Below are 72,089 nucleotides of genomic sequence, written 5' to 3' on the forward strand. Positions count from 1 at the left end.
TTAACGAAAATTGGACATGCCAATTAAAATCCTAATATGACCAAATTTGCCCTATACCTTATATTATGAACGTATGAATGTTAAATGTGCTTTTTAATAATAGCAGCATCATTTTATATATTGCAGTTGTAAAAAGAAACATTTTATTGACGTTAAAGTATTTTGTGGGCTACCGTACGAAAATAACCAGTTATACAATGATTTTTTTAAATCTTTTTTCATGGACGCTTTATCTTGTATACTCAGAAAATGGTTTGCACTGTTTAGAGTTGTATGTTCTCTAACATTACAAATAAGGAAAGGGATGAAACCGTTTCATCTTTTGAGACATCAACAAATGAGACTTATTTAAACATCTTATTTGAACTATCATAAGCAACACAACGAAAGCCAAATCTGAAGCAAGACCTGGTACCCTTCTAAAGCAAGACCTGGTACCCTTCTGAAGCCAAGACCTGGTACCCTTCTGAAGCAAGACCTGGTTCCCTTCTGAAGCAAGACCTGGAACCTTCTGAAGCCAAGACCTGGTACCCTTCTGAAGCAAGACCTGGTACCTTCTGAAGCCAAGACCTGGTACCCTTCTGAAGCAAGACCTGGTACCCTTCTGAAGCCAAGACCTGGTACCCTTCTGAAGCCACTTATCATCGTCTTTTTTTTTTGTTAGGTGTTGCTCAATCGTTACTGTGTAGTGTTTTGCATACTGTAGTGTGTCCGTCCTTTTGTCTGTTTTCGCCATGGTTGTGTCGGTACAGGTTCGTCTATAGTGAGCTCTGGCTGGATATTTCTGTGGCATTTTCCGCCTCTTTTTTATTACGGTTACTTTGCACGATTAATCAGACGAAGCAACATCTTTTAATTAATCAGACATCTTTTATTCGATGTTTAACGTTCACGCAGCATAGTCTTTCGACATGCATTCAATTTGAAATAAAAAGAGGCAAATTGTACGATTGTATCAAATATTCAATACCATGCGTCATGTGTAATCAGATGTCCTTTTCGAATATGTTCTTTTCCCAAAATAAAAAAAAAGTGAATAACCTTTGTTTAAAAGAATTGTTACAGTAATCAAATGATCTCTCGACAATTCTATAACAAAATTGTCACACTCATAGCCAAATTGTGAATATCAAAAGATATAACAACTATAATAAAGGTTGCTTGGAACAATTATAGTAAAGAAGTATTTTGAAAAATAGATTATATTTCTACTCAATACTGTATGATAATTATAAATGACATCAAACAGAATTTAAATCTACAAAAAACAAAATGTTGACATATCGCATTCAGTAATCAATTCAATTTCTAATTCTAAATTAGTATGACATTTAAGAGTAAATTATTTACAAAATTTGTTGTGTTGCTTTCATCAGAAACGTTTTAGGAAAAAAAGAAGAGAATAATACAAAAAAATATTTGAATCAAAAACAGGCAATATAATTAACAAGCAGTCAATACATTCCAATATCATTTGGGCAATATCAACATGTAGTTCATCAAAATATATTTACTCAACCTTAAAGTTTGGTATAGTCAGCATGATCAGATCAATTTGGTTCGAGCTCATGAGTAAATAAGCTTGAGCTTCAACTTAAAAGTCTAAGTAATGCTTAAAAACATAATGCTTAAATTAAAAGAATACAACACTGTGGGTATCATTCAAAAAACGGAACTTGATAGACGTATATACATCATGTATGTTGTGTAAAAATAATGGATAAAAGCAGGCTTTTAATGAATGTATCTACCCCGTTGAAAGATCAAATTATGGAATCTCTACAATGACTGAGTTACATTATCATAGAAACTGAGACATGCAGGACTTATGCATATTCTAAGTGTATTTACAGCATGACTTTTTATCAGCAGGTTTTAAATAAAAGTGATCTGAGCTTTCAGTACTTGAGAGCATTCTTTCATACGTCATTATACTTATTGACCTTTTATTTCAAAGTTCAGTGCTTTTCCAGTTCTAATTGTTATTTTGTGTTCTTTGTTTATGATTCTAATGATTGAGTTTTAAAAGGAGGGAGTTTAATATTTTAGAAAAATTAAATACATTGTACTATATACCATAGATTTTTCATGTGCGTGCAATCCCAAGTCAGAAACTTCGCCATAAGTCATGTAATTTTGCTTAGAATTTAGTGCTAATTGCAGACCTTTGATTGTTTCTCTATATTTATTCACAACGTTTATGGTGTTTATAGAACTATACAAAATTTATGTGTATATTGCTGAGGACTATAAATATCTTTTGGTTATTTTGTAGTTGGGTTACTGTCTCATTGGTGGAATACCCCAATATCATCTTAAGAATACTTGCATATATGCACGCATAATAGATACATTTTATTGTATAGTATGAAATTCAAAACAGTGTAGCTGTGGCCATTGATTGACACATTAAAATCATTCATTGACTGGGACAATTTAGGTGAACGTTTGTATGTAACGACCAATGCTCACTATGTACTTTTAAAGACACTTAAACTATGGGGTCACCAAAGGTTCTCAACACCTAATTAAGTAATTCGAAAAATTAATCAGAAATAACACGATATTTTGATTTATATCAATTATATAAATCAAAACACAAAGGTTATTCCTGATTAATTTTTCGAATTATTTTATAATTAAAGGCGTTAAGAAACCTTTGGTGACCCCACAGTTTAAATGTCTATCGTAGGTACGTCATGAACAGTGGTTGTTACAGACAAACGTTCACGTAAATTGTCCCAGTCAATGGATGATTTTGATGGGTCAATCAATGGCCACAGCTACACTGTTTTGAATTTCATACTATGTATTTGTGGACTGTTTGAATAAAGACGACAAAAATGAATCCACATTCAGTGGCACTCAAAATACTCTTTGATAAACAGACATGTTTTATATATACATATATAATATATAATATGATATATATATATATATATATATGCTTTTTCTAAAAATGAGGATACTTTTTATATGGCCTTCCAAATACCGTTTCGATCCCTAACATCACTGAAGAGACATTTATTGTCGAAATCCGGATCTGGTGTACTAAAAAAATATTGACACAGTATGTTTGTGGCATAACATCGTGGCCACAAGTTAATTTTTTTTCTGTTTAGTATTAAATTTATATTAAGATCCATTTTGTTACATCTTGTGATCAATTTTATTTGGCAATCGCCAATGGCAGTCAGCAGGGTTAAAGAACATCAGTTGTTCGACCTGTTAGTCAAATGCGTTTTGTTTCAATATACTTTTTCACTTTTTTTGGTCTTTTGGAAAATGTTGTTTGTGCTGTTTTAGACCCTTCTACAACGAAATTTGTTTTACATGCACACGTATAAAAATTGCGGTTTTTATCCAACGCAATTATAGGTTTGAACGTAATTTTCAATTTAGACTCGTTTATATATAAAATAAGCATTTCAATAAATATAATTAATGCAAAATAATTTACACTTAAGTATTATGTTGAATTTTATTTTATTTGAAGTTCACTTAAAAATCCAATTTTGATATGACGATCTAACATTTCTTAAATATTTACAGTTTATGTCTGCAAAGTTTGTAAAACAATTTGTGCACACATTGAGCGAAGGGCGAAAAGGATATTTGCTAGATTCTGATAGTTTCATTCTGACCATTTTACACTATAAATGTTATACACAATTGTGGTTGACCCTGAACTGGCACGACTGCTATGTGTCAATGTGGAGATGGTCTTCTGACATCAATCTTATTCATAAAAAAGATGAGCTGAACGTTACAAAATGAAATGACAGATGATACTTGTATTTATAATTTAGTTTGAAAATGATGCGTTTTCAGCATATTTTATCTTTATTTTGAAAAGAGGGTACTCATTCTTTTTTAACTTTATGACATCATCACTTTAATGGTTTTACTTAAATAAAAGTTTCAAGTCAACACCAAAATGACACAACAACATTCAAAATATAAATAACATATAAATATAATGTAAAATTGTAAATACAAACTTACACAGGCGGAAAATACAGAGAAAGGAGTGTCTCTTTTATTGTAACAAACTAAACTGGACACTAAATCAAACTAAGTCACAAATCTCCACCCCCCTTTTTTTCCATTCATAATCATTAACTATGTTTGACAGTGACTTACCATATCTAGCAGCTGAGATAGACGTAAGCCTACTTTAACAGTAAGCCTTTGAAGATTACTATCAACAGGTCGGATGAGTTTACTGTAGGAACGAACGTGCAAGAGATCGTGATGAAGACGATTTTCTACCGGTTCCGGAGCTTTTTGTATGCAATAACACAATCCTATAATAGTCACACTCAAAATTCCAGTCAACATTTTCCTATCAAATTAGTTTTCTTCATGTCAGAAAAACATCACTTGAAATACGACAAATATTTGTTGTAATTACCATAAAACACTATCCAAACTTATTACTCAATATTCCTAACTATTGAAGACAGGCGACATAATCTTTAAGCATTTATCAAAAAGTCTTAAGACTGAAAAATTGATTTTTTTACAAATAATTGTCCGTGTCGTTTAAATACACCACACACACTAAACATACTTATCATTGCTACAATAGAATGTAAATATTATTTCCGAATTAACAGTAAATAATCCATTTTTTTAACATATTAATACAGTGTTCATTCATGTGTTGTCGAACGATTTTATTTGGGGGGAATGTAGCGACGGTACATGTACTAACTGCTCCGTTAACACATTGGGCACTATGTAAACAAATAATAAACTTTGGCATGTCAGAAACTCAAGTTATGATGAATTGTGCGTTAATTGTTGCTGCACGCGGATACAATATAATATTTCAACATAAGTGTGTGAAACCCCGCGCCAGCTGTTATTCATAGCATCTTAGTATTGTAAATGTAAATACAGTTTACTTGTTAAGCACATATGCTACAACACTTATGTGTTGGACATAATATTGTGTGATACGGAAACATAATGAGGTTTTCATTTACAATATCTACTACAATACTGTAAACGATTATATATATATATTGTTTTCTTTGATGAGAAATTAGTATTGACAACAAAAATCCATCCTATCATGTAATGAATACGAATGGTTCCAGTTACAAATATATCTTTGTTTATATTTGGTGCATAAAATCTATCTATTTTTAATTTTTTTTAAATTCTTACAATTGACTATAAGTTCTAGTAATAATTAAAATCCCCATATTGTTTTCTTTTACTTGCAAGAAATTATAATGCAATTAAATGCAAAGGAGATAAAAAGTCCTTTCATCTACAAAGATAGCATCGTTTCCCGCGTTTTTGAACACCCATTGCAGACGTGCAATAGCAACAACAAACAAAGATGCATAAATTGTTTACATAGGTAATTTTATTTACTAATTGACATAGACATAAATGCATGCTGCGAAAATTAAACACAGCCAAGCTAAGTGTTGTTTAATTAATGCAAATTGCATTGGAGATATATGACAAACATATGTTGAATACAAGTATATTTTTTTTTACTAAGAAATTATGGATCAGCATGTACATGATTATAATGCAGTGAAAGACATAGAAATCTGTACCACAAAGGACCTGCAACACGTGTTCCCTTTGTTGTCTGTATTTAAAAGGAAAACTCACACAGCTGTATTTCAAAGACAACAAACATTAAGTTTCTGTTCGTGCTTAATTTTTAATCACCATGATTTTTCTTCCACAGTAGCGCATATAGTTGCTTGTAAAACAAAAATGCAAAAATATGTTGCAATAGTTAAAGTCAAACGGACAACGCCTGTTACGTTATCATTAATTTTATTCTAATAGATGTAAATGCTTCTAAAAACGCCACCTGAAGATTAAAAGTATGATTTATAAAAGTTGTATAGTAAAGGAAACATTGTTATACAGTATTAGGGACACGTTGATTTAGCATCTTATATAACTATAAACAAATGCATTGATGTATAAAATGTTATTACTTTATTTTTATAACTTTTTATGTAATATTAATCTCAAATGTAAATAATATAAATGTCATTTATATATTCAATCAATTATTAGCCAGTTATTGACTAGCAGATTAGTCCTAGAACTGTTTAATAAGATATCAATATGTTTTGTTTTATGTATAATAGTACATGTATGGACACCTCAAAATAATAGAACTGATCGTCGAATACTCAATTATTTCATAATTTGCTGACGCAATAGTAAAATACATACCGCGATAAAACAAATCGGTCATGACGATCCGACGTAGTCACTAGTATATTGGTTCTTAAAACTATGTCAACTCATTTGCATTATATGGAATATACTTTCAGATTCACCGACCCAATTTTAAATCATCTTGAGACTATAGCAGCAAAACACTCGACCCTTATACCAGCAAAGACAACAAAACATTGCCATGCTTGACACGAATTTATACTATATTTGAATTAATTGTTATAACTTCTCAGTAATAAATACAGTCTTAAGTAACTAGACCATTGACATTTTAAAGGATAATAACAGAAGATGTACTAAAAAGTATAAAATAAAACAAAATACCGAACTCGAGGAGAATTCAAAACGGAAAGTCCCAAATCAAATTACAAAATCAAAAGCTCAAGTACATCAAACGAATGGATAACAATTGTCATATTCCTGACCGCTACGTAGTAAATGTCGTACAAACCAACTATCTCATGGGCAATATAAACTATAATATCACCAGTTGTCCTGACTCCTTTATAGTATATGTGGAACAACTTACTAGTATAACTATTCTCTTCACATGGTAAGCATCACTGGTTTAACATATACATGGACGCTCGATCAATTTTTTAGACAGATAAAATTGAGAATGGAAATGGGGAATGTGTTAAAGAGACAACAACCCGCCATAGAGCAGACAACAGCAGAAGGTCACCAACAGGTCTTTAATGCAGCGAGAAATTCCCGCACCCGGAGGCGTCCTTCAGCTGGCCCCTAAACAAATATATATACTGCTTCAGTGATAATGAACGCCATACTAAACTCCAGAACATACATGAAGTTTAAAAAAAAAAAACAAACTATTCTTACCATATGAAAATTACAACTTAACTATTAAAATGTATTGCTTTAGTTGCTATATCATAACCGAAGCACTGACTCGTTTTATTTCTTTTTTCTCAACTGATAAAAATCCTGTTATACAATGTATACTTCTTCACTGAGCGAACATGCTCTTTATGTTGATTGTAATTTCTCCCACAAATCTCTGGTAAGGGGAAGGGATGAGACGTTGTAAAAGTCCTTTTTCAAGCTTTATAATATATAAAGCTGATAAAGTATAGGACTGTTTATTTCAAAAGTATCTGAAAGAGATTCAAATGTGGATATATTAAATAACAATCACGATAACAGTAATTGTCAAATATATAATTTAACGGTCCATGAAATAGCTAAATGCATCTATAGGTCAACAATTGGTTGTCAAAAGTATATGAAAGGAAATACGTTATTGAAAATTCAAAATAAACGAAAAGGGTACTTGATGTATCAACTGATCATCCCTCCTACAATAGAATAAGCTTAAGTCCATGGAGATTTAAACAATTTGATATAAGCTGAAGTAGTGGAAAATGATTTAAAAATATGTAGAGAACCACTAATCAATTAACAATGATGCTTATTAGACAATGTATATGAGTTTTAACATTACCCATTCAACCGATACAAGAAAGATAATCAAACATTCCTATACTTGATCATAAATAGTATACAGTCTATCATAATAATATGAGGGATGTTTACTGACATCAGTTCAAATAGCTAGAATCTTCGTATAATAAACAGGGTTAATGAAACCAGTCATTATCACCAGCCACTAGCTATAAAAGTATACCTGTTGCGGCGACAGGATCAACTCATGTTTGACAAATACATCGAAGTAGGCACACGTTAAGGCTTTTGTATATGCTGAAATATATAATTACATGAACTCATAGATATTTTGTCTTAAGTTTAAATAAAATGACAGTCGTTACATGTCAAAAACCCCGACATGCGCCGAAGAATCCTTTTAATTGCATATTATTTCAAATTGTTTCCCGAAAGTTAGTTTATACCCCAAAACACAAGTACTTCTGATCTTTGACTAATACAGTGAGTTTTTAAACTGGTCACAATTCTGATCTGAGAAAGGGCAAAATATACCTACTGTGAATATACCCTCTTATATCCATTTCATATAATTGTATTTCATTCAAAATAAAGTTTTAGCTTGCTTTTATATTGATCCTATATCCTAAAGCTTTCATTTGATGATTTCTGTTACAATAAAATTACTATAATATTTAGTTTATCATCTAGAGTCACTGGATCATGTACCGTAGATTATGTCCGATGGACGATAGCGTAGTTTTACGCCAGGTAAATTCTGACGATTGTATTTAACGGACGATGTTGGAAAGGCACGGTAGTGGAGTGTCACGACCAGGAAAAAGACCAGTGATAATGAAAGATAGACCAATGTGGAGTGTATGCATATAACTAATAATGAACTCCAATAGACAATTCTATGGTGTCATGGCTAGAAAAAATAACAGATGAATAGTAGTATGCCACGAGGGTGGAGTGTCAAGACCAAGACAAAAGCCGTTGATTTGATGGACAATATAATACCATCTCGACCATTGATATACATATTACTGGTTATGTCAGATGGCCTGCAGTGGAGTGTCTCGACTGATATTAGAAATGAGGAATATGTTACAAAATTAATATGAGTCCTAGTAAGCTAAGATCGAAAAATTTGAGATGGCGATTTTAGAACTTTAGAACTTGTTGCTTGATAACCTCAGTAGTTGTTTATGAACACCCCTTTGCATAAAAATGTAAACTAAATAAGTTTCTTAGAGCGATTTATAAACGCGACTTCTAAAGAATTCGTTGGTCTCTATATTTTGAGAAGTCATTCCAGTAAGCATACCAACTGTGATGTTTTAATGACTTCAGAAAATGTTTTGTTACATATTTGTTGTTTTTTTTTTCTGATTAAGATTATAACACTATATTGACGGTGGTACCCCTATTTTGACTTTTTTTTTACCTATTGTGTCTGTTCGTTTTGTTTACACATCGGTGTCAATATAATGGAATTTTATTAGTCTGTCACACAAGTGAGAGGTTTAACTAGCTATAAATCAAATTTTAATCTACCAGTTCCATTTCCTACAAATAAAATGCCTATTACAAGTCAGGAATATGACAGTCGTGATCCATTCGTTTGATGTGCTTGAGATTTTGTTTTTGACCATTTGACTAGGGACTTTTCGTTTTGGATCTACTCGGAGTTCGGTTTTTTTGTTAATTTACTTCTTACCACACTTTTTTTATTAAAGTTTAGTGATCGTGATCGAAGGCATTCGGATATTTGTTTTTCGTATATCTGATCGACGATAATAGTTGAGTACACATTTTTAGAACAACTGTTAGAAATTAAAAAAAAAAGAAATAAGTAGAAAAAAATCTCCTGAGTGGTATATATATAAATGTATCTAAAAAACAAACAGTTGTATTGCAGACTTTTTGTTTGGTTTTTATGTTTGTCCATCATCGATTTACCAATTCTAGTTGACCATCTTGTTAACTTCCCTTTTTCCCATTATCCTGTCATTTATCAATTTATATAACCAGAGAGAGATTTTAATTGCATCTGGTGGATCGATTTTACTGCAAGTGCAATGTAAACTTTGTGTCATCTATGAATAGCCAAGTTTGGGCACTAGGGAACGACACTTTGATATTCTTGGAGAGTGACAGGACGGTTAATTGTGGATTGACCATTTATTTTCAATTTTTTCCTCGCATGCATTATTCTTTCTTCCTGCTTGGAAGCGCGAAAAAGTATTTTCATTTTTTTACACCACTGCTTCCTGCATTTTGTGTTGCAGAATATTTATTTTAATCAAGTTTTTTTTTCTCCAGGTATTCATTGTCATCAATTTTTTTTCTCCAGGTATTCATTTTCATCAAGTTTTTTTCTCAAGGTATTCATTTTCAGCTCTTACCAGGTCAGAATATTCTTTAACAAAAGACTCCACTCGGAAAATCCCGTCACATGACGTTAAGCTACATTTTTTGAAAAAATATGTTGTTGCTCTTTTTTTACTATAACTTCAGAATTTTTGAAACTTTTTTGTTTCATTGAATCCAATATTTCTGTGTTCAACCTGTTTCCAAGCTGTGTCTGTCAAGTACTTCGAACGTCATAAATTCCATATGGGATTTTTTTTTTAACTATTTGTCAATTATTGTTCAGCAGAGTCTTCATAATACATTCACTGCCAAACAATGTCTGGTGATTGTCAAATATTGTTTATCCTTTACTTGATGTAATACGGTATCATGTCAAATAGACTGTTACTTTTGACCTTATCAATAACGCGATGACTGAATTTGCATTTTTCTTTCAGAAACCAAGATTCTACTTCAATCAAGCATAATTTATGCAAATTGTCTTAATATAGCTTCTTTTGTATTTATACATCTAAGGTTTTGTTGGCCTTATTCTCGTTGAAGATGAAAGTTGATACATTAAAAACTCTCAGTTGCCGGCGTTGTCAGTTAGTTTTCGACTTATGAGTTTGAAAATTCCTTTGGTATCTTTTTTTCCTATCTTTTATCCGTAAAACAACTTCACATAGATTATTTTGTATTTTGTTTTTGGCATTGATGTTGTAACTTCTTAACACTTTTCTTTTTTAGCAATCACGATGTTTCTCACCTTCAAATTATATCTCAATTCCTGTAATGTTAGATATTATCGTTATACAATTTTCCTCAACAGTAATGCTATCTGAGTTTTATTCAACATTCAAAACCTTGATACATAAGGGTTTCAATTAAAGAAACTCTGGTTCATGACCTATACATATTTTCCAAAGTGTATCTTATGTTATCAATACATGTTCATGCTTGCAAGGAATATGTACTCTAAATATTTTGAGATCAAAGATAAGAGTAAAATAAAAGCATTAAAATATTGTAATAAAAAAAACAATTATACTTCGGGCCCGATCTGAAAGAAAAAACAAGAAATAAGTACATATTTAAACAAAATAGTTCCTATGCAAAGCTGTAAAATAGATGCAAATCATACCAAAGGGACATTCTCCTGCCTCTTTCGAAAAGTCAAAAAATAAACGGACAATGCTTTGGTTAAAACAAAACAACAGATAAATACACGTACACAACACAGAAATCACAAGACAAGACAAGCATCACGAACCACCCTTCAAAAACTAAGATTGATCTCGGGTGCTCAACATGTGGCATCCATCGTGTTGTTCATGTTAAAACAAATCCAGTGATAAGTCTAATTCGGTATGACACATTCGGGGAAAACGGGACGGGATTGTACTTACCACAATTGGTTAGAGTTATCCTACAATTCTACTTTCCGCTATATAGATGATGTTCTTTCAATGAATAATTCAAAATTTATTGACTATGTGGAACGTATCTATCCCATCGAACTAGAGATAAAGGATAAAGGATACTACAGATACACTCAAGTCGGCCTCATATCTTGGATTGTTTATTGCTGTTTGGTCGGGTCGGGTTGGTGTCTCTATGACACATTCCCCATTTCCAATCTCAATTTTATTTTAGCATCTGAACAGTATTCTTAAGCCTTAATACCATAAACGTCTTAAACAAATATCTAGGATTAAAGTCTGAAATATAGACACTGCTTACTTATAGTATAGTAATTAAAGCATTTTTTCCAACGTCATGTTAAAATGTTGCGTTGTATATTTCCTATTCATAAGGTATCACCTTTTAAATCTAAAAACAATGTCTCTAAGGTTTTTTGTGGCTTATTTTATGTACGCAGCAACGTACTGAAACAACTCGTTATGGCATCGGTAAAATGTACGATTGGAAGAGTTATACTTCACCACTTGGAAGTCTTTATTTGATTACTTCCATGATAGGAAATACAAAACCTGGAATCAACTCGGAGGTATACACTCCGCATTAATGTTTTCAATAAGTAGATATTGGGTAATTTTGATATAAATTGAAAGCTTAAGGACTTGGGATCACTGTAGATTCCTTATATAAGATGATTTTATTAATTATAAAAAGTTATATGAGGTTGAGATAGGAGTGCATATTTGCCCTTTTGTTGAGATCAAAAGTACATGTCTTTGTACTACTAAACTTCCCGGGAACCAGTGTGCATTAATATGCAATTAAAAGTATGTTGCATTTTTCAGCATTAGTCATGGTATAGATTTGACATGAAATTACTTTCACTTTATTTGAATTATAAGTCTGATAACTTTTGTGCGTTTGTTTAAACATTGTCGTCTTTTGTTGAATACTAATATACTTACGTTTATGCTGTTTACATCTTTCCCCCATCTTTTACAGTTTATTGTCAAGTTTGTGTCTATCTTACATAACGAATTTCTTAACGGAGAAAAAAAAACTTTTATGAAACTTTTTTGTTGTTAGGGTTATAAGCAGTATAACTATGACTGAATGAGTCAAACAGTCGCTTAAAATGAGACGACGACACGTGCGTCTGTCGTTCTATATTGTTTTGATAGTTTTATACGTTAACAACCACTTGATGAATGTGATTGCTTATTGACACTTTGTTCTTAAGATTATCACAGCTAAGTATATAATGTCAATAAAGCAGTCAATGTCTGTACATTTGCTGTTCATAAAATGTTCAAATCATTCAATACGCTTAGGTCTGTTACACCCTTGTCATTGGTGGTCTATACCTGATTTAGCATAACCGTTTGAAACAATTGTTATCCATTCGTTTTCTGTGTTTGATCTTTTGCTTTTTGCCATTTAAAAAAGGACATTTCGATTTGAATTTTCCTTCGAGTTCGGTATTTTTGTTATTTTACTTTTTATTACGTTTTAACGACTTGTTTTTGAGCATTTAATCTTGTCATTTGATTAAGGACATTCCTTTTTGAATTTGTCCCAGAGTTTAGTATTTTTGGGATTTACATTTTAGTAGACAATCGGTATTTACATGGAAACAAAGTGTGTCCTCTTCCTTGTCGACTTGTTTATTTATTCATACGAATTTTCAAAAGGAATCAAAAGAAGCTAAAATAAAACCTTACGTTAAGCTGTATAAAGATGATACTCAAACACTAAATAAATAAAGGTTTGGTGACCATCTTGATTGAAAATATTTTATCAAATTAAAAAAAAGATGCTACAGAGACAGAAAAGTCTGCTCTTTATCTTAACCTACATCTATAAGTAATTCGAAACTATTATTTTATTGATGTTGTTTATTCTGTTACTTTAAAAAGTTCAGTATATATCATCTTTATAGTGGAAATCAAATCGAAGTTTCAAGTGGAAGGCGTATCACGTAAAATGTGTCAACGTAAAGGATAATTCGAACAATTATTACTATACAAAAATAAATACAACTTGAAATGAAAAACGTTATTTTTGTCTAATAATTCAATCTTAAGAATCAGGAACCAGTGGTATTATTAAAAGCATTACTTTAACATACTAAATAATACAATAAGAAATTCAAAACCCGTCTCTCTCCAATCGATATGGAAATTAAAAGAGCACTGTACAATATATGACAGAGGATTGCGAAGATTTTATAATAAGAATCAAAGAAACCTTGCATTCGGTATAATACAATTATGAATCAATGCTTTTGTATTAATTATTATTTTTTTGAATGTTAACAGTATAAGAGGTCTGGATTTTTTTTTATTTTTTTTTCAAATCTTAAAGGATTGGTTTAAAGGTCTACATTATTTAATTTTTCATTTTTGTGTGACTATTTGATTTGAGCAATTTTATTATTAACTTGTGCTATGTTTTAAGTGTACTAAGATTTAACTTACATATGTCTTCTATGGTATCTTACTGTGCACTATATGTTTAAAACTGCGTATGACTTTTGTATGTGGGTATTATATTTTGTTATTAAGTCGAGCTTGTGTTTATATTGTTTATTGAACTCTAAATTAATCTATAAAATTTTACATCCGATAGGTAACAGATTATTCTAATATCTGCTTTTCATGCCGTAAAAACCTTTGACTCGAATAATGGGCCAACCGTGGTTCTGAAGCGCTATTTGTGTGTGCGGTCCTATGTTGTTTTACATGTACGTGTTCGTTTTTATTCTGTGGTGAGAATGTCGAAATTTACTATTGTATTGTTTATTTGTGTATTTCTCTGTCTTGAATGTTCCATTTGTACTGTACACCTGTCGTATAATATTGTCATTTTAGTGTTATATTTAATATTGCCAATAAAGTGCGAGGTTTAGCCTGCCAAAACACCAGGTTCAACCCGACATTTGTTTTCTTAAAATTTTCTGTACCAAGTCAGGCAAATGACAATTGTTATCTTATAGTTCGTTTTTGTGTGGGTTGAATTGTCTTTTTTTTTTTTTGGCACCGTAACAAAATATCAGTACTTTTAGATTGAATCATTGTGATTTTCCTAGTGTTCTAGTTTCTTGATAAAATACCAAAAGAAAGCAGTGATTTCAATCGATTGATTAATTTTTTGCTTAACGGTAAGTGACAAATGTTGATTGTATATTCAGGGCGAGATTTTATTTACAGTAACTCGATTAGACAGGTTCTGCAGAGGGGTTTGCTTGCAAGAAAGAAAGATAGATAGAGATTTTGGATTATTTCCGGCAATTAAAATGATGCCATGTTACCATTTCTATACTGATCCATCCAAGAGTTTTTGCAAAGATTATGTAGCGTGCAGAAATCATTACACTCTTTCTAAACAATGCCCTGGTTATGAAGTATTTCCAAATTTGAAATCGCATAAATACATCATTTTTTAGAGATGCAAAAGTCTTATTTTATACATTTTGGAAAAAACAAAACTAGAACCTACATTTTGTGTGGGTTGAATTGTCTCTTCTTTTTTTTTTTGGCACCGTAACAAAATATCAGTACTTTTAGATTGAATCATTGTGATTTTCCTAGTGTTCTAGTTTCTTGATAAAATACCAAAATTAACTATAATTTTTAAAACTTGTACAACTCAAAGAAATATGTATATGGTGTTTAAAGAAGCAAAATATACCAAAAGGGGGAGCAGTTAAAAACAAGAAAAACAGGTCATAATACTGAAAGGTAATATGTCGAATAAAAAAACAGGGTTATTTGATAAATTTTTTACTTTTTTGTCTCTTTTGTTTACAAGTAAGTACATTCAGGTCATAAATATTATGTATGTGTTACTAACATGATCTACAAAAAAAAAATACTAAAACGTCCTATCAAATATGTTATACTAAATGTATATGATATGACTCTGTAAGAAAGTTGCATGGCACTCAAAAGATATTGATACGAATGTTAATATACAAAGTGTATAGATTTTCGAACCAAATTAGTTCATACATGGGTAGAGTAGTATACGCAATCACAAACAGTTTCAAAGCATCACTTATGAACATCAAAGAAACGTACATACTCCAAACAAGAATTCCAAACAGGACTACACGTTACTTATAGACGGATTGGTAGTGAAAACGAACCAGCAACCAAACAACACATAAACAAGAATAAAAGTAAGTTGAGAGTTAATTTGCAAAAGAAGATTCAATAGAAAACCTGGGGGTCAACAACATGAGTAAACAAGTCCACATGCAACTTGCACGAGTAAAAAAAATGAAAGTTATTAGAACGTAAACGGATCGACATACGATCATAGATTAATTGGGAAAGCAATATGTAAGAAATAACAGACGATTTGTGTGTTTAAATCCAGTACTAAAGGAAGCATTGTGAAAGTATTCTTTTTCACTTATATGAAAATTTCAACACACACAAACACAAAAACAAAAGATGAAATTGTTGAGTTGTGTTTATAAATGGGTGGACGGTAGTAAAAGGACATTGACTATTACTAGAACGTAATCTGGTACATATTCATGAAATGTGCAAATGAAGATGTATAATCATCATCGTGATTATATTTGAGCTATTTTACCCCCCAAAAAATGTGCATGTGCTTAAAATCCTATTTTAGAAGGTACTGTGTTTTAAAAAAATGAAAATGTATATTTTCCATTATTTCTCAAAAATTGAAGACATTCAAATTTCCATATAGCAATCGAAAAATTCAAAATCACTAGGATTACAAAAATAGGTCACAATAAAAGCATTCCGTCCGAATGAAAATTGATAGAGCATTAGTGATATTTTCATTGCAGTCCATTTCCATTTATTATGAAATTTTAGTATCGTCACAAAGTCAGGTTTTTTATACCACCAGATGGCTAGCAATATATTCGAAACATCCTCTCTGGTATATTTTTAATGCTCTTCAGCTTAATAATAATCTATTGCCTATTTTTATTCGGGTGACACTGATGAATATCAAGTGGACATATTTAGTTAAATGCATCAGCCTTCTATATATGCTAAGTTTTGGATGCGTTGCAGTCGACAAATGGTGATAGACTGTTGGACTGAATACGACGATTGATCAGAAAGGTATATGATAATGTTTCTGACTGATTTTAATACTATTAACGGCATTTTAATGAATAAGGCACTGCAGTTCATTGAAATCACATGACATATATACATAGTTACTTTACAATGAAAGACATATGTAGATTATTTAAGGCCAAGTCAAATTCTTTCAATCTTCTGTAGAGTTTTCTTTATTCGTGGGATACCAATGTTCGTGGATTACGTTGGTACAGATGAACCACGAGGTCAAATGTTTAGTGAAAAACAAACTTTTTATATACTTGTTAAGCAGAGATTTGTAAAAGCAAACATTCTCGAAAAATGCAAGTTTCCTTCAATCCACGAATAATGAAACCCATGAAAATAAATGAATTCACAGTAATATGAAAATAAAGCTTAGTTTCATGCAAGGATCACATAGTATAAGATAACACATACATTTTTGATTGTTAAATTATTTCTGATTGTTCAGGGTGTGTATGCTGATGAAAATGCAGACCTTACTTTATTATTTTGCAAGTCAATTTAATGAACGATTAGCTGAAATGAACAAAAGAATATAGATTACTTTGTTATTAAATCCCTCGTCTAAAGTAGGATGGAGTAGCTTTTACAAGTATTTGACGCTGGTAAACTATCAAAAATTTCTATCAAAGCATGTGCATTGCCTCTTAACGGTTTAATTAATTTGCAAAAACAATGAAAGAAAACAAAAACATAAATTGAAATCTCTGTACTTGACCTTAATATTTACACGCCCCGTCTGCCCGTATGTTAGAGCTTAAAGGTGGGCGTGAATCATAAAGGGAGGGTGCATATAAAAATATACTGAGTGTTCCACATACACATGCTGTTGTAAAAATATACAGAAATAAACGGTCCATCACCATGGCAATATACTTCCAGTCACGTGCTTCCTAAAAAGTAAAACAATATTAATGAAATTATTTATAGAACTTATGCTAAGAAAACATATTCTTATCAATGCCAAAACAACCTTATTTTAAGATCTTGTCATTTATAAAGACATCGTCAATGTTAATGTGTGTATAAATATCTGTGGTCTTTTTTTGTTTTTTTTTTTTTTCGTAATGACACACATAGGCTTTTAAATTTTGAGTTTTAGTTTTCATGATGAGGGAAAATCGAGAAAGATCTTCAGACGCAAGAAATCTATAAATTGATTAGATTTAGTAGCACTATGTCGATACCGATGATGTAGGGCTTTTAGTCCGCTAAGTTATCTTCAGCACAGTATTCAGTGCTTTGAAACAGGCTTGTTTTGTTACATATACTTTTTTCAAATCCACCTTTTATAAATCAAGAAACAACGGATAACCTAAGGTTACAACTCGTACAGGCAAAGCTTTGTTTGCATTGTTCTCAGTCAATCGGCTCCTGACGTATAAATGCTTAAGTAAGAGTGTTTATATTGCAGGTACACACGCGATTTGTAAAGTGTATACTAGTATTTCATTTGAAATGATAAACTATTTTGTGTCTTGATCAGAGACATACTGAGGATTGAGATACATTGGCTTATCTGAAGCATGGATCTTTGACCGTGGTTGTCTAATGTCATATATATTTAGTTTTTTTTTATTCATCAAATAATTTGGTGTCGATAGCATTGTTTATACAATGTTTCCTGTTTGAAATCTGAGCGGTTTTCTTGTGACGATACTAAGTCAACATCTAGTTATATTTCGGGTTTGGTTTAACTTTTAAATATGAAGTTGGGCAGTTGGAATTCTCAAAAAATATCAGGTTTCTAAAACAGCATACATCTTTTCTGAACACAAATGTATGATATAATTTATATTTCCGATTAGTTTACTTACAGAGTTCTCCTGATCTTCCGTCTTCAGGTGATCAGCTATTGAAATAACTCCTTCAAAAGCCTCTTTGATTTCTTTTGGATACTGTTTTAGTTCTTTGTTAGGACGAATATTTTCATATGTACTTTCTGAAGCTTGCGAAGCGGAAAGTATATCCCTGACATCACGCATTTCTATACCGTTACAAGTTCTTAAAGGCACTCTTTTACGCATATGTTCCATATCCGGTCTGCGCATTAATAAAACTCTTGGTAAAATTTCCGTAAACACACGTCTTACCCATGGACTCATTGTATGTGTTGCTGGACAACGGAAATGGATTCCTAATGTATAAACAGTTAAAAATATAGACATAGTCACTACTATCATAGTAAAAAGTAAATATTTGCCTATTAGAGGTATGACAAATGAAGTTGGAGGATTGATGTCTGAAAGTAGCAAGAAAAACACAGTCAACGCCAGCAATATTGATATTGATAACGTGATCTTTTCTCCACTGTCTGATGGAAGATAAAATACCAAGACGGTTAAACATGATATAGACACACATGGCATGATTAAATTGAGCGAGTAAAATAAAGTACGTCTTCGAAGAGTAATATTAAATAAAAGATAAGGATACGGTGCGTTCGGACAACATGGGTACAACTTTTCCTTTCGCTTAGCAGTTACATTTATAATATCCCATTCAACGTTTTGATGGTAATCATGAATATCTACTCCTCCGATAATCAACTTTTCTTTTGGTTTATTTGGTGCAGTTTGTAGTATTATTGATTGAGCATCACACACATGTTGTAAGTCAAGCTCCTGTCCATCATATGTCCACGATGAGAATTTCATGAAACATTCCTGCATATCAAAGGGGAAATATTCAACGTCGATCGGACAGGAACTCTTATAGATGACAGGAGGTTCCCAGATTATCATTCCATCGAAATATACTTTGGCTTTGGTTAGCAAAGTAATAACAAAATCACCATCAGCACTGTAAGTAAGAATGTTGAAATATCATAAACACAGTAAAAACAAACTTGCTTTTTATGATGCACATTGTTCACCTTGTATTGGTTTATTATATCTATTACTTTAGTATGTATATTTAAGTTAAAAATAACTTACTCCATTGCTTATCTATAATTTGACTATAAGTTAACTATATTAAAATAAGAAGATGTGGTATTATTGCCAAAGAAAAAAGTAAACTCTCAACAAAAGACAATTAACATAATGACATAAATAGACTCTCTCGGTTTGTTGTCTCTTGGACACATTCCCCATTTTTCTTCTCAATTTTATCTCTCACAAGAATAAGATCCTAACTGTAAAATACTAGGTCCGTTTTGGTCATATAGCTGTTCAACTGTTCCGGTTCTTATACATTCTTGGCTATCCATAATTTGACCTTTGATGGTTATAAAAAGCGCTTCGGATGCATGAAATCTATCAAGTTCTGTTTGTATTTTTCTACAATGAAGCTTGTTTGTCACTTTGGGAAAATCAAAACACAAGTCAAAAATTTCGAGTACCTATCAACATAGGGGGATTTAATAACTTTAAGATTCGCCTGTACGTTGCCATCTGAGTATATGTTTAAAGATTCAGATGATATGGTCACTACATGAATGTTACAAAAATTGCTAGTGTATACGTAGCACATCGACAAATCTTTGAAATTAGTTTCTATTGATTTAATAATAATATCATTATAATGAATACTTGTTATAAAGAACGATATCTGGACGCCAGAGATGGTCAGATGGCATATGCGTCATTTTAATTCCTTGGTATTCCTTGGGATCCCATTGTAATCGAGGATCTGTCCATTCCTGAAAAATAAAGATTTATAAACATCAACATGAGTGTGTGCTATATCTGTTTCGTTAAAAGCCATCGAAACTCTTTCATGGGTCCGTAGGTGGTTTGAATAAAATCCATGTCCCTATCCAATATACCCTTGTTTTGTTCAATAGATATCCAGAAGTTCTCCATATTCATCCCAGTCGATACATATTACATACCCTATTTTTTTATTTATTGTTTATGTGTTCTTGTCTTGTATATCCATGACATATGTGCCACTGGATGCAAAGCGTACAGCAACCAATCAACCAATTTATTTTCAGGTTTTTGTTAGATCAAATATACTCATGCAGGGTTTCCTTCCCGGAGCTCATACGTTCTTGGTATCATTCTTTCGTTTGCCAAATTGTTTTGTTGTTGATTTTTTTTTTTTTTCGACTTGAGTTATTTTTTTCATTACCACCTAGGTTTTTTTCTCCTTATGTCAAGGTTTCTCCTACTGTTACAAGTTACCATTCCAGTTGTTACCTAAAGCCTACTTGAGGATGTTAATTTCAGAAACACGTGTAACATGATTAAAATAAGTACATGTGGTAAATAAAAGATACTATCGCACAGTTATGTCTTGTTAAAAGCTATATACAGGTTATATGACGCAAGATGAATTATTTTTAAGACATGCACTACATTCGTATTTATAATATGAACAATGTATTTTAACGGTACAGATGGTACATTTGTATGTGTAGGTTACAAGTTCAGATTTGTTACTTTTAATCAAGTAGCATATGTAAATCATGCTTTAAGCCTACATCATATTTTCAAAGAAGATAAACAAAATTAATAGAGATAGAGCGCAAGTACTGACACGTTTCCCGCTGTAATTGAGCGATAAACATTTTTCATCCCTTTGAATGGAAGAACAAAAGGATCACTCGCAGACTCATGAAGAAATAATGATAGAAAAAGTACTTGAATTATTGGTATTGGTATTGTAGAATAGCAACACATAAGAAGTAATAAATCCAAATCAAAGAACGCTCTCAGTAATGAAATTAAAAAACGAATGCGAACTATTTCACATGACATTTAACAAAAAAACACAGGTACTACTGTTATAACGTTAAATTATTTAAATCACTAAAGTTTTCTATACCCTCAGTCGTAGGTTACATAAGCCGTACTTTGCACAAATTTTCGTTTTGTATTCTCTTCAAAAGAGAGGCTAAAGATACCAAAGGGACGTTCAATTTCGTATTTGATTTGACTTCCAACTGTTTTGATTCGAGTGCAACTGATGTACACAACGCTCGTATCAAATCATAGGTATCTGGCTGCTCGTGGATCTATCTACCGGACTAAGTAAACTCTATTGACAAAGTTTTCTTGCATAAAAATATTTTTAATTACGATGACAAATTTGAAACAGTTCATTTCAAATATTAAATTGAAGACCCGATCAAATATATCCACACGCTACAACAAAATAATCTTTTGACGTTTGGATATCGACCCGCCATAACAACCAACGAGGGAACTAAGTTAAAGGAATTAAGCAAGCAAGTACCTGTCTAAGCCATACACTTGTAGTCATTATCTGGTTCTTCTCATCCTACAATAACAATATTGTAATATTTATTTAATAAAATTAAAACACATGTATACCCAGAGTGGTTAATGGCATCAATTACAAATAACACCAACATTAAATATTAAGGCATTATCATATATATATATATTAAAAAGGGTAACACTGGTCATTTTTGGGGCCTTTTATAGCTTTTGTTCGGTGTGAGCCATGGCTCCGTGTTGTAGGCCGTACTTTTACCTATACAAAGTGTGACTTGGATGAAGAGTTGTCTCATTGGCGCTCATTCCACACCTTCTTATATTTAATAATACTTAAACATGTGTGGTGTCCCCTAAATGTGAACGACATTTCAATAAATGAAACAAATTACACGATGATAAAAGTAATTGCAATCTGTCCTTTTTCAATGACTCTGTCAATTCTGGATAAATAGTATTTATTTCTTTTCAAACTGTTTAAGAAAAACATATAACTTTCACAGGGTGAGATACAATGGGTTTTAGCTTCAACCTTGTTTTTATATTTATATGTTTACAAATTCTATTTCTATTTATTTTCTATGTGAACTCTTCTACATCTTCCCCTCTCTTTTTCCACGAAGTGCATTTCTTGTGCTTTACTTATTTTAATTTTTTTAATTTTCAAAATATATTTGTCAATTTTATATTTTGTCTTAATTTTACTGAAAAGGAGAATTTTGCGGTTTTCACAGTTTGTAGTTTAAATTTTTCAAAGACTATAATATATTCATCATATCTGTATTTTAGATTTAAAAAATACAATCAAGAATTCTTTTCTTGTTGATAGTTAATATTTTGTATTTTATTTATGTCTATTTTATTTGTGTTAAATATTTTTCTACTTATGATAAGCATGGAAATTTTACCGTTTATGGTGATCAATTCAGATAATAGGAAGAATCGTAAAATAAAAGGATATTTTTATTACAGTTATAATTGTTGTTGCTTAGCATTTCAATGATTGCACTAAAATAAAAACATCTATGGGATACTGGGCTAGTTCTTCTCTTGTAGCTATATTGACAGATTGTTTACTAAGTCCAGTTATTCTACCAATTTTTTTAATGAGTTTTCTTTACTTGGCTAAATATATTAATCATTGCAAAAAAGATTAAACTTACTTTGCTCAGCTATCAGCTTTTATCATATTTTCCTTAAAATCTATATATCATTATTATATTTATATCAATTTAAGAGTTAACTATGAGAATTGGGTTAACGAGGGATTAAAAAAATTTCATTTTACAGCAAAGATGATACCACATTATTTTATCAAATGTCAGTGAAGGAGAATGCACTCATAAGCTGTGACTATCAATAGAAATAAAACGATAAATACCAGGCCTTGAAGGCATAAAACTTTGCTCAGTGCTCTGAGCACAAAAATCATGCTCGAAACATGAAATCCAGCAATTTGATTGGTTGATTTTCGAGTCTGAGTACAAAAATCATGCTCGAAAGTTTTATGACCGTGAGGCCAGATATTATTGAACGAATACTTCTTGTATTCAACGTAAGTATTCACATGAATAACTAAGAGAAAAGAGATATTTGGGGGAGTTTAATGCTTTTGGAGAAGATATGTTTTTTGGTAAACAAAAAACTTAAGCCTGGCAAGAGGTCATCGAATTGTTAATTTGCAGTTCTAACATTTGCGACAAAATTAACGCCAACAATCACAATAACTCTATACAATGTTTAAATTGACTTCCGAACATCTTGTATTCGACAGTAATACTTTTGTTAATTAGATAAATGGGTTTGAGTCATCATATCTGTCTCCGAAGGAAATGTAAAAAAAAAAACAATACATGCTTTTGATTTACAAATTTCTCCTAGTTGGAAATAACCCTTATGTTATATGAATAGCTAATATAACTCTCTACTTGTTTTTCAGATAAATACATTATCGACAGGAGGTTATAAGCTTTAACAACAACGTTTTTACTTTGGGTGCAAGATAGTCATGGCAACAGTTTCTAAAAAAAAATCGAAAAACATTGTACTGATTGACGTCTTCTTTTCGCCAATTGTCTTGTATAGGCCTACTTTTAGTAAATAAGTTGTTTACATTGCCATTTTAATTAAATACTAAGTGGTCTGTCGTTGTTGGTTGTATGGTAAAGTCCCGAGCAATATTGTGAGATGAGGTATGCTTACAATAGTTATCAAACAAAGGTACCAGGATTATAATGTACACGAGACGCGCGTTTCGTCTACATAAGACTCATCAGTGACGCTCAGATCAAAATAGTTATAAAGCCAATTAAGTACAAAGTTGAAGAGTATTGAGGATCCGAAATTTCAAAAAGTTTTGACAAATACAACCGAGACAAAACTCATCGAGAGACCAAATGACATAGAAGTTAACAACTAAAGGTTACCGTACGGCCTTCGACATGAGCTCAATTCCATACCACATAGTCACGTTTACAAGGGCCCGAAATGACAAATGTAAAACAATTCAAACAAGAAAACTAACGGCCTGATTTATGTCCAAAAACAAATGCTAGTATGATATACAGCACCAAATGACAAGCGCTGAATCACAAGCTTCTGACTTGGGACAGGCACACACAGAATGTTGAACTATTTTACGTACATTAACCCCTCCCTTAACCTGGGACAGTTGTGTAACAGTGCAATTTACGTACATTTATAAAAACAGGGGAAAGGATGGTTAAAATACCAAGATCAATGCGTTTTCCAAATTTTTAATTTCCCTATTCTGTCAATTTTAACATGATAAGAACATTAAAGATGATGATGAATTTTAAAATACAAACGAAAATATCCGACTAAGATAAAAAGCCAAGTTAAAAGCAGGTTGTTTAATCTTATCTTTGTTGTTTTGTTCCCCAACTACATGTACTTATGGTAATATAGTTTGAAGCATTTTTACCATCAATTTCGTCGGTGATGTCTATATTTTTTTCCTTAAAAGCAGGTTAATGTTCTGTAGCAATGCAGTACAATATGAAGCTTTGGCAATAATAAACTAAGTTTGTTATTAAATGACGGACGTGTCTGGATTTTGGCTTCCTTTGCAATAAAGAATCGTGACAATTATGTTCCATAAGCGCTCATATCACACATCTGCATAGAAAACTACATAAAGTTATTCTACCAAACAGAATAAATTTGGTTAACAAACATTTATTTGTATTGCTCCGTTTTACTAAAATTTATGATCACATCCAAAACAGTATGTTATAACAGAAGCATTTTAAAGACAAGTTGTAATTTAGTATATAAATTAAGATGTAACCAGAACATAATAACTTCAAGATATTGTTTCATGTCAAGGCGATAAAATATGTGAAACTGCACTTTTAAGGTTACGCGCATCATACTAACGCAGTTTCAAAAGTGTTAAATTCCAATGAAATTTGCTTTTATTAGATTTTGAATCGCGATGATATTTGCTTTTTCTTCGTTAGATTTGAATTGCGATGATATTTTTTTTTTTTTCGTAATATTTAAATTGCGATAATATTTTCTTCTTTATTCCTTTGGTTTTTCAATTGTCATGATAATATTTGCTTCTTTCTTCATTAGATTTTAAATTGTTACATATTGTGTAATTATATTGGTGATATGTATACAATGAAGTGAGGATATATTTGTTTAGGGCATTTAAAGCAGCATTATAGAACAATAGAATAAAGAAAAACTTCTACACTAAGGATTTATTGTATTTTATATATCAAAGGGAAAAAGTGCTTTAGATTTTTTTGTACTGCTTCATAATGGTATAAGGTTATTGGCAAAATGAATATTATTAGACTATTGTTAGATCTTCACATCGTAAATTTTCTGTCATAATCATTTCCGAATGAAAGCACTGCAGCCTTACGTCTTTCTAGTTTTGTTTTTTTTCTAGCTCTATATATAACTAAGTTAGTACTACATTTATTGTGAGGTCAAGTTGCGGATAGTGGGATGTGAATGAACTGAATTCATTGTTAAATAATGAAATACTTTGACTTTGTTCTAGGTACAAAAAGCATGCTAAGATTAATTGAATTGTAAATACATTTATTGTGTGATATGATCTTCAACTTACTGAGAAGATGGGACAAGGGTATTCCGGAGCACCTGAGATCTCCCCAGTTTTTTTGGTGGGGTTCGTGTTGCTTAGTCTTTAGTTTTCTATAACGTGTCTTCTGTACTATTATTTGTCTGTTTGTAGCTTTTTTTTCTTTTTAGCCATGGCGTTGTCAGTTTATTTCCAATCTATGAGTTTGATTGCCCTTCCCGCTGGTATCTTTCGTCCCGCTTTTTAGTATATTCGCAGAGGATCTCACTTCCCACTTATTTCCCAGATCACACCTTTCACCTCCATTATCTCAAATTTCCACTTTTTACCACCTATATTTAACATTCATAAATGCGTGCCACTCCCTCTTACCGTCTTATGTTGTTTTTCTTGTACAAATTTGTTTTTATTAAACGTTTAATGCTAATTCGACAGAACAATTCATGCTGACGAGACGTACTTTTGGCTTTGGAAAGACGCAGCCACGTCAAGTTCTCATGAATAGGCTTGTAAAGCACAAAACAAATTATACTGGGCGTTAGGTAAACAATAATCAATCGAACATTAGCCAGCTTGTGAAAGTAATTTAAAAAATGCTACAACCGGGTCGATTAAGGGTTTTCAAAATGTTTGCGTCATTAATCTTTCAAGTTGAACAAAAATATTTTGACTGCGACTAAATGTCTACATTTTAGTTTCGTGCAAATGTTGAACCATTTATGTCAAGACAAAACGGAGAATGAAGACTTCAAGATTGCACAGTATGTTCTTATACATATTTTACATAGATCTTCTCTGTTTTTTGTTATATATCGGACATTTATACCTTTTTTGCGTTCTGATGGCGTTAAATCGAACGCACAAAATATATGTGCTGCATTTTGAGTATATATCTCCCAGTTAATACAATTTTCAAGGGCTTGTATTGCATATCATAATTTCCTTCATTCAGAGTACCTGCTCACTAGGAAGCTTTTAAACCAATAGGTCCAAGTGGTGCGGTTGAATTCACCCATTTGTAAGTTTTTGGACGCTATCACCAGTTGGTTGACCGTTATGGAATATCCATATTTCGAAAGTCAAGTCAACCTACTGTGTATGATGTTTATTACATATGTAGAATGAGATAGGTATGTACTGCAAGTATACAGAAACTCATCGACAAAGGCATTCCGAGAGCAACAAACTGTCTTCAGCAATAGACATTTGTCTTTTAAATGTGTCAAAGCCTAAATTGTCCCGAGTCTATTTTTCAAATTAAAGTATTGTGCAGATTATGAGACCATTCAATTCTCTTAAACAGTCCCCAATGGTGTAATTCGAATAACGATATTAAATTTACTTTCATCAGAATTAATTTTAAACTGGCTTTGAGCGGGGCGTGTATTATATGTTTGCCTGAGTGTCTAAGGGTAAGAAGGCAACACAAATGGAGTAGAAAAAGAGTGAAATATTCAATACCTTATGTTCACTAAAGTTATCTTTATTTAATACATTATGTGTGATGCGATATGATTGCCAACTACTTGCTTCTTTTCTTTTGTAACTTATCGACTATAAATCAAACTCAGTGACTGGCTATGATAAATGTTCCACTGATGATAAGTTATATACAGATTCCATCAAGCACGATATTTTTTTTTTCATTCTGCTGTTCGTAACCATATCGATGTAGTCTAATGAGGTTCTTGTATATCATTCATGCACAATGTTAGATCTATGGAACCGTCCTTCATTATACATACATATGACCTATTAATCTAACGTCAATATTTTCAATAGGAATTGAATATTTCTGATTAATTTTCCATTTTTCTTTGACATATTATCTGAGTCGACGATCTGCAAATTTATTTATAAATCACATTTGCATCTTTTAGATTTTGAAGATAGAGACAGCCGGCTTACTGTTTTCCCTGAAAATTTGTACATTTAAAGAACTGGGTACCTAAAGATAAATTTGGAGAAATACGTTAAAATCTACACTTGTTAGCTACAAAATATATTAATTAACGATTGTTTTTGAGTTAAATTACAGTTCTTAATTTTGTTAACGATACGATTGGTTTCTTGAGGTCAGTGCACAAAGACGGAAATCATATTCAAAGTCCTGTTATTAAATTTCAATGAATGTAGATTTAACATTAGATGCCTTTAGCACCTGCTTCGATTATATTTGTGCATACTCACCATTGAGAAATACAGAGGGTCGGAAGGAGAAAGAGAGTTGTTGTATCTCTATAGTTAACGACACATCGTCACGTGAAATTACTTACTTACTTCAGCAACAATTTAAGAAAGCATATAAAGTCATGTGATCTATGTAGAGAAAAGAGGGGGTAATACCTTTTTATCTTAACCTGTTTTGGCCTTTTTCAAGGTGTTGTTAACTGTTATCTGAGATAAATTTAAACTGTTAACTGTTTTTCAACCCACTGTGTTTACTGTCATATCAACATTTTTGAATTTGTTGTTAACTGTTTTTGCCAAAATCGAGGTGTTGCTAACATGTTAACGGACCCCCTATTGCCCCTCTATGTACATACAAATTTGGTCCGATTCCCTATTGTATCGTTTTACTGGATTCGCTCGGGTGGCAAAAGAAGCAGTCTGGTATCGCTCCATTTGGGGTTCATGCTATTCTACCAGTGGTTTGTTTTTGATTTATGTATTCAAAATGAATTAATGAAATATCAAATGTGTTAAGCTACTGGTGCCTCTTAAACAATGTCATTTCAGTTTTAGTACATCTTGTCTAGGGGCGCATAGTTGTTATAGATCAATTATGTTATAACTGTAACACTATAGGAGATAATCTTTTGATTTAGAGTATATCAGAAGAAAGCAGGTGCTCACGAAACATCGATATCATTATTGGCAAACTATTCGGCCTTCTGTTTTACTGTGATGTAGTGGTTAGAGCAATGAAACGCGACAATGAAAGGTACCAAACAGCCTTTTAAAGGTACATGTTTTTCACACACAAAATCGTTTTGTTTACACGTTTTTGTCTTGAATTTCAGACTATGTATGGTAAAGATAGATAAAAGTTAATTGAAGACACCACTTCACAGAAAATCAATCTGACAATTAAAAGACAATAGCAGTTATGTAGTTATAGGGAAACACATAGCAAATCGCATAGTACAGATATTTAGATGATTTAGAATGTAAAAACCATCTACTCTCGCTGACCTATTTCCATCACTTACACATTTAGTATACTACCTTTTAATTGTGTCGTTATGTCTGCTACTTTTGCGTTTAACTTGAACTGTTAGGGCCTTCAGTTAATTAGATCAATATTGTTTTGCCCTCCTTTTTAACTTTTATTTATTCGAGCGTCACTGGTGAGTCTTTTGTAGACGAAACGCGCGTCTGGTGTATACTAAATTTAGTCCTGGTATCTATGATGAGTTTATTGATAATAGAGGACCATGATGATTGATGTCTGGTCCGTTTGTCCGTCCTGTCAGGCTTGAGTTTTTGGTTAATGTCGTTTATCACGGAAATAAGTTCACTTCAACTTTAAACTTAGAACCCGTTTTCATTTCGATGGACACTTTTAAAATAATATGAGTTAAACATGTTTGTGAGCACAAAACCACCCTTAACCGGTACATTGTGAGGAGTATTTTCTAAATTATATGAGACATTTAATCTTTAAGTAAGACTTTGGTCCCGATTTCACGATTTGCTGTGAGTGTGATGTGGGACTGTAGTTACATCAACACATACTCTTATTTTCAGTTAGCAGACATGCATCCATTTTTGTAGCATCCAATCCGTCATTAAGCTTTAAGCTAGAAAACTCAAGTTATTACAACATATAGACCATAAAACTAACTGAAATCGAATCAAATTTTGAAATTGGACTAATACAAAGGTACTTATCTTGGGAAATTTTTCAGATTATAAGTATTATAAATGAACATTGTATTTGATTTCTTCACAAACATTAAGTAACTTTGATGCTGTTAAACAAACTTTTAAAAAAGAACAAAGTAGACATTTTTGGGGAAAGTCCACTAAGACCTGATTTAGGGATAGTCTACTAACTAAAACTAAAAGCCTAAAAATAAAATGATGTCATGATATTGTCATCTGATATACATAGAACGAGAAGTCTATTCCTAGGCCCTAGACAAGGATTTCTGATATATATATATAACCCATAGAAATGTGATGATGTCATAATATTGCCTTCTGTTATAAACTAAACCCATGGAAATGCAATTAAGCTAGTAATTATGTCATGATATTATCATCTAATATAACTCAAATAAATAGAAATGTGATGAGGTCATGATAATTTCTTCCGATATACATATAATCCATAGAAATGATGTTCTGATGTAAATCCAAACGATAGAATTGTAATGATGTCATGATATATTACCTTCTTAGAAAAATCCAACCATCATACGATTCAAAAGTCATATGTGTACAATCATCATACGATTCAAAAGTCTCGCATCTTACAGAGGAACTTTTACATAAACCTTACTAAATCAGAGATCAAGCTTCTACTTACTTTTAACTGTTCAATATGTCAAAACCAAAATAAAAGTGAGCATGCTACCGTTTGTTAGGGTAAACGCTTCACAAACATTTTATAAAACATATCAAGTCTTCAAATTTGCATGGTTTGTATTTGTTTGAAACCACAGCATGAATAACAATAATATACTCATTAACATAGCGGGATGATGCTGTCAAGTATGGTCGTAAAATAAATAATAATATATACTAGTACTCAGAAGGAACAACTTTGTGATTAAATTTAAGATTGAGAAAAAAACATATCATGATTTTAAATTTCCATGTTTTGTATTTGTTTGAAACCACAAGATGGAATACATGTAACAGTATATTCAGTAACATAGCGGGATATTCTGTCAATAAGATCTAAAAATAACATACTCGTTATGATAAAAATATGATAAATGTAAAATTTGAAAAAAAAAGATGTCAATGTTCTGCTTTAACCCCAAAGTTTTAACGATAAATAGAATATACTTACAATGTCAAGCAGCTGAGACAAACGTAAACCAATTTTGACTGTCAGTTTAAGAGAATCATTTCCAGTGGGTCGAATCAGTTTACTGTAAGAACGAATATGTAAAAGTTCGTGATGAAGACGATTTTCTGCATTCATGCTTACACTGTATGATAATCCAATTATTGCCAAAATAAAACATTCCGTCAACATCTTGGTTTTACATTAGTTTCCGTCATGACAGAACGGCATCGTTTTAATAGAATATATTTATAACTGTACCTTTTTCCAAACTTATTGCACAATTATTCTCAACAGGAGACAGTCAACAACATCTATCAAAAGTTGCAAGAAGCTGAAATTGATTTTTCATCGCTATAACTCCTATTCGTTTAAATTACATCACACACAACTTATTTATCCGTACATACAAAAGTACTTTACTGACGACTTATTTTTGTTGATTAGACATACATGATTATTGTTCCGTTCAAAAACTTGGCATACCACAATATAAATGTGAGGTAATCATAGCTACACACACTAATTCTTTATGATATTTCAACATAAATGTATGAAAACTTAGTGTCAGATGTTGTTACTTTTTACATGTAAATGTAAATACGGTTTGCTTGTCAGTGGCATATGTTACAACACTTATACGTTAGATAGATATAATACACTCACTATACATAAGAGAAATTAATAAACTTTCATTCATTGTGTACGATACAATACAAACTATGGTACCATGTGGTATAGAAGACAACTAATAAAACCAGTTATCCTTTTCATCTACATCTTTTAAAGTTATATACGAATGGAAGAATGTTTCAAGGTTATTTCAACGATATCTATACCGTTAATTCAAGGTAACGCATATAGCTTTCCTTATTTTATTATTAATAAAACGGCGCTATACGTCAATTATTAGTATATAAATTGTTGTAATAATATACAATAAAATAAGTAGATCGACTACGCGTTATTTGATTTTATAATCACATTATTAATTGATATTCATAGTCGGGATAATCTAACCCTTGTAATGAAGTCAAACTGCAAATAAGACAATATGTCTTAATAAAAACAAAATAGTATTGCACAGGTACAAAAACATGCCGTTCTAAAGTGTCAAAATATGCAGGAGAACCTAGCCGCAGAGACGTTGTGTGTTCAATGAGTTACAAATTCCAGCCTTTAATATATATGTTATCCGCCTGTAGATAATTTTGTTTTAAAATATTCTATATTGAATGATTTAAAATAAAGGAGGAGGGCACTCATATTCCTATTAATCGGCGTAATCGTATATTTTATTTTTGGCGCAAATGATACTAATAATAAGTATGTAATTTAAAACAAGTGGCGCAAACGTAGCATTAGAGAAAAAAAGTTGTAGCGCAAAAGGACGCATTTCTGGCGCAGACAGATTTCTTCCAAAAACATATATAACATGGTAACGGCTTTAAGTAAGGTAATTTTACGAAAATGGTAAGAACAAAACATTAACATGGGCTTATGTTGATAGCTCATCTTTGATGGATGTAAATGTTTATAGAGAAAAAATGTACTTTATTCCAACGATGATGATGATGAAATGAGTTAAACTGTAAGAAAGAGATATGGTGCTAAAATTCAGTACTATCAAATCACTATCGTCTATGAAGTTAAATAGTTTGTCCATTATCCAAGATAACGTTTAACTCTCGGCAGTATTTACTTTAAGGTGTAGGCACTTTTTTCTCTGTATGATAGATAGTCCGTCAAGTGACATAAATTTGGTAGAAATTTTAATTCGGGAAATATTGGCATCCGGAATCAGCGTTTTTCCTATATCTAAGTTTTGTACAATTTTACGAAGGCTCATGATGCTCCGGTTGCAAACACCCGTTTCACCAAGTAAAAACCATTTTACATGTAAACATATAGATATATATAATTTAAACCAGCGGCAACTGTTTTTGAAAGCGATGCTAATGTTGAAATCCGTTTTTCATCTTTTTTTATATTTGACAATAAGAGATGTCCGCAATAAATGATAACATATTGTCCAAATAAATCTGTTCCTGATAAAAGTCTGTAATCCTGTAAAGTCAAAATTAATATACACCTGTTCTGTATTATACCGATCATAATATAAACTTATTACTTCTGTTACAGTCGTTAAACTTTGCAACAACTCTTATGAATGCAAATTGATATTTGAATTTCACCATACAGTCGTAATTCCAATTGACATTTTTATGCATCCATTTAGCCGACTTTGTCTGTTACTGTACTCAAATAAAAAGAACAAGTTATTATTAAATCTTCAGGAGAAAATAACAGTGTCATTATCAAAGCTCACTCATGAAAAAATCGTCTTCAAAGGGCAATAAATTATATAAGGTGTTGACTGACGAATTCGATCAAAGTCACTAATTTTTATATCTTGTGTTGTTGGACATTTTTTCGGTTATTTATTTTCTCTATCTACTAATGTTCCGAGAGAAAAAAATACAAAAAAAGGAAATTACTCCTATAAGTTGTCGACTAAAGATTTCGGCCATTTGACTTATTTCTAGATGTGCTGGTCACTTTTGTCATTATTTTTTCACTCTTTTTAAAAATAAAAACAAAATCGACAAAGATTATTATTTAAGGCGAATTACTGTGTCTAATATCCTTGGGCAGGACGGAAGGTAGATATGGCTGTCTGACCGTTACTTCTATTCTCAAGATTTTTTTCTATCTATAAGGGTTTAAAAGATGAAAGACAATACTTGCATTTTACCATTATGTTATATATTTAGCCTTGTTAGTTGGTACATTTGTTGTAAGCATGATCATCGAACACATTTTTAAAAACAATATACATTACACTTAGGACGAGTTTGGTAAAGTTTGGTTTCATTTAACCTAGTTGTTTCAGTAGACAAATTATTGTAATTGGTAACGAAATACGTCAGACGACGAATGCCAGGTGATGGCAAAAACTCATACTAATCTTTTTGACCAGCTGAGCTAAAGATTAAATAAAATAATTTAGAATCAATCTATCTCTTGAATATCGTACATGTATCAACTGAAAAAATATACACGTGGTGTACTCTGTATGTACAAAGTACATTTATCGGCGCTACTGCAATGTTTCTAGCTAGAAATTGAAAGTTCTTGTCATTTGAATGAAGCCAAAATAAAACATGCCATTTATATGATGTATTTATTGAAGATGCTACTGCTGCACTGATGGTGCACTCCCGAACGGGGATACATATTTCATGAAGATCGGGAATTGCAATCAAATTTTAATCGGTTACAAGAGAGATAATTCAAAAAAAATCTTTATAATTAAAAGTTGTATTGCTTGAACATTTCATATCTTTAGTTAGTATTCTGATTTTGTGCTTATCTCTGAATACCGCAGTTCATTAAACGCTATCTACCTTCGCTGTTAATAACAACTACAGGTATTATTATTGAATTATCAAATTCTATTAAACATCTTATTTACCTAGTTACACTAGACTAGTGCTAGTAATTAATAATAAATACACAATGTGAGCAATATGAATTAATCGTTTAATTTATATAATCGAATAGAGAATGGAAACTGGAATGTGTGAAAAGACAACAACTCGACCAAAGAGGAAAAGAAAACAGCCGAAGGCCACCAATGGGTCTTCAATGCTGCGAGAAAATCTTGAACCCGACGGCGGGCTTCAGCTGTCCCCTAAACAATAATGTTTAGTGGATCGGAATGGATGCTCATTACTCTACGGAAGCTGGTAAGGGTTGGGATGGAGTTTTATTTTCGAGTCGTTATAACGAGTTTAAGTTAACTTATCTAACTTTTCCTGACAACTTATCTAACCTGTTAAAACAACTTAGCTAACTAAGGGCCACCAGGCGCGTAGCTCCCTATACGCCAACACGCAGTTGCGTGCACATCAATTCGGCATGCCAAAAAAAATAAATGGCAAAATAAAAACTTATAAATTAAATGTTTTAAGGAAACACATATATGTAATCGCTTTTTTGAATGATGTAATCACTAAATGTCATTAAATAGCGGCATTTGGTTTCAAAATTAAAGTTTTATTGGAGATGAAAAGACTAACAGTAACTTGCATCTATTACAAGATTTGAATTTGTTATACTCTAATAGTTTCGGGCCACATTTTACAGAGTACGGTTTAACTGTTTGGACTGCGATGTACCAATTGACATTAGCTTTATCAGTACCCTTTGATATCGTTGAAAGTATGCCGAGGCGATGTGTTCGACAGACTACCAGAGCCAACCCCCCAGCGAACACGATAAAACAGTATTAAAAAGTCTCATTATATTTTGCGTTCATAAACCACATGGTTATGGAATTGGAGTCGCGTCTGATATCATCAGGAAATCGCTTCTATGCGCATTATCTGCTTCCTCGTGTTGTCGGTAATACAACAAACGAACAAATCTCTGCATTGTTTGAGACATACGAAACTGGCCTGGCATATAATTTGTCAAATTCAATCGGGAGGTCGCTCGATGGCGAACACGAGTGCTACCGCGGAGAGATCGTTCAGTGTACTACATCTGTTGAAAACATATGTATGATTAACCATGAACAACTACAGCTAGGTTATTATCGCTAGCATTACTGCATTATATTCATCGGGATTTCAGTGTGAATATTGACAAAGTAATAGAGACGTTCCCGAAGAGCAGATTTTGGACAATTTTGAGTAAAGTCTGTATCACAAAAATGTGTTGCTTACATATTCACTTAATTATGCTTTACTCTATTCAGAAGTCAGGATTTCTAAATAGTTTTGCATTCATGAATTGTTTATAAGTCCATCACAACATGTAGCTCCCTTTTTCTTTAGTGAATACAGATTTTTACGTAATAATTACTTATAATATCTAAGCTATTAGATACAGTAGATACAGTAGATATATCGCATTCGTTGTTCGAATAACATAAAACTAAATTGCATTCTTTTCAAACGTTTCTTTTTTTTTTGTGTGGAGGGGGGATGTTTTAACACACATTTGCACACATTTCCTACAAAGTGATTACTCAATCTATTTATAACATTATACATATTTATTAAATATGCCGTCGATACTTTGTTTTATCGATGCACAATTCATATCTTCTTTGTTTGTCCATGACATTAAAACACTAAATGCTTAGGTGCATCATACAAACATCGGTCTTACAAGAGCTGGTGTAAATAAGCTACATGAAAACCTTCTCTACATCTGCTTGCCTTGATCAGCAGTTGTTCAACTCAAATGTGTTCTGAAATTTTCAAGTTGAGGAATTTGGACTAGAGCATGTTGTTATATCGTATGACACCAACCTGAAGCTTCTGAAAAATAATAATAAACAAGAAAAAAGCAAGATAACTGACTTTTTTTCAGATTATCAATGAGCACGGGTATTTCAGAGCTGCACTGGGGATTTTTCCTCTGACGTTACAAATCATGAAACCAAACTTAAGCTTCCACTAAATACCGTTGATCAGCAAGAGAAAGTAAGACTCAGCAAAACCAAGATTTCGATTCCCAGTCAGAACTGTTTTTTCCAAGTTGTATACTGGATAATATATATCCGAAAATCAACAATCTCAACCCTAACAGGTGAAATAGAACCCCCCAAAAAAACCATGCAGTGAATTACAAAACAAAATATTGGTAAAACGGCGTTATACGTCAATTATTGTATATAAATTGTTGTAATAATATACAATAAAATAAGAAGTTCGGCATACGCTTTCTTTGATTTTCTAACAAAATTATTAATTACTATTCGTATTCGGGTTAATTTAACCCCTATAATGAAGTCGAAATGCAAATAAAGTTCGTAGTCTTTATAAAAAACAAAATAGATTAGTATTGCATGAATATTTTATTTGCAAAAGCATATAGAACATGCTATGGCAATACATAATATATAAATAATGTGACAAAAGACTGGTAACAGAGAACAATACAATAATAACATACATGTTGTAGCTAACCCATTATATCAGATCTAGCTTTCCGTGCACTCTTCAAATAGTTACAGAGCTCAATTGTTAGAGATCTAGAATTAGCTTTCAACAAACAAGATAGTTTAAAAATAGTAGGCCATGAACAATAATAGCGTACGTGGCAAAAACAATATTCTAATTGCCCTATATGCTGGACATACCAATACAAAATGGAATTCATTCTCAACACATTGCATATTACAGCATACACAAAGACGCATTTCTCTTGGTATATCAGAGAAGCGACCAACTTCAACATTAAGTTTCAATGTACCACTTCGTAGTTTTGTAAGAATGTTAATATTATTGATGTAGCTAAAATAATTCTCAAGACAAAAATCAAACTTTATACTTCTATACACACTTAATTTCTCACAGTCACATATATCTGCTGACCATTTTTGTAGATATTGGTCTTTAATGCGTGTCTTTATAACATCAAACGATATATCAATATTATTCTAATCAATCCAAATATGGTTTATTCCAAGACTAAATAAAAAATCACGCACATTAGATGCCAAATTAATTTTACCTTGATTTGCATCGTCATATAAAATTTAATATACATCATATAATATACAAAAGCTGGTTTACATATAACAATACGTAACAGTGGCGTACATGTAGCTTACGTTGAGGCAACCGGGTAAAACAAAAATATTTTCCTTCACTGTATTTTCTTTTAAATGACTACTGCAGCAAACTGGCTACTAAACAATAATGTAGCAACTTGTTATGTCTTGTTGGCGCGGTTATTGATTCATACTCTTTACGAATTTTTCAAGACTTATGGGAACATTTGAATTAATTTTCCCTCCTCTACTTGGAAATACCCTTTACGGTAGTTTTCTGTAATTCAAGTTTGTCAGAGTAAAAGGAAATCGACAACAGAGTCAGATTTATTTTGTCCTTCCCCATTGGAAGCGAAAACAGTGAGTAGAATAGATGAGGATGCAACTCACGAGTCACCCGATCAAATCACTTTACCATTGAATTAGGTCAATTAGTTAATTTTGTGTCAGAATAATTTCTAGTATATATATGAGGGCCTGGTGAGGTTTTATGAAAACAGAAAAATCGGCCCTGAAATTGATTTAAATTAAAAAGAATATGGATTTAAAATGGTGCTTAAATATAAAATAAAGGAAAATCAAATTATGGGCGACAATGATTAAAAAGTAAATATTTGATAATCCCATTCTAAGCATTCAAACCCCCATTTATAACCGTTGACATGTTCCCCTGAGACTATGTTCATTGACTTTGGTACTAAACAAAACAAAATATGCATTTATATATAATAGTGCACAGAAAATAATTTATATGTTGTGGTTCTCAAGTTTTATTCTCGCTATTTTAAATTCATAGTACGTTTTCACAAGCAGGGAATTAAAAATATTTAAAGGAATCACTAATTCCAGAGAATGTCTGTTAGTTAATACATAATGTCAGTTTATATATAAAAAAAATCAATCAAATACTGTTCATTTATAATGAAGACTTCAGAATAAAGTAAATGTTAGTTATTCGCCGGTTATCATATTCATCGTGAATGAAAAAAAAAGTTAAAAATCATTCAATATGTAATTTCAAGACCTACGAAGGAATACACCACTAAAACAAGTGCCGTGCTACACTTTACATGTAGCATATGTTTTTCTCCTAGTTTATCCTGAAATTCGTTTGTTCAATCCAGCTGTCATTTTGTGGTGATTATCTATAATTCGTTGACTCGTGACCTACGACCAAATAAATGATCATCACAAAACTTATTACAAATAAACCTTAAGGTGGTACCCAACACCTTCACTAAAATTAATTTGGCTCGTTTAATTTTCATAAAATTTTGACAAAGTATTTACTTTGACCCTTTGACAAAAATATAAAAATTTCAAAATATTTGAACCAACCATTTTATCAGAAAAAATACACTGGTTATATAGCAGTTTGACAAACACTAATTTTGATCATTGAGAAGCTTAATATTCCCTTAACAACACAACGTAATTAAAACGCTTAGCTGATTTTACAGAGTTATCTCCCTGTTGTGTTAGGTACCACCTTAAACGTTTAGCTGATTTCACAGAGTTTTCTCCCTGTAGTGTTAGGTACCACCTTAATATTTGCGGTTTTTTTTTTTCTGTATAGAACATTTTGTACAGGGTTCTTCTATCCACCGAGCAAGGTCATTATTTCTTGTGATATCGGACGTGTGAGGTACAGCCAACTATATTAAAGTGTACTACGGCTTGGAAATATATTGGGAGCCATTAGGCATTTGAGCTGGCTTTCTGCTGGGAACAGTACGTCAATATATATATGTTCCTGCTTTCTGTAACTGCTAGCAAGTCAGGAAACTGACTTTTTATTGGTTGTCTAATGTGATACCTTCACGTATTTTGTTATTTTCATAGCTTTGAGTATAGATAGTAAGGCATATAATTAACATTATTATGATGAAATAACATTGAACAGCAACTATTTTTAACGATTTTTTCTTGTTCAAATTGTAAAAACCTTTATAGCTTCAGGGTGCTGCGCCCCCATGACCCACTGCCTCGGTATAAACAGAAGGCAAGCAACGCCACTGACGCAACGTTAGATATTGCTACTACCACGAAAAATAGCTTAAAGTAAATATTTGACGGGAAATTTTTTATAGAGATGTTGAAATAAATGTATCAAATTATACATGAAAATAAAGATTGATTTTTAAATTTTCACATTATGATACAAAAAGCATAAAAATATAATATTCATAGTCTTAGGAAGACACAGATTATCCGAAAAACGTTTACTTAGCGTTGTCCCATGTAACAAACTCGAAACATAAAACTCCAACAAATCGCGAAATGTTCACACAACTCTTCGAAATTTTGCATGAACATCATATGACGTGATATATTTCAGTTTTTGTTAACATGGCTATCTCCATTTAAATTTTGCATACGTATTTTCAAAAGAATATGATGTACGGAAATGTCCCATCGGAAATTTATTTTGGAAACTTGAAACATTTCAGTTCAAAAAATTTGACAGATAATTCATTAAATTGTAAACACGATCGTTTTGTACTAAGTGTAATCACCCGAAATTCGAATTGACAAATAAATTGAACTACATATTCAATTCAAAACAATAGATTTGCAATGTCTTGCAGAAATGTCTGAGTTAAACTTTCATGCCTTCAACTACTTTTTCGGCCAAAAAAACAGAGATTTAATTTCGGGAAGAATTTTTTTTCGGCTTTGATAACTATACCAATAAAAAGTACTTTTAAAATTGAAGTTGGTACACCAAATAGCATTATTATTACAGTGTTATCAATAAAAAATACGTATTAATGAAAATGTCTTGCAAGTTTGTCCGTTATCAAAATTTGACGTCGCCTCAAGCGTAATATGCTAGGAATGGCACGAACTGCATTCGTGTGTTCCTTCCTCCACTAAGTATAAATGTCCTGCATTCAACAAAACGAAATGAATATGCACACATTACAAAAATACACATCTATAAGAAGATCAAACAGTAAGAAAACTGCAGTATCATAACTATAAGCTATTGAATGTCACTGCTTGAATAAAATCATACTCGGGTTGAATATATAATGCAGCAAATTTTCCTCCAAAAACACATAATTACTTATACTAGCAGTAAAATTGATCATCCTATGCTAATAATAAAATCAGATTGGATTGGATTCTCATGGCATTTATACTTGTGTGTTATACTTTGCATTTACACAAAAAGGAAAGCTGGAAGAATTAGATAGTGCGCGTTTCCTATATATTTAAGGTGGTATTGGTGTCTTCCTCCATCTTGGATTGTAAAAAACAGAGAATCAAAGGTCCATATTTTCTATCAAGCTAGCAAAATTTGATGCAGGAATGCAGATATTTAATGTAAATTTTCATTTAAAGAACCAATTTATAAGATTATAACTTATAAATATTAATATTTTTGCAAATGTTGATTATTTTTGGTTGTTTTTTTATTTTTTTAATTGGCATTTGAAGGGGAGGTAACTCTAAAACAGTGCATTTTCTGAAGGATTCAACATGAAATTTTCATATTTTGCATTTTAACCGGAAAAACGTACGGTGACCATATCTTTTCTTTTGATATTCTCAAAACATTGTCTGAAAGCCATCTTTTCCTTAAGTATTTAACAATCCTATCATTTTGTTTAGTTTCTAATCACAAAATGGTGTTTTTTCCTGTATAATCCATACAAAATGTGTGATTTTGTCACGTCTTGTAGCTTGAGAAAATGCGCGGTGACCTATCGTTTTTATTATATTTTTGAACATTTATCAATAGATACTACGTTTTGGCAAAATTTGAACAAATTCTATCATTTTTATTTTAGACTCCCATACCACCTTAACGTGATTTTTCTGTTACACTAACCGGTAGCAATATCTGACGTTGCGTTCACTGCGTAACCAGTATTTTAAGATTAATTGTTTTCTCAAAACATACATACATTGTAGGTAGATGACCAATCTCGCCACAAAGAAAACTAATAGGGGCACGTTTACCTAATTTTAAAACAAAATAATCTCTATGTCGTTGGCACGGTGAAAACCCTATATTTCTGAAGAATAGTTCAGTACCGATCCAACCATACTGTCGTAAAAAAAACATTATTGCTGTGTAGAAATGTAGATATTATCTAAACATTTTAAGAGTGATGAGTGAGCTCTTGATCCTTGTTGTGACAGTCGCTTTTGTGTGTGTAAGAATTTCCTGTTAAAGTGCAGCAACACTCCAAGGTAAACGTATGAATTTACGATTTGAAGTTCTTGGTTATTATACATGAAACGATGGTTTACAGGTTGCCGTCCATTTCTAAACACAACTACTTTGGTTTTATCAGTGTAACCTGCTATGTTCCATTTTCTACAATATTTGGATAATTTTCAAGTAACTGTTGAAGAAGACTGGCAGATTTGGCAAATAAGACAGTATCGTCTGCAAAAAGTATCAAATAAATTAAAAGACCGTTCAGGTTCACTACATCTTCATTATCTATAACAAATAATAAAATAGAGGAATAATAGAGGAGATAAAGGTTCGCCTGGTTTTACTCCTTTCAAATTGTCAAAGGCATCAGAAAGATGTCCACCAGATCTTACTCGGAGACGCCAAGACGTATAAATTGATTTAATTATGGCCACAAATTTACTGCTGACTCCATTGCGAAGTAATTTATAAATCAAAATACTCCTGCTTAATTCATCAAACGCTTTTCGAAAGTCAACGAAAGCGCAGTATAGTTTTGTCTTTTGTTGAAGAATTATATGTACCATTATACCATGTAAAACAAAAAAAGCATCAATAGTTGAATATCCAGGACGAAAGCCAAATTGATTGTCGATTAGTTTATCTTCGTCTTAGGACAATTCTAGTAATCGAGTAGTCAGGATAGACGTGAACAGTTTTGATAAGACGCTGGGTACAAAAACATACTGCATAATAACGGCTTTTAGTTAAGTAATTTTACGAAAAATGGTAATAACAAAACATTAAGGTAGGCATATTTTTTTACTTTTTGTCCTTTGACTTTCTGGTACCATGTGGTACAGAAGACAACTAATAAAACCAGTTATCCTTTTCATCTATAGGTTTTTAATGAATGTGAAGAATGTTTCAAGGATATTTCAACGTCCCATCGTTTATTAGTTATCCTATTCTATAATTCGTAAAACGACGATATACGTCAATTTTTATATATAATTATTATACCTTAATTACTGTCTTGTGACAGTGAACAATTAATTATTTCAAAGAAATAATTTTTCAATTTATACAATCTTAACATATTTTCGAACTGTTAAAAATTCGGAATGAATGCACTACTGTACAGAATTAAAAAAAAAGAAGAAACAAATTATACAATGGTCTGAAAAGTAACAGCCAAGTCTCCTTTTCAGGGGGGGGTCCCGGATTTTGGTTAAGGAGTGGGTGCTCAAACTAAAATTTTCGCCAAGCGGAGCGAATCCAAATGTTTTTGGGGATACAATCATTGAAGTATTCTTTGTTAAGCTGAGGAAAACCCATGCTTTGCAAATTTCAGAGGGGAGCGCACGCCCGCCACGCCCCGACTGAATCTGGCCCTGCTTTTATATAATCTCCCATATATTCGTTCTTGTCAAAAGCTTGTTCCATATAGTGTACTGCATTTTTTAATTTAATGCATCCTAATGTGAGCATCTGTAATTTTGCTAACAGACTGATTTCATCAGAATTGCATTTGCATCAAAAACTTCTTCAAACGATGACTTCTGCATTTGAATATTCTCCTCTGTCGGTTTGATACTATGACCATATAGTGGGGATGTGACTTCTTTCTCTTCTTTCAAAGACCGATTTATATGATGTGGATTTCAATATAAATTAATTTGTAACAGTCTACTTGTACCTTTGTTATTTTTACTATACTATATATAAAAATATTAATTTTCGCGAACCATTTAGGTCACGGAAATTCCAAAATATGGCATCAGTAAGGAGAGTTGTACAAACAATGTAAATACACAGAACTCCATCTAAACTTGCTTTAGCTAATAGTATTCATCTTTTTCTATTTTATATTTACAAACAACATTCCATTTTTCTATAATTTCGATTAAAAAATTCCAAAATCTGAGTTAAAATAGGTCGAATGCCCCAAATAAACGTTGTCTGATTGGTTGAAGTACTGTGGCGTCGATGATAAGCATAGAAAGCCTCGATGTAAAGCACACGCTTCACAGGAATAAGGAGAGTTTTACAAATAATGTGAATACACAGATCCTCCATCCTATTTATGTTTTGCTGAAAATGTTGCAGTGTTCATCATTTCTGTTTTGATTCTGCTAACAACATTCCATTTTTTCCTATAATTCCGATTTAAAGATGTGGAAACCCGTAATAAAAATAGATGGCCTCAATGATTTAAAAGCAACGCAAAAAATTCCGTTAATACGACCTTGAGTTCAACCGGGGTTATATAAACCGATTCACAAATAGATCTTCTTAATTGCGCTCAAATGTAATTCTTAGTGAAGTATACGGGTAAATTCGTTTACGGAAATTTATACACACTTTATCATTAATATATTACCAGGCTTTTGCATATTCACGTTTTTTTTATGCTCAACTTTAGTCAAATTCAATTCTATACATTTTTTTTTACGTAAAGCAATAGGAGTAAGAATATTATTTCGCGCCAATTTAACCAGCATCACCACCATCATCAAAATTATTTACCGTTATCTTTGTGAAATTTCTGTTAGTTTATTAATTAGAGAAATTTTGGTAAGTATTACTTATTAATGTTAAGTTCTACTGATGTGCTTCTCTAGATCTTTTTGACGGTCAGTTTTATCCCATTTATCTCAATATTATCCCCGATGACAAAAATGTCAACCCGACCTATTCGTGTCAAAAGTGAAAATCGATCTATTTGATGAACTAATTTCTTCATAAACTGTACATGCATTATTTCTGTTATATTTGATAACCAATCACATTCACGTTGCATGTTTGCATACTAATGGGTTATGTATTAGTGGATTGTAAGGGCGATGCAACATGCGAGGTCTGCGCGATCACGTGACATTATTATTTGTAAACAAACATGCTCTCCGTGTAACACGTGTCTGAATTATCCTTTCAAAGTGTTATGAATCTTTCAATTACTATTTTATGATATATTTTTCTGTTTTTAGGTTTGCATATCAGTAGTCAAAGTGAATTAATAGACATAGTTCTGAGTATTGTGGTTTTTTTTTTTTTTAATTAGAAGGTAAGGCTACATAACTTCATAAGTCATTATTTAACTCTGAGACTAGCTACTATAACACATTATAGTAGTCTCAGTTTAACTGAAGTCTAAAAAGATGACTCAACTTTCCCTCTTATTCTCCCTCTATTTTTGAAACCTGCATACCAAATGAAAGGGCATTTGCTCCCCTTCCCTGTCATTTACCTTTAAATTTGCTCAAAAGTCATAGTCCATTTACAGTAACGGCTGATTTGTGATTTTACCATCTTAACTGCAATTTTCATATTGAACACATTTGACCATTCAGTATGAGTTCCCATGTATTTTTGTCTTATATGAAGGAGGTTTTAGGTCATGTTTTCCTAAACACCTTATTGCTATTTGTCTGTCTGAATTGTTAAAACCACAAATTCAAATATCGATGAATATGCAAGTTTTCAACAATCCAGGAGAATTGACATCCGCGAAAAATATAGGAATCCACAGTAAGATTTAGGTTTTGATAAATTTTGGAAATGACATTAGGAAGTTATAAAACTTTATTCTTTGAATATGTTTCAAGCATATTACATGCATGCTCGGCACCGCTTTTTATCAGGAATTTTATAATTTATGTCTTAAAATTCAGGTTTTTTCCATTATAATAGGTGGATTTTCAAGTTAATGAGAAAAATGCTTTGTTCACTAATTCAGCAATGCTTTAACTGTTGTGAATGTGAGCTCCCTTCGGCTATTATTAGAATCTAGATTTTCATCATTCATTTTCAATGTAAGAGTTCTCCTTTCATTCAAAAGGTAGATTTCCATGTTAGCTAGTCACTTGACTAGAAACTGCATTCAGTGATATTGTTTGTCTCAATTTACGCCTGAATTTCAGATTTTCCCTAATTACCAATCACTAAAATAAATGTCATTTAATAGTATTAAATACATGTAGCATTGTATGTAACTATCATATTCATGTTTTTATTTGACATTATGAAAGTACTATTGAGATCCAGGATTCTGACTTGAATAAACAGTGTTTGTAACACACATGGTTTTATCCGTTTCTTTCCCTTCCCTTAAAAGTATCTTTCAGTTTGAAACTACCTGACAATCATACTGAGTTCACACCTAATTTGAATTGGATTGCATTGACATTAACTAATTTGAATTAGTTTAATTCACATTTGAAACGGTTTACATTAACAAACACATAGTTCAAATGCGAATCGAATGCAAGTGAATTGTTTGTCTATCTATGGTCAACATGTTGGGGTATGACTATACCACTTTTACCAATTTTAAGAAACATTGTTGAATTTTATTTATGGAAGCTTACTTTTCATTTATATAAATTTAAGATTAATATTTCTGAGGTTATGGATTGTCTCTACTTATAAAGGGAGAGGATTCCCAGTTATTTAATATATTTAATTAAATTGTATTCAGGCGCATAGTTTAATATATAAAAAATACACTACAAAGTAACGGGAATTTTTGTTCAGGGTTAATAGAATCAAGTAGAAAGCGTCCTTTAGATTTTGAAAATTTTAGTTGGGTCATTTCGGACTTCATGCTTTTTTCACACATCGCGCACTTGCTCAAATATGCTTGAACGCATTGGTATACCTCAAGTACAGATTTTTTTGTTTTGTTTTTCTTTACTTAACTGAGATATAAAGTTTCATTTTCTGGTTTACGTTTTTAAGTGCTGTCTTGAGAATTAAATTTGGAAAGTTAGTCATCAAGAAATGAATAGAAGGAGATGTGCTGTTACGTAAATAAGACAGCACAACAAGGATTGTACGATTAAGTTATAATAAAGAAAGGCATCTATAGATATATATTTCAGGAATTTATTTTACTACATTGTGTTGAAAGAGAGGTTATTCTAAAAAAAAATGCCAGAGACATTTATAGTATGCAACAATACTTTTTGGCGATGTTAACATTTCGTTATTCACACAAATACTAAATACAGACCGAGAGAAAAATCCTTAAAGAATTACATGAACTCCAAAACTGAGCGGAACTGGTTGCGTTTAGTTAGATATAAGATTTTATGACTGAATTATAAGCTTGATTTTTAAAATTAATCAAAACGGACGTCGACACTACATGCCCTATCAGGTTGATTTTGTGTTTTTTTTTGTGTGTGTCCATAAAGCTCAAAGTACGTAGCACTACTCCTTTCTGATGCATTTGATTTAACGTGACCATTTCTGCCGTCCGTGACTACATATTTATACATTGAGGGACTAACACTCCACCGGAAGAGGCTTAAACCTAGTGGTAGTAATAACATTAAATGGTTCACATTTTACTGCACCAGATGCAAGTTTAGACAGTTGATGTCTATGTTAGAAGTGACGCACAAACACGACATTCTTGCTGCTACTCATTATAACGTCACCTAAATGTGACGTATTCATTATATAGTTTGAACAGAGATCCATCTATGCTAGACGCCTTTCTTTGTTACAATTAGCCCATAGTTTCAAGATTTACCCACTTAACGATATTGGTGCCAAGTAAAGCTTTTGAAGCTGAAATTGTTACCAGCAGGACATAGAAACACCGATGAAATTTGAGAAAGCAGAAAAGAAGTTGTTGATTCCAATGAACTTTCCAACATTTTAGACACTATAAAACGCAAATGTAAATATAAGCACAATTCAGGAAACACAACACAACGCGATTTAATTTCAGAAAAAAAACTGGCTTCCAAACTGAATATGGCCATTAACGGAAAGCAGACCGTAAACTTTGGTTTGAGTGACAAACAAAAACAAAAAGATAGTGAGAAATCTAAACACTGGTACCATTTATTTTATTACAGATGCTGGAAAATTACCGATTAAGTTTACTTTTGATTGTACCAGCGCTAGCTGTACTATTAAAGCATATGTACATAAGACAACATATTTTAAGTAGTTGTATGGCTTAAAATTACCTCACCTCGTCTCTCATGATCATATCTTTTAAGTTTTTCTATTGATTGGAGTTTTATTATTTAACTGGTCTGTTTTCTAATATGAAATAGTACGAAGATAGTAGTATGAATACCTTCTGTATTCAAGTCGACCTTCTGTCTTCTGTAAACTCACTATAAATCCAGGTCATACACTTAAGGGCATATGATACAGTTACATGGGAGGAAATGACGTTGCTAACGTAAAATGTTATTTTCGCGACGTCAAAGTGTGACATATCGAGAAACGATGCATTTTTCGACTGATTTTTATCATTCAAACTGATTTAACTTGAAACCAAGTTCATGGAACCCTCAGTTTTAAAATGACATTCGGTTTATTTACGTAACTATGAAGACTATTTGTACCAATTTTCAAGAAAAAGTCAATGATGCAATTTTTTTAAATTCGATAAATATACAGCAAAAAAAAAGACGTTTTCTTCTTCATTCCTGAATATTTGATAAAATTGAAGAGCTGTATGAATATAACGATATTTCCAGGCCAGTGCCTAGTTACTGAGTTACTGGGCTTGTGATATATTCGCGATCGGCGACTAACTGTCCACCAGTAGAGGTGTCGACAAAGTGATATTTAAACGGTCGTAAAGTTTTGTTTTTAACCGACCCACATTGTCAATTTCTAGATGTAAGTCAAGATATGAGGGAGACTTAACTGTATCTGTTGTATCCTTTATCTCTAGTTCGATGGGATAGATTCGTTTAACATAGTCACCAATTTTTGTGTTATTTAGTGAGAGAATATCATCTATATAGCGGAATGTAAAGTTAAAGGATATTGCTAACTTCTTTTTTTTTCTTCCTAAGAGGTTCCTGTATGTAGTCAGCCTCATAATAATAAAGAAACAAGTCGGTCAGAAGAGGGGCACTATTGGTTCCTATTGGAACTCCGACAATCTGTTGAAAAAGACCTCCTCCAAACGTAACAAATATGTTGTCTATCAAGAAATCAAGCATCTTGATAATGTCAGTTTCAGAGATATTTTTGTTTGAATCAGAGTGCATTTTTACAAAATAGGATGTATCCCTCCCCAAGACAAGATACTTATATCTACGTTCGGCATTCTTTTTAATGAAACAAAGTAATACCAACTCTTTCATTTTGTCTTTTAGTTTGGAATTGGGAATACTTGTGTAAAGTGTAGACAAGTCAAATGTTTTAATAGTATATTGCAAGATGAGAGAGTCTTAGATTGTTTGTCCTCTAAAAGATCTTTGGATTTTGTTAGTATCGACATCTGATTCATGTCACCTCTAGAATAAGCAGTTCAACAATAACTTTGGAGACCAGCTTTGATTACTGATAAAATAGATGTTAATAATTTAGAAAGGGGTTTTATGGAGCACTTGGAAGATCTAGCAATATACCGTTGTTTGTAAGGACACTTATGTAGTGTAGGTATCCAATACAATGATGGAAGATCCAGTTCTTCATCTTTGGTTGAAATTACAAAGACGCATAGAATAGACCTATGATTATCCAAGTGTCGTGAGAGTAAATATTGAGTTTCCAAGTGAATTGTCAATACCTAATTCATTGATCAAGCAGTTTATATAATGATGTTTATACACAAAAAACGACGTTGTTTGGGGCTTTATCTGCGGGGACAAAAAAATATTTGTCATGGAGGTAGGACAAGTGTTTCTAAATTCGGATTTGTATCAACAACCTCACAGCCTTACTCCATTCAAAAAGAGTATCTACGTCTTCTGTTTCGCGTTTAGCCCATTGCCTGGCATAATCCTCGAGTGAATCAATTAGTATTTTAAAGTTGTATTTCCAATTGATGGATTTATGCTGACGATATATTGGACCTTTTGATAACAAATTCCGTAGGGAAGTGTTATTGACAATGTTGAGGTCTCCGGTAATAACGTGGCCAGCCGGATTACATGTGAATAGGGAACTACTATAGATGCAATCAGGGGGTTTCGACATGAAGTCGTCAATGTTGAGATCCTGCAAAACGTGTTTGTAATTGATATGGTATAGGTATAAGTAATTATTGGTACAGAACGATCTTTAAAATAAGGAGGTATTTTCGACTGAACTAATTTATGATGAAGGGTATTGCCGCCATCGAGACCTTTGTTGGCAAGGGAAAGTTTAAGAAAAGATCTTTTCTATTTTTTCATCTTTTCGAATGCGAACTGGTTTGAAAAGTCTGTGGCTAGCAAAAATACCAGGTTCGACCCACCATATTTTCTTAAAATGTCCTGTACTACATGTAAGTCATGAATATGGCAATTGTTATCTAATGGTTCGTTTCTATGTATGTTGCATAGGCGTTTGTTTTTGTTGCACTTCAGTGTTTCTGTTGTTTCGTTGTTTTCCTCTTATGGTTGATGTGTTTCCCTCTGTTTTAGTTTGTAACCCGGATTTGTTTTCTCTCAATCGATTTATAAAATTGAGAATGGAAATGGGGAATGTGTCAAAGAGACAACAACCCGACCATATAACAGACAACAGCAAAAAGTTACCGATAGGTCTTCAATTCCGCGAGAAATTCCCGCACCCGGAGGCGTCCTTAAGCTGGCCCCTAAATAAATATATATACTAGTTCAGTGATAATGAACGCCATAATAAACTCCAAATTATATACAAGAAACTAAAGTTAAAAATAATACCAGACTTACAAGGGCCAGAGGCTCCTGGCTTGGGACAGACGCAAACATTCGGTGGGGTTAAACATGTTTATGACTTTTGAACAGCGGCATACTACTGTTGCAATTTTTTATCTATCATCTCATGAATACAACTCCTCTGAATCAATAAACGAAAACCTCTCTTAAATTAGTTTTTTTTTTTTTTTTTTTTTTTTTATTAACTTTTTGACACCTGGTAAGCGCAACACCTCGAAACGTATCAAAAATAGGTTTTCATACTTGGCATAATTGTTTTTTATTATGTGTAGTTGAACATTTTGTAGCGTCTCTTAACGTTTGACTGTCCCTTTGGTATCTTTCGTCCCTCTTTTAACAGCATTTTGATTTTGACCATTGTTTGACTTTGTTTTATAAATTAACACCTTGTTAGCACAACCCCTTAATTGTACCGTAATTTTGTTTCGATCATTTTAAGGGATGTATAGAACTTTGGCTATTTGTTAACTTTTGTACCACAAAAGACTTCCTTTTGAACAAAACTATTCCGATACCGCTTTACAGAAAGCTTTCATACTTTGTGTCATTGTTTCCAATCATAATTAGTAATGGAAATTTGACAATATTCAATATAATTACACAAATGACACAATGTAAACTCAACTCCTCTGGTAGCGACTTACGAAAAGCTGGTATACTTAGTAGCATTGTTTGTCATCATGTTTGACAATATTGTGCGGAAAAGAGAATGTTTGACAGAAAGCGTGGTTTCGTTATTTTGATTCAACTAGTTTACCGGTAGTTATGAAACTTTGGTAATTTTGTCTACTTTGTATTACTCTGACATCATGTTTGGCCCATTTTATGTTAATTTGACTTTGATTGCCGACTTTGTGCTATGTGATAGAGACCGGGTTTTTTTTACCTTAAGGTTGCATTTCTGTAAATACAGACAATGCAATTTCTCAAACAAACTCCCTTTACGGCTAAAACTGAGCCACTTTTACTGTGAAGTTTCGTAAAAAAATATATCCAAGAATGGATGGTTGATATGCACTACTTTTTTATTCAAAGGTTAAAAAAATAGGATTGTGTGTCATATTTTTAACATTTTTATGCCTCGAATTTCTAAGAGTTTGAACTTATATAAAATTCTGCATAACTGCACTTCAGTTTAGGTCTTTCTCAAAATTCCAATCAACCGCCTACCATATGCATTTATACTGGTAACATTCCCAAGTGATGTCTCTATGGTAACCAGTACGTAAACAAAACAGAATATCTATGAATATAATATATATACCAAAAAGAGGCGTGGCTTGTGAAACTGCTGTATTTACAAAGTGCAACCTATTGTTGTCTTTTGGTGGGATTTCAGTATGGAAACAACAGGATATCAAATGATAGGTTGTGACTTTTTATGTGCTAGTTTAGTTTGTTTAATATATTCGTTTTTATTCTGTAGATAGCCACCACTTCGGAGTTATTATGTTTATCTTTTATATAATCATTTTTATAAATTTATTGTTTGCAAAAGTTTGACTTATTCTAAACACTAAGGATGTTCTTATCCCAGGCAGAAAACCTTAGCCGTATAAGGCACACATTTTTGGAACTTTTGGTCCTCAATGCTCTTTCGAATTTTTTTATCTGAACATCAGTGGGTAGTCTTGTGCAGACGAAACGCGCGTCTGGCGTTTTAAATTATAAACCTTGTACCAGTTATTACTCGTGTGTTTCCTGTCGTGGTTGTCTCCCATTTACTTGTATTGTAGGCCTGTCATGTTATGTTGTCATTTCAATTTTTTATTTAACATTGCCATAAAAGCGGGAGGTTTGGCTAGCCACAAAACCAGGTTCAACCCACCATATTTTCTGAAAATGTCCTTTTAGAAGTCAGGAACATGGCCATTGTTATATTATAGTTCGTTTCTGTGTGTGTGTTACATTTTAATTTTGTGTTTCTGTTGTGTCTTAGTTCTCCTCTTATATTCGATGTCTTTCCCTCAGTTTTAGTGTGTAACTCGAATTTGTTTTTTTTTTCAATCGATTTATGAATTTCGAAAAGCGGTATTCTATTGTTTTCTTTATTTGTTGTCTATTTACGTATCATATAAAACAATTAAACATTGATAATTATTACTTTTTATTAACACAAGAAAAGAAAGTAATAATGTAATGTACATTCTTTTTTGTAGCTATTATTCACAAGATACAGATACACTGTGAAAGGACTTAAGCTGTTGGTACGGTGCATCATATGGAAATAAATGATGGGTTTCCATTTTGTTTAGAGTTTCAATTGCCACATTATTTCATCATGTTTCCGATCCGCTAAATAATCTGTTATCAAAATAATAAGTTAAGGGCATACAATACAGTAGCAAGGTATATACATCATAACTCAGTGAAGTTAAGCTTTATTTGTTCGTGACGTTTCTATTGCATATTCTAAGCATTCGAATGTGCCGCAAAACGTACTGACATCATATAATTAATGTTCAATGTGAATCTAAATGCATTCTTAAGGAAAACAGGGGATGATATTTATGAAAGAAAGTAACATCGACCATGGGTCTTACTTAAAGATCGGTTTAAACTTTTCTGTCATTAAAAAATATATATAATAAATTTAAGTAATTAGATATACGATGGACATGCTTACACGAGGATGTAGCATTCTCAATTCCCAAGCCAAAAACAGAAATGTTATTCCCATCATAGAATCACTTATCAAACTGGTTGTCTTCTTCTACCTTAAAAATATTAGCAAATCGATTCTTGCTGTTTCGAGAATGTGTTATCTTATTCTACCATCGAACCATTTTCTTATCAGCCTATGAACTAAAGAAGACTTATAAAAAACCGCTTGAAATATCACGTCTCATTTCAAAGTTCTTCTATTTATTCGACGCAGATTTGGACTACAAAAAGTTATCTTTGATCTAAACAGCCCAATAAATTAGTCATGCAGGTTTGTTTTATTTGAATATTTTAACAGCGCATATCAAAACTTACTTTGTGTCAAAATTTAACAAAAAAGTCAACGAGATATCTTTTCTAAATCGTAAGCCCTTAAAGCTGAAGATCATGTACATTTGTACATTGCAGAACACTACTAAAAATAAAATCTTCTGAGACTTTATAATCAAACTTTTTATGACAATATATCGATACTAAAGTATTTTAAAAACACATTTCCTAAAATTGATACCAAGTAAACGGATTTGGGAAGCACATTAGAGAAAACTGATGTGCAAGTTTTAGTTAACGACTAAAATATGTATAGACAGTCATCTGTGAGGTTAAGCAGTTCCAGACACACCAGTGACACTCGTCACATTGATCTCGTTATATTAAGTGTACTTATGTATAAGAGAGAGAGAAAAAATAATCATCAAGTCCAAACTAAACAGACAACACAATGACCAAAAAGAGGGAAGATAAAGATAACAAAAACTCATTATTGACACCAGGATTGAAATTTCATATAAAGCCACACGTGCGTTTCGTCTACAACAGACTCATCAGTGACGCTCGAATCAAAAATTGTTAAAAAGGCCATATATCAAAGCACTCCACATAACACAAGGGTTTGATGAACATGCATCCTACTGAATACAGCGTCTGAGCACCGAAACTCCACTAGTTACAACCGCCTCGTTACTACTGGTCGAATATATAAACGAGCAATATCTAGCAATTTAGAATTGCATAAAAGCTGGTTGGTAAATGCATCTTAAACACCACTAAAACTCATAACAGTCGGCCATGCGAAATAAAACGTTTAAACCAAACGAAAGAATTAAAATAAAACATGATTTTCCACGATAAAGGACAGAACAGATCGTTAACCGTTTATCACATTCGTTAAGAGAAAACAACACTGAAAACCAAATCAAAAGCCACAACCTTTCTAATAAACAAAAAAAAAGAAAAGGGGGGATGCTCTGGAAAAGTGTGCAATTCTGCACCACTATAACACATCAATTGCATACATGTTTTGTCTATCATATGAACCATTATTAACTACAGCAATATAAAACAACTTCCACGTCTAACATAAAATATTCTCGTCTTAGAATCCATAAAGCTAAAGTTCACTTTCTGTTTTTGTGTGGAACGGCTGAAATAAAAAAAAAAGAACATTTAAAATTCATGTCAAAATTTATTGGTATTTGATTTTAAATTGTTATTTGTACGTTTATTTTATTAATGCCAAACGCTCTGTACAGTACCTTCTTTATATATATGTTTCAAACCCAATCCTATGTTATGGCTATTATAGTAAAAAGACAAGGCAATCTAAACAATGTGGGGAAAAACCAAACACACTGCAATACTAAGAGTATTAATGATTCCGAGTCCGATATTGGAACAGGTACATGTAACAGAAGATGATGATGATGAACATAAATCAACAGAAGGCTATTAGCATTTCCAATATGCTAGTTCCAGACCTCAATTACACTATTCGAAAAATAAGTCTCCATCATATAATCAACCGCAATTCTTTCCTTAATAGGGATTAGGCATCATGCCATGATTGCCATCATTAATCAAACAAGAAGAACATAACCCGTGTCATTCCAACAACTGATATTAGAAACAAAATGTTTATTTCCGTTGCAAAGACCGTATGAGTGAATCTATATCAATTCGAAAAAATGCCATCTTTAATGACTTTACAACATTATCGTAACTATATTCATTGTGAATAAGTCTGTTTAAAAGTTTGGGTAGCTTTTGAGGTGAATGTCTTGTGCTCTTGTATAGAATTTTACCATACAAGATGGACTTTGAAATACCTGCACGTATAATATGTCTGAACATTAATCTATATTTACGATGATATACTAGACCGGCAATAAAATTTAGTAAGATTTTGACAAGTTTGTGAGTTTGAAAAACCTGGAATAATGACTTTTCAATAATTCAGAGATTTCTGTCGTTAAAATCAATTACGTTGTTGCATACACGAATCAACGAATTGAGATCTATAAACACCATACGATGATGATTTAGAGAGAACTGCACCCTAATATATCACGGATAACTTTAATCAATAGGAAATGAAAAGTTATCTCTTTTATCATAAAGTTTAGTGTTAAACTTCCATTAGAGACATCGATATCCAGGAAAAGGCAGTGATCATTATTTGTATTAGCTTTTTTTTAAATAAAGTGCAAATGAGTTCATCTTTTGAGTTGACATACTGAAGCCTCATTATTAAGGTCCAACATATCATCCAAATATCTTAAACAGTTAGTTTTTTTTTTATTCAAAATACTGATTGGGTGTTTACTGTTTTTAGACATAACTTGTGATTCGTAACAATATAAAAACAGGTCCGCAATAAGTATTGCACAGTTAGTCTCTATTGGAATTCAGATTGCTTGGCGATATGCGGAATCTCCATAGCAAACAGAAATTTTATGATGTAAATATTCAAGTGAAATTATCATATCAAAGCAGGTCCAATTGAAAAGTTATTTTGTTTGTCGTAATTTTAAAATGACACAAGAGAGATTGAATATATTAATGCGTATTCTGACTTTTTTTATATATAAATTCGTGTTTATATTAAAAAACGTTGTCAAAATGGTATATGATTCCCAAAGCGCTGTAAAACCGAAGCAGCTTTTTGTTTTTTGTTGTTTATTTACGTTAACTTAGATATGAGTGGAAGTTTGTTCGATACGTAAATGAGTAAAGAAACTAGTGTTGTCATCGGTTAACCGGTAATCGTCGTAAGGACCAAATATCGAACCTTTTTTTAAATTATAATAGATTTGACATAAATGTGTATTGAAATACCGTAATTAAAAAATATCCTTGAAAACACTTCAAATTTACAAAATTAATAAACACAAAAACAGCTTGTCTATCAACTCGGGGCAAGATCTAGAGAAATATAATTAGCGTAGATGTATTTTGAACTTTTGTAAAGTGGTTAACTGTCACCATTTATTTCATTATTTTTCTCTGATATAATATTGCAAATATGCCATCGCCAAGAAGTTTGTCATACTTTAAACGAAAGGCCGACTAAAAAATGGTTAAACGTAAAGTATGTGAATGGAATTAATTTATATTACCGTGTGGAAAGAGTAACACGCTTAATCATCTCGAATTGAAACACTCCAAGTCTGACTCCTTAGAATTTTATGAGACATCGAGAAAAATAAAGAATCGCCGGTTTTAGAAATTCTCTATTCACCAAAACCAAGATGAATATATTTATCTGCTAAATCTGAATTCATTACAAACGCCGTACTAGATATGGAGGTATTGGTTTATTAAAAATGAAAGTTCACCAGGACTGCTCAATGCAAGGCCTTATAATGTCACGTAATAGAAGTTCCAGTATAATATTAGTTTCAAGTGGAAGAAATTTTCTGTTATATTATTTCCACTGGTACAAATATTACAGAATGTGTCCAAAACATAATAAAGGATATAAAAAAAGTGTTCATACTGGAGTTTCCAGGGGAACATCTGTGGGGCGGCCAACATATATGTTGACAACAATGCCCAAGCATGTACTTGAACAAGTCTTATCATAAAACCTTGCTTTTGTAGAGACAGAGACATATATACACATGTGTATTTTTTTTAATTTATGTATTGATTTTGTGCCCGGAAAAATTTGGACTGAATGATATCTACAGAGCAAGAATCATGGCAAACAAAAAACAACGCCCTGAAATAATAGAAAACTAACACAAGCACTAACCTGTGTGATATAATTTTATTATTCAGGATCGTATATTGAGTACAAAACATCAGTCAGCATACAGCAATGATTACAGAAAAGCTGCTCTTTTTTGTTAACAAACATAAAACACACTCTTTCGGTCCCCTTCCACTCAATTAATTCATTTAACTACTTCTTTTGGTTAAGTTCCGGTTTAACATTGAGTGTTTATAAATAGTAAGTAAAATTATATTTGCATGTAATCCGTGTCCGTTCGCCCTAATTTACTTTCACTTCAGTAACTGTTCGCCAAATGCACAGTTTGGTTTGTACTATGCACTGTGTACTCTTAATAATTGTGTTTCAAACAATGTAAATGCTTTATTTCATGAGTTATATAAACCATAGCTAAGTTTTAGTTTTAGTTTTAAACCCGCATTTGTTTTCTCTCATTCAATTTATGACTTTTGAACAGCGGTATACTACTGCTGCCTTTATTTAATTAGCTTAAGAAACTTGATGTAAAGGATCATTTCTCCACAGTTTGGCTATTACTGAAAACAGGTTTCTAAAACTGAACGCCACTCAGAAATTTGAAGAAAAAAAACCCATGCAGAACTCTTACATGATATAGGCTTTCCATTTCTCTTGTACATGAATTGTTAAGATGTTCTTAGATGAACAGGTTATCATTTGAGCAGTATTATAGATGATCTTGTAGTCGGAGATTATCATAGCAAAATGTTTTATGGCATTTATCTATGCTTTGATATGTCTTTTCGGTTTCCGTAAAAATTTCCAATTCAATCACAATGTAGAATTACCCTAAAACAGTCTTGTTCAGTTTACCATGAATAAACTTGTTTGGTTTCATCCTAGAAACGTTTTGGACAGTTTTAATGTAAAATCGATCATGACAGTTGTATTTTTAGAACAGTTTTAAACAGCTCAATCTCTTTAACATATTTTGACCGCTTTATCTATTTATATTAATTTTGTTAAATATCTTATCTTATTCATTTTATTCCTAATTTGTTAAATCATTTATACAATTTGATTTATTAATCTTGTAAAATACTAGTTGAAAACAGTTATAAATAGTGATATTAATATTAATGCGTGTCAAAGTTGTCTTTCTAGACAGAATATATTAGTTGTATTTTTCATAATATCCACGGTTATAAAACAAATATTTTTCTTCACTCTTAAGCATTATTATATAGATATAAAATGATGTTTTGTATCAAAACTAAATAAACAGATAGATAAATAAAAGAAAAATACATTACATAAAAGACTGTTATTTACTATTGATAGTTTTTATATAAATAAAAGCAATAGTAGTAGAACAACTGTTCAATAGTCATAAATCGATGTAACTGAAACAATCCGGGTCACAAACAAAAACCGAGGGAAACACATCAACTAATAAGAATATAACAACGGAACAACAGAAACACTGAACTTATACAAAACATACATAGAAACAGACTTTTTGTTAGCAACTGCCCAATCCTGACTCGGTGTTGACATGAATATCAATAATTTGGTCATTTTTATAAATTTCCTGTTTACAAAACTTTGAATTTTTAGAAAAAACTAAGGATTTTCTTATCCCAGGCATAGATTACCTTAGCCGTATTTGGTACAACGTTTTGGAATTTTGGATCCTCAATGCTCTACAATTTTGTACTTGTTTGGCTTTATAAATATTTCGATATGAGCGTCACTGATGAGTTTAATGTAGACGAAACGCGCGTCTGGCGTACTAATTTATAATCCTGGTACAGTTGATAACTATTGGAACTGGACATTTTAAGAAAACATGATTGTTTGAAATTTAACTTACAGGGAAAATCCAGCCTCTGTTTTAAATCAAGATCTGAGACATGGTCTTTATAATGCTATTAAGAACTAGTCTACCTTAGAACAGATTTTGACAGTTATGCACACAAACTGATTCTTACAGCTCTACCTTAGAATATATTATGACAGTTCTACCTTAAGATCATTTTAAACAGTTTTTTATTTGACCTTTTAATCTTATTTTATTCGAGTGTCACTGATAAGTCTACAAAATCTTAAGCCTGGTATCTATGATGAGTTCAATTACAACCATTGAGTCGATGCCACTGCTATTGGAAGTTTGCTTTCCGAGAGTATCACAAGCAAGCCCGACAGTCAACTGTCTTCACATCTGTGCTGTCATGAATTATCACTGATATGTCATTATTATGAATTCAATGTTTTTTTTTAAATTCTAAAAAATGTCTGCCAAAGGAATAGATAACCTTCGATGTATTTGGCAAAACCTTTGAAACTTAGGTCATCAATGCTCTTCAACCTCGTACTTTAGTTGACATATTAAACTTCTTTAATTCGAGCGTCACTTATTAGTCTTTTGTAAACAAAACAAAATTCTGTACAAAATGTTAAGCCTAGTATCTATGATGAGGTGACTAGCAACCACTGGATCGATGCCACTGCAGGTTGAGGTTTAATTCCCGAGGATATCGCACGCCACGTTGTCAGCACCTCTGTGTTGACATAAATTATCATTGATATGTCATAAATATTTATTAACTGTTTATCAAATTTTGACTTATTTTTTTAAGTACTAGGGATTCCTTCCTCAAAAAAAGATTACCTTCGGTGTATTTGGGAAAAATATTTCTTTGGAAAATTTGGATCCTCAAACTTCGAAACTTTGTACTTTATTGGCCTTGAAAAAGATACTTTTTATTTCGACCGTCACTGATATGAGTCTTTCGAAGACGAAACGCGCGGCTGGCTTGATGAGTTTATTAACAACCACTGGGTTGATGTTACTGCTGATGGAGGTTCCCTCTCTGAGAGTATCATTAACCCAATAGTCAGCACTGCTGTGTTGACATTACTATCATTGATATGTAATAGTTATAAATTAATTGTTTTTAAATACTTCGGATTGATATGTATGAAGTTCTTCAATGTGTAGAAGTGAAATATAGGTGTGTCTGTCAAAAACCAGAGCAATTTTGTAACAGGGTTGTCACTCAAACAAAAATAAGTAAATTGTAGTCTATATATCTGAACATGTTTATACAAAATTTATTTCAATAATTGCTTGTCTATCTTTATTAAATAAAATACATTTCTGATTTTTAAGTTTCAACCTTGTAAATAGGGGTGTTAACAAAATCGCTAGCAATGTTTTAGTGATTTCATAACAATCCTTACAGTTTCAGAAATTCTACTAAATTACTGAAACTGTTAGATTTTAATATCTAAATATAAATTCAAAGTAATGGTATGCTTAGCATGTCATTCTACAATTATACTAATGAGACTCGTAGATGATAATAGATGATGACTAATATCAGCAATAGTTAGACAAGGGATTGGGATAACATAGAAATTAGAAAAGAGGTACAGGTTGCAATCAATCTACCCAAGATATTAGCATTGTTACAGATCTAGATGTATATATGTTACAGGGAATTTGTAAAATCAGGGATTTTGTAAAATCACTGGACTAATCAGTGATTGTTTAAAATCACTAACAGTTTCAGTGGTTTTGTAAAATCCCTGAAATTGTTAGGGATTTTACAAAACCACTGAAAATAGAGCTAGGGATTTTGTAAAATCCCTGATTACAATAAAGTATAACATGCTATTAGAAATGTGTTTACCGTTTTTAACAATTTTTTGAAATCTCCACATTGAAGAACTTCATACCTTCATTTAGCAACAAAATATATATTTACTTTATTTGGATTAAAAGAGTTGAGAAAGTTTAGAAACTTATTCAAAGTTATACCACTTTGTGAAAGAATACATGTGTCTGATATATGACCAAAGTAGGTAAAAATTTGTTTATTTTTGCTTGGTTAGAACCTATTCATAATCATGCAAGTACAAAACAAAGTATTATCATCAATATTTTCTGTTGTCTTTTTTATTATTATTTTGTGAATATAAATGTTATTTTGTAGGCAGCAAATTAATAATACAACACTTATTTGCTTTTTATATATCTATTTTCATGCAGCAATAAAATGCTCTTGCTCTGATATGCATATAATATTTGCCACTGGATCACATATCCTATCCCACTCAATTTCTTATACTTTACATATGTGTTTTTCTTCCCTAATGACAGCAATCAACCTAATGTTCCGTTTTTATATTTGATTTTTAAAATTTGATATAATTGGTTTTATTTTCTACAGTAATTATACAGAAAAACTATAATAAACAGTAACTTTCTTTCAAACAAGGTAGTGATAAGAGCTTGTTTTGTCTTCTTTCTGTGGCTCATTGACAAAATATTCCAAAATGTTTATCATATTTTCCCTGGTTTCATATGTTGCATTTCAATTTTAACTCAATTATTTGAAGTAACTTTTGTGTGTTTGTTTGCTCTTGATTGCAAGACATTTGTGCCTGAGCCATTGTTCTACAGTATGTCAGTTTTGTGCATGAAAACCGCTCACTTAATATTAAAATAAAGACTAGATTAACCTCAAACTTATTGAGTGTTACTGTTGTAGTCTTTTATCACAGAAATTCTTAATAAAAATGTCTGAATGTATCACTAGTCAAAATCAGGGATTTTATAAAATCACTAATCAGTTCAGTGATTTTACAAATTCCCTGAAATTTCAGTGATTTTACAAAATCCCTGATTTCACAAATTCCCTGTAGCATATATACTTAATGGAAAGGAGGAGAAAAAAACATAGAAATAGACTAATCCTGAAATTCAAGCTTCAATAAGTGAAAAAGTTTGAACGCTTTGAATTCATAATATTATTTAGGTAATGGAAATGAAGTGGCTAACTCAGAAAATATTGATTAAAATACAATTGATTTATCGAATAATATAAACATACCTTAGCATCTATTATTAAATGATACGAGCAAAGCAGCCCAAAACCGGGTAAATTAACATGCGCAATGCTGATGACGTTGACCTGTCGATATGAACAAGATTTGATATTGCTTTTCGGACAGAGCCAATACCGGCGCCAATACGGAAAAAAAAACACATTGGCCCATGGGCTAATCTGGGATGTTCACCTCCGGTTTCATTTTCTTTCGCCTTACTTGAATTCGGACGTATCTTTATGCAAACAGCATTTGTATTATAACTTTTTTTTAACTTAACATCATAAAATAAAAAGTTTAAAATGATGTTCAGTGTTTTGTTATGTCTTGAAGTCCTGAAACAGACAAATTTCACAGCCTTTTCGAGTACGACTTTCGATTATTGACACTGGTTCATTTCCGTTGATCAATCATCAAAACGCAGACGAGCCAAATTGTTTGAATTATTTTCCCAGCTACTTTATAATTGCTAGATAAAATTAATTGTAATAGCATAACATTAGGTACTAGAATGAGAAATCAGAAATTGCATATGACAATGTTGACAAAAAATCCATGGATGTGAATGCCAAAAGACAAATTAAAATATGAAATTCTTTTAATTATCTTCTTCACGCTAGATTTTTTAGTTCATGTGTAGTGCATTCTAATTAAAAGAAATCAATCATTATAATCTCTTGTTTCTGTGTTGGCCCTGTTTAAGATTCTTGATCAGCTGAATTGGCCCTCGACTGTTTGAGTCTCGGGTCCAATACAGCTAACCCGAATATATGACAGAGCCAATACAGAAACAGCCAATTAATAATACTATATCAACAAACGTTAGTAATGCATAGTGTAAGCAGAACAGATACATCGGTTCACTCCATATGTTCAAGAGATAAATAGTTAATAATATTTCATCTCTGTATATTACTTTTATCAGTATGAAAATTAATTTCATTATCAGTAAATCAAACCCGAACTAAAAATGTTATTGGTATACACATATTTACATTTACGGTTCTTCCATCTGTCGTTACCTATATTTTTGCATTTCACAAGGTCATGTTTTTCTCTGACTGTTAAATATGTCTTTTCACTAAATCCGAATGATGTTGAATATGCACTGATTGATATTTTTTTTTATAATTTCTAATTAGTTGTTATTGTCTTTAATATAAATTAAGTAACTGCGATTTCTCTCAGATATGTACATTGTGTAATTTGTGTTTTAATTGTGGTCTTTATGTGCTTTGTATCTATCTTATGAGTTACGACCTTTTAGTAGGTTGTTTTTGTCGTACTGCTACCCCACTGTCCCAGGTTAAAAGGAGGGTTTTGCGCAAGCAAGCATGTTTAACTTTGCAACATTCTGAATGTGTCTGTTCAAAGTAAGGAGCCTGTAATTCAGTGTTTTGTTTTTTTTGTTGTTTTTTTGTTTTTTTTTTTGCTTACTGTTATGTACATAAATCAGGCCTTTATAGCTTACTAGATGCGGTGTTGGTTTTGTTTATTGTTGAAGGCCGTATGGTGACCTGTAGTTGAAAACCTCTATATCATTTGGCGAAGAGTCGTCTCATCAGCAACCATATTTTCTTATTTTTATACATAAAAATATCCGAAACGTTTAAATAGCTATTCTTTTCAAATGTTTCTAAAGAGGTTAAATAATGAGCATAAAGTAAGGTAAATAAAGTTCATTCCGTATACTTGATATAGTCAATAAAAGACCGTGATAGTTAAAATTTGAAACAGTTCAAAATAGAAAACAAACCGCCTGATTTATGATAAAACGAAAAACAATTTTGACATACAGCACACAACGACAACACTAGACATAACACGTTATTCTTGCTATTTAAAGACCATTTAACGAGATAGGTTTAACATCTTTTGATCCACAGATCCTAACCCTTAATATGAATAACACATTTGTTTGATATGTATCAATAAATCATGTGTATGTTAATACATCTTCAGTTTACTGTATACATTGAACAGTTCAATTGATGTAGCAAATAGTCTATTTTAATTGTCTTATGAAAGTAAGTGATATATTTTCAGGCACACAATTACTGTGTGTTTAATATCCGCCAGTCTCGTCTGTTTCTCGATCAGGAGGAAGACATAAACTGAGATTCGTTCTGTCCAAATCTAAATGTATGCAATGTACATGCTGTATCTTCTCAAATAAGCCTGGAGGAAAAAATAATTATAAAGACCAAGAAATTATTTTTTTGAAAATCAAATTGATTACAGGGATTTAGGTTTGTACTTGTTAAAACAGAATTTAAATAAAGTGTTTCATCACGTTCAATATTCAAATTTTCTTAATGTTAAACGTTACATGATGTAATAAAGATGAATCATTACAGAGCAGTGGTGTAGTGGTTAGCGCACCAGACTACAAAACACAAAGGTTCGTGGTCCGATACCCGTTCGGGAAAGAATATTTCTGGGACTGAATTTTTGGCTCTCCCTTGACACCATTTACGAGTATAGTCTTGAGAAACGATGATAGTGTGCGTATGAACAGAGTGTATAATGTGAACGAATCAAGACGTGTAGTATTGCTGGTCATCACAATGAATACAATTTTCAAAACCGTATCATAGTACAAATACTTGGATGATATAAGGTTGAACTATTAAAAGAAAGAAAAAGAACAAGAAAAAATTGAAATTTTGTAATAAACATACATTCATGTTTGTGAACTTTTTTTTCCGGAAATAGATTGAATATAATATCAATAAACACAAATGTCAAGTATTTACGGATGGGCATTTTATTTATTTATTCAAATAATTCTCTTTTTGAAGATTATGAATTATATATTGCTATACACAATATAAGCAGTGACTTATAAATCCCTACTAAAACAGTATAAAATAATTGACATTATGATAGTAATTAATTTTTTGATGATTATTGTAAAACTTTAATAACGTTTTTTTGTGAGACGAAAGGCTTTTAAATCTTTAAAATCTTTTCAAATAAGAACCACGCAAGTATTTTTTTCATTCACGACCATTTAAAATTTAGAAATTCAAATAATTTTGATTACGCATCCCTGCTCATTGGTGCTCATGCGTTACAAATAAATGTAATGACTGATCAAGCTGTGAGACACAATGCAGATACAATTACAACTTTGATTATATTTTATAATTATTAGGAATAAATTCAGTCTTAGCTTAACCTTAACAATGATTATTATTTTATTAAGGTAGTATTTATAAATAGAATAAGATATTTTTTTTTTACTGAAAAATCCCTTCGTTTGTTTATCGTTCTGCTCTTCGACCACTAAATAAATATGTTTTACAGAAAAATCGCTTTCCTAATTTTCTTCATGTTTTCTAACATTTTCTGTGATATGATTGAAATATTAAATCTCAAATGTTAAACGTTCAGAAATATTCAGTTTATTCTGGGTCATTGTTTGTCAATAAACTATTCCCTGGTTTATTAATACTACACATACAACGAGTAGAGAGACCGCCTCAAATAAAATAGAGAATGGAAATGAGGAATGTGTCATAGAGACAACAACCCGATCATAGAGCAGACAACAGCCGAAGGCTTGAAATATATAATTTCGTTATCATTATACTTGATTTTTAATAAACATTCACCTTATGAAAAACAAATATGTTTTGTGAAAAGGCAAAGAGGTCCTAATATTTACACGATTTCTTTACTATAACTTAGTTTGTATTGTTTTATTCTCCAATTTACTTTGATTGTTGAAATATACATTTGCGTGGAGCCATAGAGGGACCGTATCAAAGACGTAGATACATATCTGTATGAATGATCGAAAACTTTCGAGACAATCCGAGAATTTTATTCCGACTTCCGACAGAGATATATCGAGTGGCCCATAGACACATACAACACTCGACAATATATAAGCGTGTGGCAAAAAAACAAACACACGGCAATACTCAGAATAAAACGTTGTTTTAGAAAATCGGTCATATTGGTTAGCTGTCATTGTCATGGAATTCATTTTTAAAACTATATACCCAAATGATGATTGTAGCTATGGTTGGTTAGATTAAAGGAGATGTTTGTAAAAGTTAACGGACGACAACGGACGACGACTAGTTGATGAGAAAAGCTCACTTGGGCCAGGTGAGCTAAAAGTGTAGAAACAGTACAACAGAACACTAAAAATTACATTGAAAACTAAAACCCGAGAAACTAAATAACTACGATAATGGAACATATCCATGTATATTCCATTGTGATCAACCAAATCATGATTGCGTCCGTAAAACTTGCGACGGGATAACCAACTTGGTTTAACAGTTTCCTTGCAAATTAACCCTCCCCTATCAAAGAAATCGTGTTAGTAAACGTAAAAAATGATAGAAACAGAAAGGTGTCATTGTTTGACAGTTTTTCCTTTCAAATTCGGAAGGAATGTGGATGAAACCTTAAATGGTTTATTCCTGTTTACTAATACGAAGGGCCCTAGACGATTCGATCTTCTGCAAACCAATTTGATAGTTTCTGTAAAACAAAGACGTTGTAAACTGTTCTGATGTAAAGAGAGGGGAAGTTAATCGGTTTGACAGCTGTCATGGACGGTATTGCCAAAACATTGATGCAAGTCAATAAGAACTACCTGCAGTCAAGAAAGACATAAGACAGTTAGAGCCCTCCAGTTCTAATTTAACATAGATACACTAGAAATTAGAACTACATAGCCAGAAATTAGTAGTACTTTTGCTAATCAATATTCATAATATGCAAATGAGAATTGTACCACATGATAATAGTTTGAACTTGACTGGCTTGATATCATTAAAATTTTTAAAACGCGGATATTAAGTTGCCTGTCACAGAGTCCTGGTTTATAATCACTCGATACAATGTATTTCCGTAAAGTTGTCAGGCGGTCAAAATCAAAACAATGAACGCGAATTAAGTGAAATTTTTCGTGTTTTCGTGAGTCTATTCTTTTTGAAATAGGGACATTTTAACTTTACGTGGGAACCTAAAGTTCAACGACCACACAAACTTGGACTTGCTTATTCTCTTGACATTTAAGTTTCAAGTGTTATTCCGGTAACCTGTTTTTGAAATGACCTTGTTAACAAATTTTCAACACTAAGTTTGCAAATTTGACGTTTCAGCCATTTTAGCCTGTATTTTATATTGCAATGTTAAAAGACTCGGGCTTCGATTTTTAAAATAGCTCAAGAACCTTTAGTTTTGCAACGACAGTCATTATGATTCGTTTAAAAGGTTTATAATGTTGTGTATATTTATTTTCTGTCCCGGCAACCTGTATATCACTTAAATTAAAGTTAAAACATATATTTTCTTTCAAAATTCCCTATCATTTCAATATAATTCCCGTGACCCGTATTCGATTTCTTTAGTATAATATTCAAATAAGCACGGTGGCGCTGATTTCTGGATATGAGGGATGGCAACGAGTACTCGAGAACTATTTTAGTACTCGGATTCTCGTTTGCCTTTATACATCTTGAGATATTTCTCCTTACTCATTACTTCAGTTCCCTTTATAATATCCTTCGTAGTACTAATTAAAAATATATCTATTCACAACGTAAATAAGTTTATCCTGCAACTGTTTTGTGTTATAACTTAGACTCAGATTTATCTATAATCGCAAAACGTGTTGTAGAAGTACCAGCATAGTCCGTTCCTTACAAAAGGATTTTTTTTATGTGCAGGACTTGTAACAAAACTAAGAAACAGGGGCCTTATGCAATCAAGATGTTTTTGAGTCAGTTATAAGTTGAAACAATCAAAATAAAGTAAAACACTTCTTGATGTTGATAAATGGCTGCGTTTACACCAAAACGTCGTGTAATGTAAAACAACACAATTCTGAGTTACGCTTCATGTAAATACAGACTTAAATAATGATGTAAACTATACCCTTAAAATATGACATTATCATTTGCATTGCTTTAAGCATCACAATACGTTAAACTTGAACAAGTTCATTGGGTACTAGGCCTTGATAAATGATGTATTGTCAGCGACCTGAAGACACGCCATAATACATATTACACCAAATGTATTACTACATATATGTAATAATTTATGTTCGAATAGCAAAGTATCTCATAATTGAAGAAAATTAAATCTATCGAATATGGGTACTGTGGACATTATGATATGATTTGAAAATAAGTTGTAGTACCATTGTGTTTCAAATCCCTCTTTATAAATTAGTTTTATAAAACTATGTAATTTCATGCGTCCGACGCGTTTCTCCGGATTTAAATACATCAAGAACGATCAAACCTAAACAAAAATTAAAGGGTGGTAAGAAATTGACCACGTGAAAAAAACACATGACCAAAAGCGACGGAAAAAGAAAAAAAAGGGAAACAGAAATCGTTTACCTCCAAAAGCTTCTCGTCGTCTTCGTCGTCTCTTCTCGGAGGTTTTGGTGATCCTGGAACTGATAATACCTCAATTTGGTCCATCAATGATTTAACTTCCATTGGAACATCTTTAAATTATCAAGATTATTTATTACAATAATTGTTGCAACATTAATGTAGTCAATAATATTATAAAGTGATGCTCAGCTTAATTTAACCTTATTCCATCTGATTTCAACCAACTATAGTATGAAACATATTTTCTCGAATTATCACCATGATCGTCTCTATAAAGTTTGTTCCGTTATTTTTTTTTTATTGTTAAGGTGAAATAAGAAAAAATAAGATTTGTTTTGTTTCACATTTGTAAATATATTTTGTTTATAAAATATGGTAACCTTTTGTCTCATCCCACTCGAAAATTTTTCTCCAAAGTTTTTCTACTTCCTTCCTGATAACTTTTATTGGACCGTCTTCCTCCCTGCAATTAACAATTTGGGGGTATTTTTGAAAACAAGATAATATACATACGTATAAATGACTGTGTTTATTCAATTTATAAATTGTTGATTTATGTACTTTGATAAAATTACATCTGTTTAGAATATTATATATAATTATACTTTTAATAGTCTCTAATAATTTTTACACATAATGGATCATAATGATACTTGTATGTGTTTTGTTATAAAGGTTAATGATGCTTTACTGTAAGGTGAATATTTACAATGTTTAACTGTTAAGTAAGTATTAAAATGTTTAACTGTAAGGTAAAACTGAACTATATTTTATGTATGTATATTTGTATGTTCATGTTTTATGTTAAACATGTGGTGTTCTTCAATTAAATATTTAATCTTACATCTACCATAAATGAACAAACATTCAACATATGGTTGGTTTTCTCTTTTGCTATTTACAAGTTGAAATATGTTTACCCTTTTTGAGGAAATATTCAAGTTACTAAAACCTACATTCGTTCTAAAATACCGATACACTGTTGGTACAATTCCAGTTGAAAAACAAATTCATTGGAATCCTCAAAATCTGTAAATTGTAGAGTTATTTCAATAGGCTGATTCTTAGTAACATTTGATTCAATTTCAAGCGTTCTCTTTTGGATTTCCAGCTTTCCCATCTAAAACATAATAAAAAAAAAATAAACACAAAGTTTTTGCCGTGCCTAATGTGTATATGCGTATGCTCATCCTTTACAACAAACGAAAAACAGGTGATGAGCAAACTCCATGCAGTCCATTTGTTTCTACACATCATGTACTGTGTTGAACCCTATGTAAATCCGACGAGGAAATGCATTACTCGAATAACGAAACCTATAGTTTATGAAACCTAGCTGTCTAAGAGGTCTGGGCTGGACACATAGCATGTGGTGTTACAATTATTTCTCATGGATTAAAATTTGAAAACAACTGAGGGAAGATAAAATATTTTCAATTGAAAATTTGCAGATGTAACATTGTTGATCTAAATTTCAAACGAACTGTATATATAATATAGTCATGTTTTCTCTTCGGTTTGTTTTAATGATTGTTAGACGTAATGTCTATTTCGTTCATGCAAATGTTCACTCAAATATATTTATAACTAATTTCTAAATTCTTCATTCAAACTATTAAAAATTACTTATATATTAGTCATTAAAATTTCTAGTTTAGAGACTGTAAATCACCTATAAACCCATCTTATATCATTCACGTGTTAATGATAACTTAAATACACCGTTTTTGATCTTGTGCCACTGATTTAGTATTTTGGCAAACTAAATTAAAAGTTAAGTATCTTTGATGACTTTTTGTTGTCAAGAAAGGTACTTTAATTTCAAACATTTTCATTCATTTATATACTTGATGAATGAAAACCTATATTTTATGATTTATAGACAGGAGATACATGTATCTAATAATAATTATTTTTCTGTTAAAAGATATAGCTAAATAAATAATAACTTATCCGTTGATAAAATCTCAAGTAATATGGCATTCTTCTCTATATGTCGTATTAAACACAGGAAATACGAAAATGTATGAGAACAAATCTTCATATTTCCTTAAGACATGAAATAAGAATGTATAGTTTTAAATGATGAAAATCAAGCCGACGACGATATGCATTACTCGACAAACAAAAGCTATAGTTTACGGCTTAGTTGACTGAATGGTATGCATGTAATATGTCGTTAAACACAGCACAGGTGATGTTTCCACGATGTCACAAGAGAATGAATCAAATTCCACCGAGGGTAGAACAATGACGAAGCGAATCTAAGCGCTGACTATTTAGCAACCCTCTAAAGGACGACGAATTATATGACGTTATGAACAGAAAGGGGAGTAATTTGTATATACGCTGGACGCTTGGCTGGTAAATTAAAAAAAAAAAAACGTAATATGCAAACCACTTTATCAAAAAATACCATAGTATATAGTGCTTTTGACAAATTACAATGCGTGAAAAATCAAATGAACATATATAATGTAGCAGGGTTAAACATGTTTGTGAGCGTTTTATCCTCCTGGTAACCTGGTATAAAGATGTTGCAAAAAATCAGTTGAAAATGCCCGACTCTTTAGAGCGGTCAGAAGCATCAAACAACTAATATAAATACGAAAGACATATCTGAAATAACTCGCATGTCGACCCAAACTAAAATATCGGTACACTATCGAATTTCGAATAAAAGCATCATGACAGTCTAAAGAAGCAGGGGACTCGGTGGCCAAATGGTCAAAATAGTTTAACTTCTGTACCACCTTTCTGTCAATACTGAGGTTGTACGTTTGAGCCCCTCTGGTGGCAGGTTCGTTTGTCTCCAGTCTTAATTGAATATGAGTGCATATAGTTTCATATAGAAGGTCGGTGTTTCTCTACGGCGCCCTCCACTAATAAAAACTGGACGCAATCATATGGCCTATAGTGCTAAATATGGTGATCAATTAGAGAAACGAATGAATTGTGTAATGCGAAGATATATAATGGCAAATATTAAAATCACTAAACATGACAAACATTAAATATTCGTATGACATCTCAAAATATATGTTCGATGACCTGGTAGGAAAGTGTGTATTCATAGTGAAAACAACTCAATTAAACTGTGGCCCGTCTCAAACAAACCATCTGATCGGGAAAAGGAGTGTGCAAACATATAAGATATGTTATCTGAAAAATGAATACGACAAGAGTGTATAAATATAGATGATACATTTTAAGCTTGTAAACGACAGAAGAAGATAATTGAAAAGAAAATATATGGTGTATTAATAATGACGCAAATAATGTACATTCACTACGCTCAATCAAGGCAACACAAATGTACATTGATTGCTGTTTTTAAAATCAAAGACACAGGTCTTAGAAATGTAGAATAACTTCCACGTGACTTAAAGCTCAAGTTGTTTCCTATCTCCGTTTTGAAACACCATTTTTAAGAGAAGTCTTTTGTGTTTGCATTCATTGACAAAGTGGCCAATAATATGGTGACATTGTTTGACAGAAAAACTATATTGAAATACTAAATACACATGTGGGCCGTGAACACAATTCTTTCGTAGTGCATTTCTTTTAACCAATAAATGTATGGCAATGTTATGTTTAAGGGGTCTATAGTTCAGTATGCAAGCCTCAGACATACTCATTTTCCAGCCTTTTCAAATACACTAAATCACTATTTGACCTAATTATTTATGACACAAACTAACATGTAACTTTATTCCCCTATTTAGCATTTCTGCATACAATATAAAAACATCATTCTGAAAGGTGTATGGAACAAACTTTGCAAGTTATACACTGTCTTCACTTGGAACATTACTGTGTCCCTTATAATAGAATAGAAAGACTAGCCCATTTTAAAAGAACTATGCATATTTAAAAATATGTCTTGCATACAGTCTATGAACTAAGCCCAAGAATTTGCATCAAAATGATGTTGAATAAAAAGTAAACTTATCTCCTGCACCACTTAGAAAACACCATATTTTCAAATTAAACT

General features: G+C 31.9%; 2 protein-coding genes across 2 annotated transcripts in view; both read right to left on the reverse strand.

The window, feature by feature from the left end:
• Window positions 1–4,897, reverse strand: part of LOC143073139 (acetylcholine receptor subunit alpha-like 1) — a 24,632-nt gene extending 19,735 nt beyond the window's left edge. Inside the window, exon 1 of the mRNA XM_076248471.1 lies at window positions 4,144–4,897. Within this exon, the coding sequence (XP_076104586.1) occupies window positions 4,144–4,341 (198 nt within the window). The 5' untranslated portion in view covers window positions 4,342–4,897. The remainder of the gene's footprint in view (window positions 1–4,143) is intronic.
• Window positions 4,898–16,522: 11,625 nt separating this feature from the next.
• Window positions 16,523–31,568, reverse strand: LOC143073140 (acetylcholine receptor subunit alpha-like). The gene is made up of 5 exons (XM_076248472.1): window positions 30,811–31,568; window positions 21,705–21,749; window positions 20,054–20,163; window positions 18,338–19,322; window positions 16,523–17,413 (listed from the first exon to the last, which is right to left on the reverse strand). Exons 1-5 carry the CDS (start codon window positions 30,997–30,999, stop codon window positions 17,240–17,242), a joined length of 1,503 nt encoding a protein of 500 aa, XP_076104587.1. The 5' UTR covers window positions 31,000–31,568; the 3' UTR covers window positions 16,523–17,239.
• Window positions 31,569–72,089: the final 40,521 nt, after the last annotated feature.

This window comes from Mytilus galloprovincialis, chromosome 4 (assembly GCF_965363235.1).
Source record: "Mytilus galloprovincialis chromosome 4, xbMytGall1.hap1.1, whole genome shotgun sequence".
NCBI classification, from domain to species: domain Eukaryota; kingdom Metazoa; phylum Mollusca; class Bivalvia; order Mytilida; family Mytilidae; genus Mytilus; species Mytilus galloprovincialis.

What these genes read in the sequence shown, in the direction of transcription:
- LOC143073140 (XM_076248472.1), bottom strand. Translation starts at nt 30,999, where the DNA reads ATGTTGACGGAATGTTTTATTTTGGCAATAATTGGATTATCATACAGT. An exon ending in CAAGTGTATGGCTTAGACAG is followed by an intron (nt 20,164 to 21,704) that starts GTACTTGCTTGC and finishes TTTATTTTTCAG; the next exon opens with GAATGGACAGATCCTCGATT. An exon ending in CGGAAGATCAGGAGAACTCT is followed by an intron (nt 17,414 to 18,337) that starts GTAAGTAAACTA and finishes TTTACTTTTTAG; the next exon opens with GAAGCACGTGACTGGAAGTA.